Source organism: Centruroides sculpturatus, unplaced genomic scaffold, assembly GCF_000671375.1.
Source record: "Centruroides sculpturatus isolate CEXI.00-Female unplaced genomic scaffold, Cexi_2.0 scaffold1265, whole genome shotgun sequence".
NCBI lineage: Eukaryota > Metazoa > Arthropoda > Arachnida > Scorpiones > Buthidae > Centruroides > Centruroides sculpturatus.
In genome coordinates this window covers 136,628-208,182 of record NW_019385602.1, presented here as the reverse complement: position 1 = coordinate 208,182, position 71,555 = coordinate 136,628, and the positions used below count along the sequence as shown (strand labels likewise).

The following is a 71,555-nucleotide window of genomic DNA, read 5'->3' as shown; positions in this document are numbered from 1 at the left end:
TACTGAAAAGGAATAATTGGAAAGAATATTAAATACTTAATTTAACTACATGATTCATTTATATAATTAAATATTATAGGTTTGTGTTGGAAACCATCATCCATATGAATGAAATTAGGTTGTCTTATTTACAGTATGAGATTTATAAAATTTTCAAGTGATCAATATAAAATTTGCCTTATAAGATTAAAAACCATTGAAACTATAAAAGCAATCTCCAGAATGTTTTTTAAATATTTAAGTGTTAATTTTTCTAGAGAGAGTAGATTAGATTAAGTTTATTCATTTTTTCTGATATTGGAGACTACATATACTGGAGATTTTATTATTACATTTTGTGAAAATAAAACTTATGAATAAGAGTTTAAAATTGTAGTAATTAAAATATATTGTTTATATACATTATCATGTAACTAAAACATTTTTTAAATTATTGAGAGTAAAATGAGATAGTTTTGTTCTGAAAAAATTGACTATAATATCTCTAATATAATTTAAAAAATACTGATTTGTTCATTTAAATATGTAAGTAAAATTTTCTCTATAATCTTTTATTACATCTAATGTTAGTGTGTTCTAAAAATGTATTTAACACCATGTAATTATAAAATATAACATTTATATTTTGATTCAAAACTAATACATTTAGCATCTAAACTATGCATGAAGCTAAATTACTTTAATCCTAGAAATTAGAAAAGGCTTTCAGAACACAAATTGACAGTAATGAGAAATTACTATTGCATTTATTTATCATTATTGTTCTTCATTATTATGGTCACATCAATATGAAAATAAGTTGTTAATTTTTTTGATTACATAAAAATTTTGTATATATAAATTTACAATGGAATAAAAAAGTTGAAATTGATACTTATTTATTGAAATATTAAATTCTGTTTTACTTTGTTAGGAAACTCAAAAGACAAGGAATTTTAGTTAATAGGATTCTTCCAGTCGACTCGTGATCTTTGTGATATCGTTAAATTAAATAACGACTATATTATCGGATAGTTTCCGTTAGGCTGATTTTTTATCTTCGATAGAATACACAATAGTAATTTTATGTAACAGAAAATGTGGATCATAAACAACATTCTATATCTTTCATTTTATGCGCTGTTGCTTGCAAAATAAAGTGTAACTCGTTAATTCGTATCGTTACATATATAGAGGAGAGATTACTTCTTGATATGAGCCGTTATGCTGTGTGTGCTTTTGTTGTTAATAACAGCCGAAACCGGGAGGGATTTATGAATATACGAAAACAAACAGGTGAATATGTCACGTCATCTCTCTTGAAAACAGATATAAAATATAGTTAAATTAATAATATTTATATATATATATTGAAGTCTCGATTTTCCACGTCATTGTAACTTAGGTGTTCAGAATTTCAGTTATTTTTGAAAAATGAATATTGTGTTTTACTTCCGTTTTTCTTCATTAAAATTGTAATACGAACTATTTTCATTCTTCAGGTTTACGTATTCTTACTCCCCCCGCTGTTATGTATACATAACAAGGAAAGTATGAAAATCGTGTCAAATTTTACCCTCCGGGTTTTTTGAAAATCTCCACGTTTTAAGACTCCCTGAATCCAAAAAACGTATTTTTTTAAAAATTCCGTGGATATGTGTGTGTGTTGGTGTCTATTTTGTTTAATATCTCAGTACGGGATGAAAATAAATAAACGAAATTTGGCATAGTAACTTCTATATAAGGTGTATTGATGCTATTAAATTTTGGTTGTGAAAAGTCAAGGGGATGGAGAGAGAGAGGGTGGTCACGTGTAATATCTCTCGTGGGATCAGACTTAATGAAGATTTTACTTGTTAGCATTTACAGTGTTTTATAAAAGTCATCTCTACTCTCAAAACTAAGTCTTTTGCTATATTATAATAATTAAAATTATATATTAAAAAAATGTATAACAAAATCTCATAACAGATGGCGCCACATATAATTTTAGTTAGTTATTTTGATTAATAATACTTATGTCTGTCTTATTCTGCCTTGTGAACAATAATGAAGTTTTTCAAAGCCTATCGTGGGTTTGGTCATGCCCACAATGAATGGGGACGGCAGAGTAAGGAAGGATGGGTGCCCAATATATCCGGAATTATGAAAAATTCCTATTGTTCGGCTGGATTTGATATCTCTGGTCTCCAAAGAAGTAGGCTGTCGCCTTAACCGCCTCGATTATCGATCTATCTTATCGTGTAGGAAAAGAAAAACATGTTTCCAAATTTGATTGCGGGTTCTTCTGCTCATCACTTTTTTCAAGTTGGTTTTTTTCCCACACTGTGTTCAGAATTTATTACTCTGATGGCGTATTCTGTAGGCTGAGTTAGAGTTAAAGTAAACGTTAAATCTAGAGTTTTCAAGAAATTGGCATTCACAAAGTAGTCAAGTAACCCTAATAGATTCAGTTAATTTTTACTCGATGAGATTGGTAGTTTAGAGTTAAAATCGAGAGTTGATGCTTGGCAATTGCGCTCGTTTTAACATGGCGGAAATGATAGAAAATTTAGAATAATTTGAAATATCCGCAATACTTTCGAAGTCGATGTTGTGATTTCTGTGTAGGAAAAATTAATGGTGAGAGAAGAAATGATTTGGAACAAAGGTGTGAAAATGAATTTATTTTTTATACGGTATAAAAAATGATTCAGAAAGATGTTTATTAGGTCGATTTAGTGAAAAACTTCAACAGCAACGTTCAAGAAAAAAATATTATGAGACCTCTAGAACAAATTCTTATAGCTTTCCTACTAATTCTAGTAATAATTCTTTCTCGAAAGTGCTGAAATTACATCGTACATTGATATGTACGATGTAATTTCCACTATTTTCTATACACGTGTTTTCTTGCAACCAATAAGACGCAACTTACAAAAGATTACTTATTTAATTTCGAATACAGGATTGTTTTAGAACGTTGGTATTTCGCTACTCTAGAGTTATATTTTTATCTGAATACGGAAGATGGATAACTCGTAATCTGACTCCGAGTTAAATTTAAACTGGAGTTCCTCAACTTTCTAACTCAGTCTACAGAATACGGCCGTGAAACTTTGTATCCTTAGTAGTCACTATTTGTACTGTACTGCTAGTGACGAACCACCTTTACGTTTTATCACTTTATACTGTTAAACAATTACCATAACTTTTTAATGCGTAAATTATTTTAAGTTTCGTATAGAACTAATGAAAATTTGACACTTAATAATTGAATTAAACTGTTGGTATCATTAAATTCTCGTTGAAATATGTAGAATTCGTCATTCTACATATTTCAACATTCGGTGAAGATAATGCTATCGTCATGAAATGTTAAAAGATCACTCACGATCAAGAACGTAAGGGCCCCCACCAGTGGGCGAGTGGTCTCCGTTGCCGCTCATCGTAGTGGTGACCAGACCCTAAAGACTGGGAGGTTCGTCGTGGGTTCGCGCCACGGTCGGACAGGCTGGCTGCTTGGAGTTTTCCGGGTTTTCTCCTTGCCTATAACGACTGAATAGGAGGCCAGTTCCCCATAAAAGTCCTCCCGGAAGGCATTTATTTCCCGCGCGTACGTATGGCTGTTTGATACAGCCGGCTAATCGGTCGCCTAGCGATCATACACATATCCATGTCTACTCGGAGAAAGAGCCTACATTGAGCTAAAATCTCCATATAAAACACCATCGAAGAAGAGGGAAAGAACGTAAGTTTTCCATAGACTTTATTTCATAGTAAACAATTAACAATTTTTACAATAAATACTTCAAAACAGCATTAAAATTTGTAAGATTAGAGGAAATTTCATAAAGGATTTAGCAAATTTAACATATTCATTCAATCTTTACAAATCCTTTATCCGGTATCCATCGATGGCAATCCGCATCATCCATCCACCACTTTTTGAAATTATGACGAATGCTGGAAGTAACGGGTTCGTGCAATTTATCACAAAGATAACAAGTCCAAGGATATAAATACGATTTAAACTGTTTTTTCCACTGAAAATATTCGGCTAAAGCAGTGGAACCGTTCATAATCTTCTTCATGTAAGTCGCCAAATCTCGTGGATTGGGAAAATTCTTAGTATCAATAAAGGAGCCGGCCGGTGCCACATTCGTATAATCCGCGCCTCCAAACACCACCGGAATAATCTGATAATTGAAAACGTTGAAAAACTTCTCCGTGACGTAATCTTTACAGATAGAATTTTCAAAAGATAGATAAAATACATAATTTTTTAGTAGTTTCTGATAGCAGTATTCGGATTGGGAAGGGAAACATGTTTTATTTCCACATTTTCCGTACACGTCTATCTGTATATGGCGAGAAAGTTCTTTAACATAATCTTCTCGACGTCCGTCTGTCTTACAGTCGCTAGAAAACCAGATGACAGGTTTCCTTCCGGATAATTCCGCGCGGAAATCGTATTTCGTATCCGTCTTACCAATGAATCCATACTTGACTATAATATCTGAATCGCTTCTGTAATTCATAGTCCAGTTGAAGATCCCTTCCATGGCTGTTAGATTTTCGTGTATCAACCACGGTGCTTCCAAATTATAGGCAATCCAGCGCTGGTCTGGATGTCTGTACTTCGGCATATCATAAAGCTTAGTATCCAAAAGATGGAAAAGTATAGCATCTGCTTTTCTTATTCTTTTTCTGTCTGATGTAACGTGGCATTTAACATTAGGACAGCCATATTTGATAAAAGAAAACTGACCATTCTGCAGTGAATAATAATTTATAGTTTTCTTGATTCCGTTCCACGGAGTCCATAACAATAATAATTTACTTCTGGATTGATTATTTATTGGTATTATCTTATATTGTTCGAAATTGACTTGCCTAGATTCGTAAACTTGGTGGAAGGGAAGCTTTTTGTCTTTGTATTTTTCGGGAAGAATCTCGTGATTTTTGTTCGAAATTTTTAACGTGATATACTCCAAATAGTCTTCTTCGTCGTCATTTCCACGGAAATACATGTATGTAATGATAAATATGCATGATAACACAATTCCGTAGATGATATACTTTCTGATCTGCCTAGATGACATAGTGGTAGAATAAAATTATAAGGGTACCTATTTTATAAATATATATGTATTTGTTAGTACATGCTGTTTTGTATATATATATATATATATTTACTACTTTAATCAATAAAACTACAGATGCCAAAAAATCATTGATTTTTTGGCATCTGTAGTTTGATCGTCATAAGTAGCATTTAAAGACAAAATTATATTTAATGTATTTATCTGTTTGTTTTGCGCATCAGTTTTTGTTATTGCATCGCTTGCTTGATGTAATAACAAAACGAAAATTATCTGTCATATTTAGGTGTTTCTTACGATACATGACATAATAAAATATCCAATAATTAAGTACCAAATACACCTGCAAATGACCTCAATAGATTTTACTTAATAATCTAAGAAATTTGCTATTAATATAAACTTATCCCGCAAATAACATATGGCAGCCTACCGATTCCCAGTGTCGCGGTGAAATCTCATTTAGTACTCGTTTAATTTTTAATGGCGTTTTTTAATGATATTTCTTGATTAATTTGTTATTATTTTTAACTTATTGACTAAAAAATAGTAAAGGTTTTTAATTATAGAATTCTAATAAAAGTATTGATATGTATGAATATTTCGTTTTCTAAGAGATTCATTCCCTAAATTATTAATGACTGATTGGCGGCCCGTGAATCGAATCCAGTCCTCTAGGCCGTTTCTTATGGCCACTGCATCATCTTTCTAGTAACCATATAATTCAGCCGTCATAAACAGCCGAACCCGCCAGTCCACTGAAACTGGTAGTTGGTCACGAGTTCGCGCAAGATCGACGGGCTGTCGAGGTTTGCTTCATGTGTATAATATTTAAATAGGTTCCATGAGACTTCCCACTATAATTTCGAATTTTTATTATTTTTCTGTTATTAAGAAAGAGCACAAGCAAGTTTTTTATACGACAAAATTCTCAAGATCATTTCACAGTTAAAGCTGTGCTAATTTGACTCTTATTAGTATCAAACAAATAAACTTTCGATAAACAATCGACACAAGCTAGTGATTATTTTTACTTATATTTGAATATTTCAGAAATATAAGTTTATTTGTCAATAGTAATCCGATATTTTATCAAGAAAGTTGGCACGCTTTGCGACTTCACTACGGGTGATCACAAATGCATTGCATAATGCTTTTACAATCTGTGCTTATGATAAAAGAATATTCCTAATCGTATAAATTTCCACATTTCGAAGGGAAATACTTCTTTCGAGTGCCAATAATGAGTTGTTTGCAAAACGAAATGATTCTTTATGGCTCAAGAAACGAGTGTGCATTGTCCCCCGAGCACCACAAAGAAAAATTTTCGCTTTCGATTCTTATATACAGTATGTCAATATTTTATAAAAGTCAATGTTAATATTTAACAGATGATGATAAATATTATATTTTACTACGATATTTTCTTAATTAATGAATACCCCCCACAAGTTATTACTATAATAAATTCCATTATAAAATTTTCTTAATTTTAAGTAAACCACGATATGTTTTACAAGTTTGGTGTTGATGATTAAGACGTGCAGAGATATAATTATTAATTAAAAAAGTTACAAAGTTACCATTAAACTCAATAAACTTTGAATTAAATAATACGACTTATTTGGATTTTTATCGAGAGAAGAGTTATTCGAGTCAAACGAAACCATAAATAACATTAGAAACATTTATTTTCCTATTCTAAACTTTTAAGTATTTATTACTACATCGAATAAATTATATTTTACATTTGTAATTAACTGTTTAGAGCCGTGGTTTAGAGTATTGATGCATTTCCTATAATCCAGCCATGAGCAACCCGCGACCCGTCAAGTGCAATTGATCCTCAGGTGCATTTTATTTTCCCGCTTTCTATCTCGTGCCATTACGTAATCCTAATTAAGCTGATATTCGTCACGAAGAAGCTTGACCAGTAAAAAGACGAGAATAAACTATGTAGCACTATTACTAATCCGCATATCATTAGCATATATTATTCTAGTAACTACAGGTATACCTCGCCTTACGTCGGTAATTGGTTCCAGGAAAACGACGTAAGTCGAAAAACGACGTAAGTCGAATTTACCTGTCTCCGAATCTACTTATCACTAGGAAAGCATTTTAAATAATATATGGTTAATAAAAATCTATTTTAAGCTTACAAACAAATAAATTTTAGTTTTTAATATAGTACAAAAAAAATAATCTAAATTTACGAATGCGTGTACTGTAAATACAGTACATACTTGTATATATTTTAATATGATTTTATGTGCTTTAAACGTTTATCTAGTGATATTACGACTTCAATATTTGTGGCGGACAGACGTAAAGTCGAATAAAATGACTTAAACTTGATTTTTATTTTTCCATATACTTTTTTACAAGCGACGTATAATCGGGAACGACGTAACTCGAAACGACGTAAGTCGAGGTATGCCTGTAGTATGAAGTATGTTGATACTAGGTATGCTCAAAGCCCGCAATTCAAAGAAAAAAATGAAGCCTACGAAGTTCACTTTGGCTCACAGCCAGAAAGGATTGCTCATCACTGCTATAATCTGTCGATATGTCAATTAAGCATAATCTATAAGAAAAGATTTACCTGAGATTTAAATTCGGCGTCTAATCATGGAAATGTTTACGAAGATAACTTAGTACACGGCACACGTACATATAAATATTACCCAAGATAATTATTAGGAGAAATACTTTGATTTGTCACATTTTGCTCGTTAAGGAAGGAAATATATATGATGCATATAAATGTATATTATATATACTGTATATTTATCGAACGAACACCATTAATATATTCGATAATTCACCTAGATAATTAAAATGTCACAACTCAGCAAACTTCCTTTAAAACGAAATTCATAAAAATGCTATTTCTCAAATATGATAAAATTACTCTTTAATTAAATTTACTAATTATTATACAATAGAAATTGGATTTATAAGAGCCGTCTTAAAAATGATTAAGTCTTACATTTAAAAAGATGATCGTTAGTCATAATCAGTTTTTTTTTTAAATTTAAAAACATTTATGATCTTAACCTGTGATTTTTTAAATTTTTCAATACATTACTTACCTCTAACGAAGATTTATGCAAGTTCTTAAAATATCTGATGAACAAACGGATTAAACATTAGAGGAACTTCATTTCTCAGACATAAAAATATTCGTTAAAACTGATTTCATATCACTATTTTTAAATGTTTTTATCCTTTTGTTTTCTCTCTGCAACATATACACAACTTTAATTTTTATATTTAAATATAACTAATAAATATTAAGATATTACAAATTATAAAGTAACTGTTCACAAATGTGTTTAAAATATAAAAAACCTCCATGTAAAGATTCTTCCACAAAGCCCATATTCGGAATAGACGGATAGAAAAAGAATGCGAAAGAAATTGCCAGCCTAACGGTGGGGTAAAAAAAAAATTTTGATTACGACAATGGATCGTTTTAGAAGAAATAGTTTGGCAAAAGCGCCAAAGAATCCAATTAAAGCGACCAATAGTTTGGGATTTAATGATTTTATCGACGTGTTCTTTCAATATAAGTTTAGAATCGAAAATGACTTCCAAGATATATGCAATAAACTGCACCATATAATTTTTTTTAAATAAATTAAAAATAATGCTTTATTGCTGTTATCAAATGTAAAAAATTTTTAATTTATCATGAATGTATTTTTCTTTCATTTCGATTCCTCTACACTCTAAATAAAAACTTAAATAAATATTAAAAAAACTATAAGAAAATATTCTGTAAAATTATATGTAATAAATATGTACTAATTATTATAAATTGAAATAAACAAAAATAAAAAACCAAATTTATTTCAACAACTTCATACTTAAAAATACAATATTAAAAATCATTTTAATACAGTTTCTTTACATACATTTAAAAATATACTTCTTGGATATACATTTAACTATTTTCTGGTGATTAAGAAAAATACATTCATCCTATTAACAAAATTCTTATTTTTTTGGGTCTCTCTTTGTTCCTTGGTATTAAATTTTCTTTATTTTTCTCTTAGCTTTTCATATTTGTCATTGGTTTCCTTGATCTAAAAATTACGAACATGAATGATAATTAATGTTTAATGTAATTAAAATTGTTCTAAAATTTCAAATACTTTCAAATATAATAATTATTTACTTAAATATATTATTTTGAATTTTTTAATAATTAAGTTGAATGCAATTATAAAACAACAAATAAAAATAAATAATTGAATGAAAAACTGAGACCTTTATATATCATCAGAATTACAAAAATAATGATAAAATTATTAAAATGGTAAATAATTATAAATTATATCTTGTAAAATAAAAAATTTATTATTTTATTCATTATGAAATAGTGCATTTCATTTAAGAATTTCAAATAATAATTATAAAAATCTATTTGAAAGTGTTCATAAATATATTTTTAAAATATTTGTGTAATGAATATCTGTTGAATTTCAACCATTGCACAAGAGATTATATATTGTATGAGGGCTATTTTCTAAAATAAGGTCCGTTTGTGAATAAGAGTGAGAATAACGCTCGATCACGGCAGTGCGTCTGCTCCGAGCATGCTTTGCGCATGTTTAGAAAGCATTTTCAGCTGTTTCATCTGTCTGTGTGCTGAGCTGTAAAAGTTTATAATGTTTAATAAAATTGAGTCACCCGCTGACTGTGAGATACGATCTGTTATTCGATTCTTGAGTGCAAGAAACTTGGCAGCAGCAGAAATTCACCATCAGATTTGTGAAGTTTATGGTGATAATGCTATGAATGACAGTAAAGTTCGAAAGTGGGTGAGAATGTTCAAGGATGGGCAGGTTGATGTGCATGATGAGCCACCCTGGCCAACCTTCTCTGATTTCTGAAGATTTAGTTTGTGATGTGGATAACAAAATTTGAGAGGACTGACGATTCATAATTTCAATGTTACCAATTGAATTTCCACAGGTTTCAAGATCAGTTTTGTATACCATTGTTACGGAGAAACTGAATTATTGAAAACTGTGTTCTTGGTGGGTTCCAAAACTGCTTTCTGACGATCACAAAACAAAAAGATTGGACAGTGCTTTATCACTTTTGACTCGTTATGATGAGGAAGAGATGAATTGTTGGACCACATCGTTACAGGAGATGAGACTTGGTGTCTCACATGACACCTAAGTCCAAGCAACAGTCAATGGAATGGCGACATACATCTTCACTAACCAAAGTGAAAACCAAACAGTCTATTTCAGCATGGAAAATTATGGCAACTGTCTTTTGGGACAGAAAACGGATTTTGTTAGTGGATTTTATGCCAAGAGGTACAACAATCAATTCTGATGCATATTGTGTGACCTTGAGAAAATTCCGCGTGCCATACAAAACAAGTTGCATGGTCTATGGTCTTCCTGTGTGATGTTGCTCCATGACAATGCAAGATCACATGTTTCTGCACAAACACAAGGTTTAATCAGTTCTTTTGGATGGGAACAACTGGATCATCCATCTTACAGTCCAGACCTTGCATCCAGTGGTTTTCACTTGTTTTGATACTTAAAGGAGTTTTTTGGTAGTCAATGGTTTAACAATGATGAAGAAGTGAAAGCTGCAGTCATAGATTCTGCTTTTTCACAGGCGGCAGATTTCTTTGAAATCAGAATTCAAAAAATTGTTGAGCGGTATGACAAATGTTTGAACAAAAATGGAAATTATGTATAAAAGTATATAAAAGTATGTAGAATATGGGAAAAATATATTTTAATGATATTTACAATATTTTTCTTCTTATTAAAAAATGGACCTTATTATAAAAATAGCCTTCGTATATATTTATAGATTAGAGTATGACATTCTATACATCTAAACTCTTGGATCAACCCATCACATATAAAAGAAAGAAAAGAAAAAAAAAACAACTTTAGAATTAAAGAAAGCCAACAAAATGGAATAAACTTAACTTTTGTAACATATCAAAGTCATCCTGGTTCCCCAAATATCTATCAATATTATGTTAACAACAACTTTACATATGTAATTCTTCATTAGTTAGTTGCTATTATTTACAGTCGACCCCCCTATAATTACGGTCCCTATAATTACGATTCCTATAAAACTACGAAAAAATATACGTATTTTGGAAATGTTGAGTCGGATTAGTGTAGAATCGATTAATTTTATGAAAGAAAACCTTTCAATCAGCCGTAGTCCGTAAACTTGACACGTGTCGGGCTGTGATTGGAACGACTTGTAAGAAATCGGATTCCTAATAAATTGGAACATATCTATATCTTATAGGGGGGTCGACTGTAATCCTTAACTAGTAATTACATTAAAAAAATTTTTTTTTTGTTTTCTAGTAATCATAACATTTAAAATAATAATTAAATTAGTTAAAACACATAAGGTTTTTAACCATAAGACTTTTTAAATGAAAATATAATTCAATCATTACTTTTAATATATCAAAATTATACTCTGTATCAGTCATTTAATACTTAAACAATTTCTTGCTTTGAAATGAAAAAATATTAGATCATTTCTGATATAAACAATAATAAATCAGAAATTTATATTCTGTAAAATAGAATAAAATACTAAATTAATGTATTTAATTTAAAGTATATGCTCTCCACCTCAAATTAGTAGTGTCTTGTCCCTGTACATCATACTTTTTCTTTAGAAATATAGTTGTACCAGTCATCTACTAACTGCTTTCGGGGGAAAAGTTGTTTTGAACTGAAATAACGTGACTTCCAGTTTGCATCGGAAATTCATATATAATTAATTGGGACCTCCTGCCCCTAAGGTTTTCCTTGGATTTCATCTATTTAACTCCATTCGTGAGATTAAAAAAAAGACAGACAGCTGACAGATAACAGTGAGAATTTACATGTCTACAATTTTTCAAATTACAACCCAATAAATATTATTATTACTATTTATAATTCTATATATTCTCAGAACTTATAATTTGATTAATAAATTTTAAGCTTATAGTATGTTAAAATATTACATTATTATTTACATACAGCAACATTAGTTTTAAAAATCTGCTATGAAATCTATATTTTCGATTAGCAGCAATTAAATGTAAAAATATTAACTGTGAGTATTGACTATTAAACTACATACTATATAAAATAAAATTATTAACTATTAATAAGATTTAAACATTGTAGACTAGAAACCTTTATGAGCCTATTCTCTAATTTACAATAATGGTTTCAGCATTTTGTTTAAATAGATAAATATTGGAGTAAATTTTATTTAAAACTAGAGTTGTATGCACGGAAAGCTAGAACTTCTGTAAATAAGTATTATAAAACCTTCCACTCTTTTTCTAGCAATTTCTTTAATCAAACTAATGTTTCGGCTATATTTAATGGCCTTCCTCAGGTTCTACAATATTGGAATATCAGATATTTGAAATTTGTTTTCATTCTTATGATGTCATTGTTTTTACAAAAATTATTTTCTTTTAAATTACCATCATTAAATAAACACTGAAATAGATTAAAATACTAAAATATTTATAAATTTGTAAGATTGTGATGTCACATATCACTTCAGATAGATGGGTTAGCCCACTTCCTTTAGGGGGTTGTCAATGAGTGATTGCCAAGCCTTAGATGGAGAGTCTGCATCTCTGCTGTTAATGCAATTTTCTTTGAGGAATTTCGCGAAGATTTCCTGTGTTTCTATTGTTCTTAGCTTGTTGTTATTGAGTATTGGTAATATAATCTTAGCTTCTTCCCATTTAACTGTTATACCTGGCTTGCTTGCATATTGAGCTAGGGTGGTACTAAACTTCTTATTCTGCATATCATACTTAAGCTCCGCCATCTTTTTTGTTAACAATCTGTTGGTTGACCTATGTATGTTAACTTTTTGTTCCTATTAAATCTGTTGTCGTCCAGCAGTACTGAGTATACTCCAGGTTTTCTGGCTTCGCTGCATTTATCTTTGGTATTGGCAAGAAGTTTATATATTGAAGAGTTACATTTGTAGGATAGATCTGCTTTGATTTTCTTGGCTATGATTAGAAAACAAATTTCAAATATCTGACGTTCCAATATTGCCATTGAAATTAAATATTCCATTAGGCCAGAATATAAGAGGCCGTTAAATATAGACGGAAATGTTAGTTTGATTAAAGAAATTGCTAAAAAAAGAATGGAAGGTTTTATAATACTTATTTAAAACTAGCCCAAACATTTGACATTACCTGAAAACTATAATGAAAATGATGTAATTGGATAAATTTCATTGTGACTGGATAATGGTATGTAACATACAATGATTATAAATACATCCAGTGATAAATAACACATGAAATCTTCCTTGCTAGAAGTTTCAAGAATATGTATATAACCAAAACCAAAACTTTTAGCCTAAATGACAGATTACAGTATTTTTCTGGCTAAGTTCCAGACTATCAAGCTTGAGTGAAAGTTTATATCCTAGTCCAGGTGAATATTTTCTCCAAATTTCTCATTTTCAAATTCTCCAAATTTGTCATATGTTTATTTAAATTTTTAAAATTAGTTGATGTTTTGGTAATTTTATAATTTATGAAACTGGAAAAAAGTCAATGGTAACCAATAAGAAACATTCTTAGTCCATTGATGCCTGTGGAATAGAAGATAACTGTGGTAACTGCCTACCTCATAGAGCTATGCAATTCATAAACATAAATTGAGTTTGATCACAAATAAATATATTTTATTTGGAAAAAACCTTTAAGTATATTGGAGAGAAAAATACAAAAAAATTTCTTCCAAATACAGTGGTACCTGAGGATACGAAATTAATCCGTTCCGAAACTGAGATCGTATCATGAAAATGTCGTAAGGTGGATCATCTTTTCCCATACGATTACATGTAAAACCAAATAATTCGTTCCAACGCGAAAAACATACTCAAATTAAAGCCAAGTAATACATTAAAAAAAATAACTGTAGTAAGAAAAACAAATGAAAAATGCGAACTAATGTAACGTCGTATGGTGAGTTTTTGTTCGTATCATGAAGCAAAAATATGTTCGAATTTCATGTCGTATCCTGAAAATTTCGTATGCTGGGGCGTTCGTAACCTGAGGTACCACTGTAATATGAATTTTATGTAATAAAATCATACTAGTCATTGGAAATTTATAAATATTTATCAGTTATTTGTAAGTAAAAATATTAACCACCAATCAATTGTATAAGACAATTATGAAATAATTATAAAAATCTGTGACATGCTAGAATAGAAACAATTCTTGATTGAATCTTATATATGTATAGTACAGTACATTTCAATCTGTATTTTTGCTAATTAGAATAATTATCTGCAAGATATTGCATTTCTTTTATTACATATCCATTTTTATGTACAGATTGACAATTTCCTATCTGAAATCCTTAGAACCAGACACTTTTTGGAATTTGAAAGTTTTTGGATTTTGGAATGGTAGTACTATATTTACATATCATATACTGGCATCTATAAAGGTAAGGATTCCCTAGGGGTTCCACTAATTACTGACATGGGGTATTTAAACCTTTGTCTTTTGATAACAAATCATTTTTGACATATTTTGTTTCTAAACCTTCATTTCTTATGAAAAATAAAACTCCTTGTATACTCCAAAAAAAATCATCTAAAAAATAAACAAAATATCCATGAGCAACAAAGACATGTCTGACTTGTAAATGGCTGTTATTGTGCAGACAGCTTCATGCTCCATAAAAAAATCTTTGGGTTTTGGAGTTTTTCAGATTTTGGAACTTTGGATAAGAGATTGTCAACCTGTATATGATTCCATAGCTTCCTCAGGTTCTACAATATTGGAATATCAGATANGTCGAAAACGGATACCGTACAAAACGGCAACATGCTTAAACTGAATGTAAAACTTCGTTGCAAGCACGAACCTGTCTATAACGGATATTTTAGTCATAAATTGCGTAACATAACCTGCGTAAAGCGGACTTTTTGGCGTAACATCAACAAATTTTAAGTCGTTAAAAAAGTATTGTACGTTTCAAGAGTTTTACGTAGTTTTATCATTCTCTGTGCTCTAAATATACAACCTGTCTTAAACGGTTCTAAATATGAACTGTAGCAGGTTATACTGTACTTTAAATCAATTATAAATAACTGATATATATATATATATAATGTAATAAATATAAATAAATAATTTATTTATATGGAAATTTTTACTTCAAAATTCCTTAATTCTGTGGGTCGGAGGTATAGGACACTATGTCACATTTATTAAATTTTACAAGTGAGCAGTTTGAAGATGTTTTACTGTGTTCTCCCTGAATTATCTTGTTTGTTAATAGCATCATCGTAATGAAATTTTGTCAGTTTACACTGTCGACATTACATATCATGTTGCTTCACACGTAATGTACTGTACATTTCTGTATTTTCTATTGATTTTACGGATATGTAATGGACAAGGTGTTGTATACCTCTCATAAACATGTTGCATTATATGACATAGTGTTCTCGGTATTTAAGAAATAATATTACTCAGCCACATTAATTTCATTGTAAAAATATATTACATGAACAGAGCATTACTCACATTGTGATATAACTTGTTGTAAGAAAATAAATGTCACATTTGGTCCTAAATCTCATCTATATCTTTTTCTGGATAGTCTGTTTTGTTTGTATTACTTGTATGTTGTAAGTTTTTATAAAATGCATGGCAAACTGAAGGGACATATGGCAATAGTGCCATTAAATCATTATATTTCTGCTGAGAAATAGGTTTTGGGACATCTGAGAGTTGGTTCAAATCTGCTGGAAATTTAAGTCCATATCTGCAGAACCTAACAAAGTCAGCCTGTTTGTCATCACCATCAAAAGATGTTTTGAAATACAGAATTCCCATGTTTTGCTGTTTCACTTGTAATTGCACACACTTCGATAGAAAAAATGGCTGTTTCTCAATATCCATTTTCCTATGAACAAGGGGAGTGCTTGTAGAGTCTTTTGTGGCATACAGTGAATTGAAACTTTTAATATCTTGAAGTTCCATATTATGAACAATGTACTTGCTGGAAGTTTGTCTTACCAGTTGTTGCCAGTCCCAGGGTGTTAAAATGCTCATATTATTCAGTTTCTTCCATTTCTTCTCTTTCAATGCATGAACACTGTCAGCCTCCATATTTAGTAGAAACTTCTGAGTTATGATCTTAATTTGTGGATACTTATTCAGTAACCAGAAAAAACACATTATAATATTCACATTCTTATTTTGTCCATAGCAGTTGTCTGTCCAAAGTGTGATTTCTTCCACGTCACTGTCAGGTATGACACTATCTGCCCATTTCAAAATTGCTGATGCAATTTCATTTCTGCCTCGCCCTCCTTTTGACTCATCCCACATCACACAGTGAACTGAGGAATCAGATGCATCATACAAGCTAAAATTTAAGGCCCAAAGCTTCCTTTTATAGAAACTAATACTGTTTGATATGAGTGAGGATGGCAAACATTTCTGAAGGTCTCCAGTTAACACTTTGTGTGTTGGTGTTCCTCTTGCCATCTTAGTGTCATTACTTTTTAGATTATATCTGTTTTTTGATTCATTAAGATGAGCAGTATGCTTAGCTTGAAGAGATTCTTTTTCTTCTGGAGTCAGATTACCTTTCAGCTTTGCTTGAAACATATCACATGTATTACAGGTGTCGATTTCAGGTGGTTTGAATGACAAATTGAACTGTTTATTAAAGATTTCTGAGTAAAGCCATTTTTTACCTCATCTCTGGATCAATATTGTTTTGAATGCAGTCATCTATGTATAGTTCATACATTTTTTGTATATTTAGTTCTGTTCCTAAATATTCCCTGACACTCTGTTCTCTAATGTAGTGACTTTCATATTTTGGGAAAGAAGAAGTATGTCTTTTGATATGTTCAATGGTTTCATCAGGTTTTTTATGCTTGGAGTTTGTCTACCCCTTTGATCTTTTTTTTACTACTCCACTTGCCTCAATGTTTTTTAAAATGTTTACTACAACTGTATTTGAGATAGAAAGTGTGTTCAAGAACATAACCTTGCACACCTTAACTCATACATCATGTACAGTAAAATAGTAGCTTAGAGTATTTTCTTTACACTTATTTGATGTTAGGTCTCTTTTTCTTGAATGAGTTGTACTACATCACTCAACACACACACAAATAAATTTTCATATCTTTATATCTTTTTCATATCTGTACACATTTCCTTTTCATATCTGTACACATTTCCTCACACCAGTATGAATCAAAAATCTTTTGTCTTTCATTTTCAGGCAATTTTTCTGAGCATTTCATCCTACACATGCACGGAGGCTGCAGTACTTTAGCAGGAACAGTCCTACCTTTTTTATTTACATATTCTTTCCCACCAACTAATTTGCATTTACGGACGTTACATTTCCATTCGTCAGCATGTACTACACACTTTCTACCATGCTGTATAATATTAGTTTTATTGTTTACTCTCCTTCAAGCACGTTCATTCTTTTCTAAAACTGCACGACTTCTTACAGCACTTTCGCTATCACTGCTTAAGTATAAATCTGCCTCAAGTAAATTCGGTATTTGTTGTTCATTTGCGACAGTTTAAACATTACTTTTGTTTTTTAACCTATTGTTTGATTGATTACGTATACTATTATTGTCATCTGAATCAGAACTTGTCCCACTTGAAAGTTCATAAATTTTGTCACGATTGGAATCATCCTGTTCGTCGTAACTCAAACACTCTCCTACATCTTCTTCATTGCCAATATTTTGATAGTTAGTTGGATTAGTATTTGATTCTGAAACAAAACAGACCACATAATGGTTCCTTGTCTGTTGACATACAAATGCCTAATAAGTTAGATTATGTTTGTAACCACATTATTCACTAATATAAAAACTGTAGAAAACATTATAGCTTACCTATTGAGACAGTACGCTTAGTGCCTTTAAGTAACTTCATAATATTGTAACCACAAGAGTTTGGATTCGTAATTCTTAACTCTTACTAAACACTCACTGGAGATAACAATGTCAAATAACATGTAAAACTGACTGGACTGAACTTATGCACAGTCTGGTGGCGTTAGCGTGAACTAAGTATACAACACGATGTCCAGATGGTGTCGTATGAAAGTGAAAGTGAACTTGGTGTTATTTAACAGCACCGTAACTCAGCCAATATTTGATGTAGGAGATAGTGTTGTATACCTCTGGGTAGAGGACAAGAAACCCATTTGATTGTGCCAATAATCTCATTTTGGCCAAAAATGGACATAGTGTCCTATACCTCCAACCCACAGAATTATACTAGATTGAGTAAAAATTTACCATAGGCTCCTATGGTGAATTTTTACTCAATCTAGTGGGACAAGAATGATGAAATCTCCTGATAAGACAAGAATGCCATCCAGCATAGTATGAAGTACAGGATTTTGTCATTTTTCATTATTATGTGAAAAATGTTTGACTGTTGAGCATTAATGCCATATGGATCTTTTTCTATTAAGAATTGTTTCTCTTGTCAACAATGTAGCAAATATCTTTAAAGTATGTTACACTAGCTGTGGAAAAACACAGGCTGGATGGAGCACCCATCCATTGAGATATTCAAGTCGGAGAATGGTTGAATACCACATTTCCAGCCATGTGTATTGGCCAAGGAGGTTCATATCCTTGGTTTCCCCACTCTCCTGATTTGATACCATTTGATTTCTTTTATTGGGACTACATAAAAGAAAGCATTTTCCAAACAGCAGTTGCAAATGCCACAGAATTACAAATACACATAATTGATGCTTCCATACAGATAAAGCAGAGCTGCTTGTGGGAGTTGAGGAAAAATTTATAGCTAGCTTTTCATATTGCCAAGTGTCCCAGAGTGCCAATTTCAAACACTTAGTAAAGTAAAATGTCCTTGTAAATAATTTATTTCATTTTTATTGGATTTTTGAAGTGTTTCTTTTTCCTTCATTTCAACAAAGCAAACATAATCAAATTATTTTAACAGTAATCATGGGGAGGGGCTACTGCACTTCAGTGAAGTAGTTTTGGATAAATAAAATATTTTCTTTCAAGCAACCTGGAAAGTATTGCTCAATCACTATTTTTTTGATAGACTGGTTACTGGTCCTACATTTTATGTTAACATTTCTTTCATGCTACTTGTTAAGCAGCATGAAAGAAATGTTAACATAAAATGAAAATGACATAAAACAGAAAATGTAATTAATTTTTTCATAAGCCTGTGTTTTCCAATGGCTAGTGCAACATACCTCAAATACATTTGCCATAGTGTTGAGAAGAGAAACAATTCCTAATATTAGAAAATCCCTAAGATATTAATGCTCAACAGTCAAAACTTTTCCACATAGTATTAAAAAAAATAAAACAGAAAACCCTATACTTTGTGCTATGCTAGGTGGCATTCTTGCTTTGTCAGGAACGCCTATGGTGTCTTTTTTACAAAACATCCTTAATACATAAATGTATTTTGTTATTAATTTATGATAAAGAGAATTTTTAAAACTTGTTTTAAGTGATACAAGACAATTATAATATCAAGATAAAGCTTGTTTAAAGAATAAATTAAACATGAAGTATTCTTTCTTTTTAACTGTAGACAACAGCAAACCTGTCAAGTATTTTAATTAATATACTATAAGCCAGTGAAAAATATTTAAAAATTATTATTCATGACCTACACAACACACTATATTTTTTAACACTAAAATAAAGATAAACTTGCCAAGATATTTTATTTGAGTCACAAATGCTCAATGTGTCCACCTTTGCTGATGCAGCAGACATCTAGCCAATAATCACATAAGCATGTCAGCACTTCGATCTCTTTCAGAGAACTTGCCACACTGTTGATTGTCATATGGTTCACTTGGCTCTAGACATCCAAAAAGAGGAGCAGTGTACAAACAACCTTCATTCCAACACATAAAATAACTTTTCACAATTGCTTAACACCATATTCACTGCTATTGCCTCCTAGCAACAAATCACAGGAACTACAAGTGCATACTGTTCTGAAAAAACTTTGAGAGTTTACCTTTATTTTATTACATTTTGCTAAAAAATATAGTATCTGTTGTGTAATTTATGAATAATACATTTTAAAAATGTTTTACAGACTTATGAATAACCCTATATTTTAAATGATTTTCTTAGTTTAATTAAAATGACTTCAGCTAGAAATAAGATTTTATTATCTTTTGAAAAAATAAAACTTTGCTTTCATATCATTCCATCTCAAATTTTTCATTTAATGTTAATTTCTCTAACATATTATTATTGTTGTCAATAACTCTCTTATGTTTTACCATTCTTTTATTCAACAATTCTTTCCTTTAGTTCCTCCTATGTAATAAAATGTTTTGATAATCCAACTTTTTCAGAGGAATAGTACTTATTAATGTTTTTTTGTTATGTTTATCATGTATCTCTTCATTTATGAAAATTCTACAGTGTAGTCAGTTTTATTTTACTTTTTTAGTAAAATAATCTAGGAATCACAATATTAAATTCTTAATTAAAAAACTGAAATATTAATCTTTAAATTAACAAAAGACTATTTTATTTTCAATAATTTTATCTAAAATCAATAGTTTGAATTTAGTGTGTATTCATTAAATTATAATTAACAACTAATTTACAGAAAAATTTGCATATAAAAACTTAAAATTTATATAAAATGATTAAAACTTGTAATACCTATGCCATTTTGTTACTGCATAACAAATAGAAACTGTCACAACAATAAGTAATACTTTTAAGAATGGATGCTGGAAAAAAAAACAGGAAAATATTAAATTACAATTACATTTTTTGTAATAAAAAAATTTTATATTTTACTTAAAAAATGAAAATTATCTTAAGAAATTCAAATTTCATAATTTTAAGAAAAATCTTTTTATAAATTTTAAATGCATCTTAGATTTAATAAAATTTTGAAAAACTTCTGTCAAAAATACAGTGAACTGAAACAAATTACATAAATAAAATATGAATATTAATTAAAACAGGAAAATTCAAAACAGAAGACAAATTTACAAGTTTATCATAAAATAATTAGTATATTTTTGATTCTATTATATATATAAAATCATTATTAAAAAAATTTTCAATATATGTAGAAACCAAATATTATAAAGAATTTTAAATTTCATAATCAAATCTTGCTTTCTCTATAGTAATTCTATGGTTGCAAGGACAAGATATGTTGTTTCAATCATTAAAACTATTTGATAAGAAATTATAGCATCTTCATACATTCTAAAGTACTTTACTTTAGATTATATCAAGTAAAATTGCATAGTATAAAATCTCAAAATTTGGAAAGATAAATGCATCAGTAAAATTGGTAATCAGTGATCAGTAAAATTTTACTGTTGTATTAAACTTTGTCAGTAATGACAAGGGGCATAGAAAAAATCCTGTCACTAACAATATTACTTAAATATATCAAAACATATCATTAAGATATTTTCAGTTTTTAAATCAAAATAATACAATTTTATGGTTCCCAAATTAAAATCATATTCCATTTCCCTAACTTTCCAACTCTAATTTCATATTTTCCTGATTTTTTGTGACTAACATAACTGTGAGGTAGCAGAAATTCCTATAGTTGAACTAGACTTTAATATTAATATTGTTTGAGTTTGTAACAATTGATGTTTGTAGCTACCTGAGAAAGTCTCCCATTACATTTTCTCGAAGGCAACACGACGCTTTCTCGCGATCTTTTAACCTCTGGACGGCTGATATCATCCGTGAATATCGCCAGAGACGGCCGAAAAAAGTCAGTCGTTGTCTGTCCCTCCGTCAGAGGAAACCTGCACTGATTACGCCAGGAATATCGTCGACCAGTGCCCATTTAGATACGTTGGTGCCATCATTGTGCTAGTGGATATTATATTGGAACTAATCACCATCAGAACTATTATCTAACAACGAGAGCTCCATCACCTTTTATCACCAGGTAATTATGCAACTTGCACTCGTTATGTGAACTCTCTCTCTCCGCGACAAAACTTAGAACCTCTGTATCTTATCCAATTTATTTTTAATTAAATCCTTGTTAAGTGTTAATTGTAATTCGAGGCACTTCCATATGCTGTCTCTCGATCAGCTGACATTACGAATCCGTCTGTCCACTTACGGGACCACTCGCACAACAGTGTGACATAGTAATTGCTGTCTCGGCTTCCGTGTTCTGATAAACACGATGGTGTCAATCCTGACAGGGCACTAAAAAGGTGACGACCTGAAAGGTCACATAACATTATGGGGTAAAGAATGGCATGAGTTATTCAAAGATTTTTTGAATAACCCATTAATAATTCACACTACCCTTTGCCTCCATAATGAAAGTTAAAAGCATGAATTTTATCAGTTTGCAGTTTAAAAGTACTATCTGATATTAAAACTTTTCTTTATGTTTTATTTGTTAGCAGTTTCTTTTAGTTGTAGTTCTAAAATAAGTAGATCAGAAATACAGAATAGTGAAACAGATACTACTAAACTTTTTAAGTGGAAAATTAAAGCGACTACTGAATGATACAGTTTTTTTAATCATAAACTTTGTTTTATTTTCTTTATCAAATAATAATAATATTTTTATTATATATGCTAAAATATACTTATAAAAAAATTAAACAGAAAAAATTAATACAAAAGTTAATTTCTCAGCTTCTGAACTGAAATTTCTAAATTCTCTCCTAGAGTTTTTATATAGAGAGGGTAAATTATTAGAAATTAAGTTCAAGTAAGAGTATATAACAACATTAAATGCAAAAAAGAGAACTAAAGACGAGATATATATGTGTACTTGATGGTTTCAAGAAAAATTGAATGACAGAAATGACTGTCATCTGTCAGTGATGTTTTGACAGATGTCTGCAACACTTGAAAAATTTTTCCATATTTTCTAAAAATGCTCTTGGAGACTTTAGGCAAAGAAAAATTGTTTGATAAGTGTAAATAAGAGTTAAAATCAGTAAATATCCTGCATCATCACACAACCCACACTCACAGTCAGATCTACTTTCAAACCCAAAAAACCTGTAGTCTATCCACATGAAATTATAGTAAATGAAATATGGAACTAAATGTCAAATTTAAAATCTTAAAACTTTTTATGTCATTTAGCTTTCAAAATATTTATTATTACACTAATAAATATTATAGTATTTACATAAATTATTATTTTAATATATTCTTATTATACCTGTAAAAATGATTCCTCTTTGATAACAATATCTGCAGCCACTAACAATGCTCCTAATATAAAACCAACACCTGCTCCGATCCATGGATACTGAACATCAGCTATTTTAAAAATTATGTTAAATAATCTATACATAAGGTAATATAAAAATGAATGAATTTTAAGATTTTAAGTTAAATTTTAGTTGAATTTTATCACTTTATCTGTGAGAAATATTAAATCAAGACATATATTTACCAACTTTTAACATATTTACCTTTTCTTAACAAATATAATTCACGTTTTGCTTTTCTTATAGCATCTACTAAATTTGGATCGTCTTCTAACTGTAGTGCTTTCTATACATTATATTAATTAAAAATATGAAATTTATATATATTTTATGCATTATATATTCTTAATGTAAGTAATAATACTACAATAATGATGTTAATTATTTATTTATTTTTTCATTCAATAAATGTATTGAATAAAAAATAAATAAATAATTAACATATTTTTTTATCGTATTATTACTTACATTAAGAATAAAAAATTGAAATTTTCAATTCTATTACTAGAATAATATAAATCATGGCAGAATTTTATAAACTGTTAAATATAAAGAAGTTTAAACAATTTATTAAATATCCAGAATATTTACAACTAAAACTTCTTAACAGTTTTGTATTTTATTATAATGTCAAGTTATTTGAGGAATTAAAAAACAGCACTAACTTAAAAATTAAAAAAAAATTGTTTCATATAATAAAAGCAGTATTATTTCCTCTTCATACCAGTGTGTGGCATATGACATGTGAAGTTTGAGTATATTTATGTCCATTATCTCTAAAGTTAATAGTACTATAAGTAAATAATGTAGATAACACCATCATTTTCTGGTGATCATTCTCCCTAGATTATTAATAAATATGCATTTGAAAGATACTTAAAAAAAAGTCCATCACACACTGAAATATAATCTGCATGATTTTACATAATAAGCATATATTACAGTCAAACTTCAATTCAGTACCACCATTTGTTCACTTCTACGAGGGTTATTCTAAAAGAAAAGAATGTTTTGATCTGACAAGCCGTTCAGTTCTCCCACCACCCTCAACTGCGGCGTCATGAACCTTCCCATGTTTTCGCGCCAGTCTGATGCTAACAGCGAGCCAGAACGATCATTTACTGTTTACAGTGTGACTTTGAAATGTGTGACAAAATTAAAGATACCACCAAGTGTGAGGTTCGTAGTGTAATACACTTTTTGAATGCGAAAAAGTCCACCCTATCGAAATTTACAGACAGATAACTGAGGTTTATGGTAATGTGATGAATGAAACTTCAGTTCAAAACAAACAGTAGGGATTGTTGTCCAGAGGCATTGTGCTTCTTCAGGATAATGCACATCCACATGCTGCTGCACTGACGAAGAACTTGCTTCAGCAGTTTAAGTGGGAAGTTTTTGAACATCCTTCTTATAACCCGGACTAGGCTCCGAGTGATTACATCTTTTCCCAAAATTGAAGGATTTTTTAGCCAGGAATAGCTATGGAAGTGACAATGAACTGAAAGAGGCCGTTAATGACTGGTTCAAGAAAGAATTTGGCAGTAACTGAGTGTGCAGAAGGCATAGAAAAGCTGATGATACGCTATGACAAATGTTTAAATTTATATGGCGACTATGTAGACATATAGCTAAGGTATCATATATGTTGTAAAATAAGTTTTGTTTCATTATCTTAAATAAAAATATCTAGAGAAACAAACATTCTTTACTTTTAGAATGACCCTCATAAAACTGGTACTAAATCAAGTATGCAGGTTAAACTGAAAAATCTCAAATAATAAAAATAATATACAGTTAAACCTCAGTTTTCAAACTTAATTCATTCCTAAAACTTGTTTGAAAACCAATTTGTTCTCAAACTGAAACAAATTTTCACACAAACAATACAGAATAGGTTAATCTGTTTCAGACTACCAAAACAAAGCCTGTTTTTACCTTTTTAGCTGTATTTCATGCCTAAAAATGCCCACAAATGCATTATCTATATCTACCGTATTTTGACGAGTATAAGTCGCACTTTTTTTACTACTTTTTGGGGCTCAAAATCATGGTGCGTCTTATACTCGACAGGTAACCATTTTTACAGTGAAATTATCTACAGTAGTGGTCCACTCTAGGGACCAACCTGTGCAGTGGTCCGTTAGGTAGATGGTCCCTCAACTGAATGGCTAGAGTACCTAGATTATCAGAGTACCAACACACGAGTCATCGCAGCCATGTTCTGTGGACTGTCATCACGTGACCTCTGAGTTTACATTAAGAAGTGACGATTATTTCAGTTTAATAAAGTATTTTTTCGTTTTTTTATTCAAGAATATGACGATGGATAAATCGATAAACTGAAATAATCGTCATGGATGGTACAGAAGATGAGGCAATCTATGAAGATTCTGATGATGATAATTCAGTCAATACTTCGGGAATTCAAGAAGAAAGGGATGATAAATCAGTCATTAATGACGTCATAGATATGTTCCTAATGGGTGTAATTTACCGGTAGATAGCAGTGATTCAATTTAAGAATTTCTTGGCCACTATGATTAATAAAATGCATCTTTGGACAATCCCATTAAAAAAGTTTTTTTCTAAATTTTTTGTCTCAAAATAGGGGTGCATCTTATACTTGACAGCGACTTATACTCGTCAAAATATGGTATATCCATTTTATATATACAGTGGGTGATCAGTTAATAAACATAATCTGTTCAAAGACAATGTTTGCTACCTGAATTGTTCATTAACCAATTATCGATTTACTGTAGATTTTTATGGGAATTTGATTAATTCATTCCAGAGACCCCAAAAAATAAGTAAAATATTTCTTACTATGTTTATTTACATGTAATAACAAACTAAAAGCAACCTTTCCATTTTTTCATGGATGGCACATCTTTGTTTGTCAGATGTGATTTTCATTACTCCTTTATCTGCTTGAATCTTTTTGATTATATCTTTCTTAGCTAAGATTGTGCCTACTGTATATCTGTTGAAGCCATACTGCCTAGCAACATCAGAATTCTTCTGCCCACTCTCTACCTTGGCTATTATTTCTTGCTAGTTTCTGTGATGAACACAGTTCTTGACACTCCACTCTTTATAGACTCCATATTCTTATCAATTTTTTAAAATAAAAAGTTCAGAAAAGTACTTACAAAAATTCAGAGAACAGAAATCAAATCAATTAGTGCAAAAAAGGCTATGTATATAACTGTGAAAGTCTCGTTCCATAAATCATTTATAGATGCCAGTAAAATACAGTTTTACAAATCTTAAATGCAACATCACTTCTTCTTGTGTTTGTTCTGTGAGGAGGGTGTTTGTTGTCTAAACATAAAAATCTTTCGCAAAAGTGTTCGTTGTCCGATTTGTTCACAGTCCGAACTGTTCGTTAACTAATCACCCACTGCATATTAAAAGCAAAACATTCCATCACCGCCAACAGAAACTGAAACCATCACTTTACAAAAAAATTGCCATAAATAGAGCCTTGATGAAATATAAACCAAATCAATCAAGATAGACAACTACTACTTTATACACACTTTCCAAAATATTATGTTTCAATTGCTTTAATTTAAATTTTAATTAATTAATTAATTTTGATTTTATTTTAATTTTAGTTTCAGTTTGGTGTAAAACCAAAAATTCTATTATTTTTAGTTTCAATTAACTGGCCTAGTATTAACCTAGTATTAATAAATATTAAATTAAATATTATTATTATAATATATAATATTATATTAATAAGTCTTTGTTATTTAATTTGAGTTAAGCACCTTTAAACACAAATTTGTGATGTCATTTATATTACAGAAATGTCAATTAATGCAGTTTTTATTAATTAATTTTATTAAAAGTCAATTACAATGCATACAAAAAACAGTAGTAGTATCTTACTTGCTTGCCCATTGAAATCTAATTTAAATAACAATGTCATCGATGATTCATATCAAGACATATAATGACATGAAGTGAATCTCAGAGCCAATCACTTCTGAATCAGTAGTCCTGTCATTGATTGGTCAAGGCCATTGACTTCCTTTAACACAGAAAGTATATGAAATTGACCATTTCAGTTTCTTTAATCTGTGTCAGGCTCTTGCAGAGTAGCTTGTTTGGCAACTAAGTTATTGTATAGCAACCAGAGCAAATATGGCCATTTTTGTTTGAAAACTGAATTGTTTGAAAACCAAGGTATTTTGAACCAAGGCCCAAGGTTTGACTGTATAATAATAAAGCCCACAGACAAATTTGAGTTTGAATGTTAATAATAACAATGTTGTTCGCAATGCAAAATTATATATATTTGGTAATTAAAAAATACTGAAAGGTTCTCTATTTAATACTTTTGAGGAAAATTCAATCATAAGAAGAATGGCATTATTTACAAGAGTGCTCTATCAAAACTTGATTGTATGTCATGTAAGACATTTTGCTCAAATACTAACTATATAAGAATAAAATCAAGTTTTCATAAATCAACATGCACAATTTAAAGTATGAAATCTTTGTAATAAATGATTTTTTCGAGACAATTTCTTCACACACAACTCTAGTTATAGATAACAAACTATTATAGATTATTTTCATATTTTAAATTTATTTTGCTTGTCTTATGAAAAAAATATATTCTTAAATGAGCAATTATTTATTGTCGTATCATCACAATGCAGGGCTGTAACTTTTTAGATTCGACACCCAATTCTCTTGATTTTAGTAGTGTCTTGCCCCTGTACATCATACTTTTCCTGTTAACAAGTGTGTCATGCCAGTCATTTAACTAACTCTGTTCTGGAGAAAATTTTTGAATAGAAATTAATTTCTGGACAAAACCAGACATTATGACTAATGAACTTACAATAATAATCTAATTTATTAGTAATAAGTGCAAAACTAAAATGAGCAGTTGAATAATCAATTACTATTAAACAAACACCTTTTTGAAATAATATGGAAATTTAAATTATACTCTTATTAAATATTAAAAGAAATTCGATTATTGAACTTACCCTGTATGATTCAATGGCATCAGAATAATGTTCTGTTTGAAATTCCACTTCTCCTTTCCTAAAATAACCCTTTAAAATGTTTACAGATGTTGATTTTAATTTTAATAAATATTGATATATTTGATAATTTAAAGACATTAATTCTCAAATTTATTTTAAAATAAAATATAATAAAGTTTAAATTATAATCATAGGATATATATAAGTTGTAACAAATAACTATTCATTACTATTGCTGAAAATTTACATAAATTTTATTCACCATATACTGATAAAAATAATCAGTGTTCTATAGAAAAATTCTATACATTAAAGATTTAAATCTTTGATGTATAGAATATATATTTTAATTAATGTTTTAATCAATTTTTAATATTATATATATAAAGGAATAGGATAGAAAAATGTTACACACAGCTAATCAGAAACAGTTTCATCTACATGATCTATATTCTGTCATACAGTACAAGTCTAACATAGCAGTTATATACTTATTACTTAACTTTTGTGTTTGAGATGAAAATAATTACTGTTCTTAATGATAATAAAATCAACACATATAGTCTCATTAGTGTGGTTCTATTTTACCTTCCAACATTTACTTTTTAAATTTTTTCATACATATCTATCTCTCACATAGCCAATCAATGTGATTATTTTAATTATTCTTTGTTTTACAAATGTAGGTACTCTCCATAAATTACATAGTGCAGATATGGGTGGGTATTCAGATAATCATTACAATGTACAGTGGAACCTCACTTAACGTGCACTTCTCATAACAAGTAATTCACATAACAAGCAAAAACAAATCGTAAAAAAATGACTCGCTTAATGAGCGATGATTCGCATAACAAACGACGAGGAGAGGGTAAGCCCCTGATTGTGCGCATGCTACATCAGTCTGTGTTATCACTCATTCCACTAGCATTTTAGTGTCGCTTGTGATCACACATTTTTCCAAACTTGTGTTCAGACATATTACATATAAACATCAACAAATCAACAACCATAGCCCGTTATATAATAAACATGGCAAACGATATGCCAAATTCTTGGGCTATGTAAAAGCTATAATTAAATATTAGAAATTACTGTATTTCAATTTTTTTTGTTTTCTGCAAATCAAATTTGCATTCCAGATTGGTTCAGCCCATGCTAGAAGAAAAGATGATGATTCACACTCCTTAACAATGTATAGTGTATAATTTTCTTTGAATAAATGTTATACATAAAATATGTGAGTATTTTTTTTTGGCATGGAACACATTATCATATTTTACATTAATTTACATGGGAAAAATTAACTCACTTAACGAGTGTTTCACATTATGAGTAAGATTCTGGAACGAATTATGCTCGTTAAGCGAGGGTCCACTGTATTACAGAAGATTAGGGTGTTTACAAAAATGTTACATAATTCTAAGATCTTAACCCTTGGACAACAGAATAATTCATTTTTGTTTCCACAGAGTTGTATAGTAAATCATACTGTTTACTTAAATGCTTTGTAGCAATAATTAATGAAATCGTAAAATAAGATTCAGTACTCCATGCTGTTTATCAAAACTAAGAGTGTTGACTGAAGATATTCATTATGTAAATTTGGGGGTGGGTATGTATTCTGGAACATTATGGGAGTTGGGTTGGTAGTTGAAAAGCATAAAAATAGCAATACATAATTTATGAATGATCCCACATACAGATTCCTAAAGAACCTCATAATTATTTAACTACAACAAAACCAAATATAATCCACATTGAAACAAAAAAGAATTTAATATTGACTATATCATGTATATATTAACAGTATGATTGCATCACACACCTGCTATATATTATTTGATGTAATATTAGTAAGTTTTACTTGTGCAAATAATTACTTATTGTGTTACTGTCACAATGCCAGATTGCTACTTTAATCATATTTTAATTTAAAAATAAGCTTTCTGTATCTGGTCTCAATTTTCAACTAACTTCATTCTTGAGAAACTTATGTACTGAAATCATACTCCAGTCCAGACTGGAAGTTCTTATACAGTTAATTATGGCATCCAGCTCCTAAGCTTTCTATACTTGATCTTGATTCTCATCTATCTAACACCAGTCTCAAGATTAATTTTTAAAGATGTTGTTCATCTGTTATTACAGATGACAACATCTTTATTAGATGTTATTACAGATGAACAACAGTTAAAACCTATAGGTCCACAATTTGAGAACTGCAGCCTAATGTGCATCAATGAATCATCAAAATAATATATAATTTATAATGAGTTATGCCAAGAGTAAATTAACCAAATACATAGTAAATTGTTAGATTTCTTCATCAGCAATATCATTAATCAATTATTCAGTGAAACTAAAGAAATTAAACTCAAATCTACTGCAGAAACAAATCAACACAAAATTTTTGAAGTAACCCTGTAGAACTAATTATAAAATGAATTATATATAATAAGTTTGTACATATTAAATGTATACAATATTTAATAATTGTTAATTTAAGTCAATTTTTTTATTTTTATTGCTTTCTTATATATATAAAAAAATGCATCAAAAAACAATAAATTTATTGAATGCAGAACATGTTAAAAAGATTTGTAGTCTGAAAACAAGTTTATTACTTCATAAAGTAAATGGTAAAACTTAATATAAAATTACATTTCATCTTTTCCACAAAACAATTACGCACAATTTTATCAGCTTAACAGCTTATGTTTAAATAAATAAATGTCATTTAATCTTTTAACTTCAGAAAATAGTATCAATAGTAAATTATATTATTGGCTTTTATATTAACATTTATGTTGTACAATAAAAAAGTTTCTGTTCAATTTATAGATTTACATTGTTTACAAAATGAAGTGTAACACTTAGTAATTTTGCTTTATTTGTTTATATTGTATATTTTTTTCTTTTAACATTCAACTGAATAAATCTATTTTGAAAATATTAACAGTTGATAATAGAGGTTTATCATTTCAACAATTTTTAAACAGTGATATAAATAGCACTTATGAAAAATATAACAAATTTGTTAGGTCTTTTTAATATAAATTCTGTTAAATAATAGAATAAGTTACTTCCCTAACTTGAAGCTTCAAAGGGCAGGAAAAAACTTCAAGTTACCAACAATTCAAATTAAAGAATAATAGAGTAAAAAATGCCTATTCTGAATAGATTTGCATTTTATAAAGAATCTTTGACAGTATTTTTTTGTTTTAAAGAGCCCATGCAATGCCTTTCAGCAAAACATTCAATGTAATTAATGGAATCAAACAGTTTTGCACATACTGTACATCTTGTTGAGATAAAACAAGAGGACCTCTCATTTTGGACTGGAATATTGTCTGAAAATTGTTGTTGGAGAGTACACTGCCTGAAAATTTCATGAAAATCTGATAATTAACGATCACTTTGGATAAAATAAATATTAAAATTCAAGTTGAGGAAGTTGAAAGTAACATAAAACAGTGTTGTGGGACCATGAAAAGCTACAACTTGCAGACTGTTTGAATTAAGAAATTCAAATTGGAGACATTAAATCCCTAAGCTGTTCCATTAAGACTACCAAGTGCTTCGTTTTCTTTGAGTTAAAGAAATATTCGAGTTAAGGTTGTTTGAGTTAGAGAAGTTCTACTGTATATATTTTTATAAAATATATTTTTTATAATGTAATAATTTTTATAACACACACACACACACACACACATATATATATATATATATACATTTTTTAATTAGCTTGCATATTCTACATTTGCAATGTCAAACAATTATATCTTGTATATGTAAAGGTTCAATTCTAATCCCTAATTTATAGATGTAGCCCATATCTCAATAAACAGTCTATAAAACTTTTATTCAAATTTTATGAAGAGGAACTGGAGATGATAACCTGGACTGAAAGAATTACAAATGAAAAAATATTAAAAATAAATGAAGAAAGAGATCTTGTAGAATAAACTGGAAAAAAAAAGTTTTTTTTTGTATATTTTAAGAAACAATCTACTAAGAAAAGTAGTGGAAAGAAAAATATAATAATAATAATTCTTTATTGCCATAAACCTTAGTTTGTTACAAGGTGTTAAATTATAATTTAAAAATAAGTTAGTAATATTTAACAAATTAATATAACTTAATACAAGATAAAACAATAAAATACACAGTAATAATCAGTTTTTGAGAAACACGAAAAACTAATTATATCTTTCCAAGATGTTTTCAGAAGGAAAAATAAGTGAAAAGTAAAAAAAGTAGGAGGAGAAAGATGAGTTGATAATCTAAAAGAAAAGTGAAGTTATCAAATCCTATAATGAGACCAATCATCATCTTGGTTGTATCCACACAGGATGGCACTTCCCACAATAACATGCTTGCATCCCTTTTTCTCCAAAACCACCACCACCCCACTCAAGTTTAAAAGTAAACAATATAAAAAAAATGTCATAAGCAGTCAATCACTGGACAGAACAGAAAAACAAAATCTAATACTTGTTCTCGTTTAGTCTTTATTTATTGAGCATCGTCATACGTTTCAATGGCTCACATACAAAATGCAATCCACATATCGGTAAGCCACACTTGCTAGTGATCACGAACTATACAGAGATTTTACAGCGGCCTACCTTACCTTTAAGTCTAAGCAAGCCATCAGACACATTGGTAATCCACACTCATAAATTTCTGGCTACATTCCAGATCATGCAAATGAAAGAATGAGACAGATTGGTCTGGTTTGAAAAAACAAAAAAGCATCCCATATATATGCATACATACATCTCTATACCTTTGGAAGCAATTATCTCACAAAGGGTTGCATGTACTGGTACAATTCCATTGACTTTTTTGCTTGTAGTGGGGTGACAAATCCCTCATTCAAAGTTCACATATGTACTGTACGTGTATACCGAGCATAAACGTTTTATTAAAAATGTGATACTAACCTTTGCCCAGTCTGGTTTGTAAATTATAGTTTGTTTAGCGTCTTCCAATGCATAATAATATTGCTGTAATTTAAGAAAGGCCAAAGATCGATTACTATAAAGCTGATAATTACTTGGATCTAATTTCAATGCATGGGTATAATGGATCATGGCTTCGGCATAATTGCCTTTTTTCAAACTCTCATTTCCTTTCTCTTTCAATTCTAATACCTGTTTATACAAAAATTTTATAAGGTTTACAACGAATGTCTTTTATATTTCGTATTACTCTTAATATCGTTTTACCTGGGAAGGTGGCATTATAAATCATAAAAACCTAAATCCTCTTATCAACCAATCTACTCCATCATGCAATCACGTGTACTACAAGATAATTGTCAATTATTTTTATCAAGCTTTAAAACGATTACATTTTTTTAATTTTTCTATATCCATAAAATGAAATAATATTAAAATTATCTCGCTTAATTATGAAGCATGTGCTTTCCAATAATTTTAATGACGTCATATACACGACTTTTGAATTGTTGCCAGTTTTAATGATAGAAGCTGCAGACTATGGGCGCGTTCGTTAAAGTCGCTCTACGTCTCCGCTAATATTAAAAGCTATTTTCTGAAAGATAGAGCACTTCGCATGCGATACGCATAAAATTTTAGTGTGAATATCTTTTTGATATCAAAATTTATCAGTGTCCGTTTTCTAAGAAATTTCTTTATATAGTCTAATATTAATTTTAAAAATATTTTTTATACTTCACTCTTTCCATCCGGTGGATACTAAGAGACCTCTTTTTAGCAAGCCCATTATGGTTTTAGCCAGGCTCACAATAGGGCTGCTGGGTGATGGTGCCCAACATATCCAGATGGACCATCCTCGAAAAATTCCTGGGGATCTTTGACCTGTCTGGATTCGATCCCGGGTCTCCCAGAAGCGGCAGACTGCCACCTTGACCGCTCTATCATCCGGCCTTCCAATTCGGTTATTTCGTTATCATTTGTGTCTGCTTCAATGTCTTTGTAGAAATCAAGATCTTAACTACCATTTTCTGCTTCAATTCACCTATCTAATTCGAATTTTCCCAATTATCCTCGGCTGATAATCTCTCGACTAAAGAATTCGATCGCGATTTTCGACAATAATTATAATTTTATTTCAAAAAAATTCAAAAACTGTTTCCTGAACTTTGCAATAGAAAGTCCGTCTCTAGATAATTTGAAGTGGCAGAATTTTAGTTAAACTCGTATTATCAATCACCCTAAACTGCATTACCTATGTAGTGCAATAGGGTACTTGAACGTGTTTCCCATGCTTTTCTATCATCTTCATTTCCCGGAATTTAATCGAGGAAATGCCACATTTATCCCGAGATTTTGTTCATTATTTTAAAAAATTTAACATTAAATAAATTAAATAATTCAAATAATTCCATTCGACTTAAAAATTATTTATTTACATCAATGTAGTATATTTTAATGATTTGAACTTTTAATATAATACCGCTTCAATTGAATTAAAATTTTATTTTAGTTAAAATCAATCTAGTAAATTTTAAATTATCGTTATATATTTGAAAAATTTTAGTCTTCCGATGGATATAAGACGACAGCAGAAAGTCCGGACAGAGGAACTGGCAAAGGAGCACATTCTATCCAAGTGTTGGTAGATGTATCGTAAACGCAACATTCCCTCAGAGGATCCGCTTGCATGGTAGAGACTCCGCCCAAAATATATATCTTATCATCTAAAATAATTAGGCATTAAAAACAGAAACCGTTCAAATTGATTAAATAATAATTATTATTACTTAAAGTTGTTGCCGAAACGTTATGTCGGGGATACGACAGACTACTTGAAAGTGTCCATTGATTTTTGACATCATCAAAGACGTGTACTTCATCGATACTCTCTAAAGAGGACTCGCTAGACGAATAATTTCGAGATGTTCCGCCGATAGCGTACAACAGGTCTTGACATTGAACGAGTGTGGCGAAACTACGAGGTGTAGGTAGTCTCGATATACCCGATAACCAACTAAAATATAATTAGCAATTATTAATTTCGTTTATAAATTTTAAATTCATAATCTGCTTACCATTGACAAATGGGATCGAAACATTCAACGTCTTTGTTGATAAAAGGCTTGGATTCTTCAGTCGGTTGCATTATTCCGCCTACAATCCAGAGAAGATCTTTGTGAACCGCAATGCCCATGGCCATGCGGGCACAGCATAGAGAGGACTGTAGTTCTGTCCAGCAATCGGCAGCTGGTGTGTAACATTCGACAGAAGAAAGAAGTCTACCGGAAAAAGAAATAACTTTTGACCTTTGAAGAGAAATAGAGTAAACAAAAGAGGGAAACAATTAAATATGCATACTTTCCATTGTCGTCTTTTCCTCCCACTACGTATATTTTTCCATCGATTTCGGCTGCCCCGTGGTATAAACGGGCATGCTTCATATCAGCAATTCTATTCCATTCGTTGTCCTTCAAATCATACCTAAAACAACTTCTACAGGGCACCAAATATCTCAACATTGTATCTCTGGCATCACATCCTCCTGTGTATTTTATTTCGATTAATTCATGCAATTATATCATATATGGACCTGTACCAAGAAATATTTACCGATAATATAAAGCTTGTCCTCAAACATTACAGTACAGTGATGGTGACGATGAATCGGCATTTTATCCCATTGCTCCCAAATGTTCTCTATTGGATCGTAGCGAAGAATAATAATTCCTGAAATACAACATTTTTAAATGTAAGCAGTCTGTCTACAAATTTGATATAAATACAATTTTATACCTTTAGCAATCTCTTCTTCTCTGCTTGGATTTATACCTCCGATTGCCAGAATAACGGATGTATTTGGTAATTTCAGCTCACCGTAAACTCTAGGGATGTTAATGCAACTATTATCAGTTGAAGATGAATCAATGCTGTTTAAGGTGGTGGATGACGGATGTTGTAATAAGACGTGAAGACATGGATCACAAAGGGGTCCTTCCATTTGATTTATTTTCTCTCCCGGAATCTATTTATACACAGTTTAATAAAATCAATATATTAATTCGAGATAGATTTAAATATAAACTACTTAACAATAAATGTACTTCTGTTTTTCCTAAAAACGGTCTCCATTTCTTTCTTGTCGTGGATCCTCTACGATAAGATTGAACAATAAGGGCAGCAAATTCACGTTGCGTCATTTGTTCTTTTAACTTTTTCTTGGCAAAATAAGCACGAAGAAAGCTTTGTACTTCAATAACGTTCCTGATTTTTACAGATTTTTTAACTGTGCCTTGCAATTTTCTCTTGATTTTCTAAGCAACAATTGTTTAATCGTTATATTTTCCATTCGTGAATTTTCCAAAATAATAAAATTATAATTATGTTTAGATACAAAATTTTACGACATATTATTTAATTAGATTGTATATATAGTTTACCTTCTCGGTGTTTTGCGAACGGCAAGTAAAAACGCGAGGTGGACACGAAAATTCGTGGAATTTTGTTTCTCTTCCTTCTGTTCTGGCCGCGATAAAGCTAAAATTATGTATAGAGAAGTAATTTTGAATTGCTTTATCTTAAGAATAATATTAAATTGAATTAATGCGCACCAAGTAGCCTTCAACAGCATGTTTTCTACTTCCGGAAATTCCACGATTCCAGGCAAAATTGGGGGATGATAACAAGACAGGACTTCTTCCATTGTCATCAATGGAAATCGTACACAACTCATCACTCTTACAATGTGTTTTTCTCTTTCGATGAATTTATAATTGAGCCAATTTAGCGAAGACAGAAATACATTTATTTCGCTAAATATAAAAACACTTCGTTATAAATGTATTCTAAAAAATCGCGAAACACATCCTTTGCAACAACATTACCTATGAGTTCTTATTTGATCAGAGTTAAGAATTTCGCACAACTGTTCTACGTCTAAATCGAGAAATTCATTTGTACCCGATACTTCATCGAACTTATACAGTATAGCCTTGTAAGCCCTCTGGGAAACCTTTTGAATTCCCAATTTTTTGGCTGTGGCATAAAGAAACAACTTGCTAGAGATATTATCGTTCTGGTTAATCAGCATCTAGAATGCGCCAGTGTATATCCCTGTTAATCTTAGTGTTTAAAAATAACTCTTAAATTTAGAATTTTTCTACCTTGATACAATGTTCGGAGACGTCTTCCATTTCTAGGCTACGTGAAGCATTATAAACGTCGACTAAATTCTGACAAGATATATTTAATTGGCCCGTGTACATGTAATTGAGAAGAATTTCGAAAGAGTCGGGATCTACATTTTGCAAATCGATCTGCAACGATACGTAAGAATAATAATATTAGCGGCATGAATACTTTATATTAAATAAGTAGAATATGAGCAGTATAAGAACCCCTTGAATGCCCTGTCTTCCTCTAGCAAGAAGATGTCTTTTCAGGAAAGGACAATAACAAGTCAAAACCGATTTGTGTGCTGTAAAGAGTTTTTTATTCACTCTTAGAACGACGTCAGACATATTTTGTTGTATCCATAATTCCTTTAGATGTTCTCCTAATCGTCCGTAGTGGTTTTTTGGTTTTTCTAAAGTTTTCTTAGATTTACTTTGTCCTAAAGTTGCCTCATTAGATAAAAGCATTTCATTTTTATCTTCCTTATTTTCGTTTTCTTCCGAATTATGATCTCCTTTCTGCTTTATATTCTGAAAAATAAAAATATTTCAATGCATATTTTGTTAGTTTTGAATGGTTGTTGTCTTTCATGTAAAGTTGTAAACTTTTTAAAAAATTCAAAGTTAATGTTGCTCTAAATCTGAAAACCGTTTCGGTTATTTTTTAAATGTCTGATCTGATTTCATTACTCCTACATTCTCAGTCTAAAATTGTATTCGTATTTTTCGTTGGAAATTATTTTTCTTTTCTAATTTTAGATTATATTTATTTGTGTTTGATCTCTATTCTATGTTTATAAAGCTGAATTCTAAAAATATAAAATATAAAACTAAAAATTTTCTCAAGAATAATGATCGCTTTACCCAAAAAATCTCTCTTAAAACATATCTATATCACGGATGTTCATATTTATTTATGAAAAATCTTCTTATAATATTTTTTACAATCATTATCTTAATATTAAATGATTTCTTAATGCAAGCAGAGTCCAGACATCAACCTACAGATCTGGAGGAGCCGCGATCGAATTCGGACATTCAGACATTTCTCAGGGTAGTCTGTCTCGGATATTTCGAGGCCCCGTCCCTTGTTACCAGGCCGCCCTATTAAGGGCCAATCTGAACTCATAATGGACCTGAAAGCCCCCTATTGCTCACAGGAAAGAATGAAAAAAGTCTAAAAACCCTACGAAAAAAAAAAAAAAACAAAATTGTTATCCTGTTTCGTACTAACTACAGACTTTAAAATTGGTAAAATTGTGCACAATATAAATTTTTAGCAGTTTAATTTTTGTTTTTTTGCATTTTTAATGAACTCAATTTGACATCGCATTTGCTAAGGTCGGACGTAAATACATTTGAAACGAGCAATTATTTATTGTGACATAATAACCATGCCGTGCTGCGATTTTTAATCATATTTTAAATTTATTTAATTTCAATTATACGCTCCCCACCACAAATTAGTAGTGGCTTGCCCCTGTACATCATTCTTTTCCTTTAACAGTAGAATCATGCCGATTATCTAACACCTTTCAGGGAAAGTTTTGAATTGAAATAACATTACTTCCAGTCTGTATCGGAAGTTTCTATATAGTTAATCGGGGCCTTCTTTCTCCAAGGTTTCCATATCTGGTCTCAGCTTTCATCTATCTAACTTCATTCTTGAGATTAAGGAAAGACAGACGGACGAACGAACGACAGTGGGAATTTATAGGTCTACAATTTTTTTTAAATTGCAGCCCAACTATTTATTTACGGTAAGAGATTTCTTAATAATATCCTAATTACATATTAATTATATTTCTAATATCTTACATGTTTTTGATTAAGGGATTTTCTGTTCAAAGTAGAGGATAGCTCTTGCAGTCGTTTTAAATTAACATCCAAAGAATCTCCTATAGGAAACCCCACAGTATCTTTATCTTCCACTGATTTTTTCTCATAAATACTACAAATGGAAGTCTCCGAAGAACTCATAGTAACTAGTCGACCTTCTCGAAAAACCTTTCTTATACAGTATTTACTAATAATTTTTAAATGAAAATCCCAGTATTATTTTAAAAAATATACTTGATTCGTTTTCTTCCTGCAGACAAAAGAAAACAATGCTTTGTATTCTTGAACCAGCAAATAATGATTTCGACAAAGGAATTTCTTTATCAATTTTTACATCTTGATAAAATAGTTTAAAATTGATGACATTTATATCAACAGATGTACAGTACGTACGATCTGTAACACTTAACATATGTTGCTTCCCTATAGGTAACCTATATTCAGCTGTATATAAAACTGTTTAATATTTTTCTTCGCCGATATATCAAGACGAATAAAATAAATATTTACATCATGTCTTACCCTAGACTTTTAATACTTCATGAATAAATTATCATAAAAACATAAATATAATCAATAAAAAAAATGCATCTATAATTAAATTTATATTTATTTTATATACTGTAATTATTTCCTAAATGGATTATCATTAAATCTAATTGGCAAATTCCTATCTTTATAAATATAATAAATACCTTTAATTAGCATTTATTTATTTGTGCGTATGTTTTTTTCTTTGTTATATAATGTAATATAATTTTAAACTGATTTGTATGAAAAGTACAGACAAATAATCGATGTAACTCAATCATTATTATAGGAGGTGCTAGCAAGGCCTTTAGCCTTGTGTTTATGAGGGCCTCAATTCATTATATTTTTTGTGTATTAAGAATTAAAAAATTTTATTTAAGAAAATTAATACAGTTTTTAATGCTTTTTAATATGTATTCTGAGTCTCACAAAGGTGTTTAATTAATATACTGAAGGCCTTCCTTGACTTCTTAATATAATTAAAATTACAAAATAGTATATAAGCATTTTAGTTTTTAATTTACGGTATTAACTTTTAATTAAATTACATGTTTCATCGGCACGAAAAATAATTTTTTAAATGTTTATAAAATTCTAAATAGTTAAATTTTTTTTTTTTAATTGAGAGTTTAAGTTTACATATACAGTATATTAGGGTAGAAGTCGGGGTCTATGTTCGGAGTTATGGGCTTTGGGCAATTTCTTACAAACATGATTTATTAACGAGATTAGTAAAAATTAAAATAATCCTTTTTAATGGTATATTATGTAATTCTCACAGCGAGTAGCTTAGAAAATTAATTATACCTTCCTCTATACTTTCATTAAAATCTGGAATATTATTTAAGGATAACATAATTACCCATGAACTATTTATCGAGTGGTTGAAGCATACACGAAAATCAGGCAGAATGTACGGACGATATTTAACTAGTACCAGAATTTTAATTGAATGGAGACTAAAGCTAGTTGATTAGTTTTATAACCAAGAAGATATTCGGAATGATCGCAATAGGTCTACTTAACCGTATAGAAATATGGACGATAATTCATTGTAAAGACTATACAGTACACTCTTGTAAACAACATAAATCACATTGCTTTCTATTATACTAAAATTCATATAAAATTTTAATCTGTAGAAACGTCTAATATGTTTTTTTTTTTTTTTTTTTGCCTTCATTCCGGCTCCAATGCCTTAACTAAGAACATTGCATTCGAAATGTCCTTGGTTAAGACACCGGATCTGAATAAACGACAATCATTATGTGTGAAATCACAACTACCAGTTTCCAATGGAGAATCACTGAATCCTGTTAGTTGGTCGTGAATTCGGACCCGATCAATAGACTGACCTATCAGAGTCTTCCGGGTTTTCTTTACTTATTTAACACCTAAATAGGGACCAGTATTCCATAGAAATCTTTCCGGGAGGCACTCTGTCAAATCGCCCAAGTGTTGCGTTACCTTATTCTGTCAATCCAATCCAATTCAATGGAATCTGGGTCCTTGGAAAAAGTATCTCAGAAATTTTTTCTCTTATTTAAATGTTCTTGAGTGAGTTACAAATGTCGCAATGCTCCTTAAATGCTTAAAATTTTATTTATTTCGAGTTATTCTCATTTCGAAATGAAAATTTTTAAAATAAGATAGATAGCTGTACTATCTGCTGTTAGAGAATTAAGTTAAAAATACGGTATGAGAATTATTCAAAAGGCATTTATTTATTTTTAAATTAAATTTTGATATGTCAGCTGTCATCTGATGAAATATTACAGTTGAGAATAAGATAACTTGATCAAATTTGTACGATATTTAAAAAAATATATATTTTAAGGAAATATTCTATTTGTAATTAATTAATGTTGCTATAGGCATTACGAATTAGTCGTTAATTAAAAGACAGACGGACGAACGAACGACAGTGGGAATTTATAGGTCTACAATTTTTTTTAAATTGCAGCCCAACTATTTATTTACGGTAAGAGATTTCTTAATAATATCCTAATTACATATTAATTATATTTCTAATATCTTACATGTTTTTGATTAAGGGATTTTCTGTTCAAAGTAGAGGATAGCTCTTGCAGTCGTTTTAAATTAACATCCAAAGAATCTCCTATAGGAAACCCCACAGTATCTTTATCTTCCACTGATTTTTTCTCATAAATACTACAAATGGAAGTCTCCGAAGAACTCATAGTAACTAGTCGACCTTCTCGAAAAACCTTTCTTATACAGTATTTACTAATAATTTTTAAATGAAAATCCCAGTATTATTTTAAAAAATATACTTGATTCGTTTTCTTCCTGCAGACAAAAGAAAACAATGCTTTGTATTCTTGAACCAGCAAATAATGATTTCGACAAAGGAATTTCTTTATCAATTTTTACATCTTGATAAAATAGTTTAAAATTGATGACATTTATATCAACAGATGTACAGTACGTACGATCTGTAACACTTAACATATGTTGCTTCCCTATAGGTAACCTATATTCAGCTGTATATAAAACTGTTTAATATTTTTCTTCGCCGATATATCAAGACGAATAAAATAAATATTTACATCATGTCTTACCCTAGACTTTTAATACTTCATGAATAAATTATCATAAAAACATAAATATAATCAATAAAAAAAATGCATCTATAATTAAATTTATATTTATTTTATATACTGTAATTATTTCCTAAATGGATTATCATTAAATCTAATTGGCAAATTCCTATCTTTATAAATATAATAAATACCTTTAATTAGCATTTATTTATTTGTGCGTATGTTTTTTTCTTTGTTATATAATGTAATATAATTTTAAACTGATTTGTATGAAAAGTACAGACAAATAATCGATGTAACTCAATCATTATTATAGGAGGTGCTAGCAAGGCCTTTAGCCTTGTGTTTATGAGGGCCTCAATTCATTATATTTTTTGTGTATTAAGAATTAAAAAATTTTATTTAAGAAAATTAATACAGTTTTTAATGCTTTTTAATATGTATTCTGAGTCTCACAAAGGTGTTTAATTAATATACTGAAGGCCTTCCTTGACTTCTTAATATAATTAAAATTACAAAATAGTATATAAGCATTTTAGTTTTTAATTTACGGTATTAACTTTTAATTAAATTACATGTTTCATCGGCACGAAAAATAATTTTTTAAATGTTTATAAAATTCTAAATAGTTAAATTTTTTTTTTTTAATTGAGAGTTTAAGTTTACATATACAGTATATTAGGGTAGAAGTCGGGGTCTATGTTCGGAGTTATGGGCTTTGGGCAATTTCTTACAAACATGATTTATTAACGAGATTAGTAAAAATTAAAATAATCCTTTTTAATGGTATATTATGTAATTCTCACAGCGAGTAGCTTAGAAAATTAATTATACCTTCCTCTATACTTTCATTAAAATCTGGAATATTATTTAAGGATAACATAATTACCCATGAACTATTTATCGAGTGGTTGAAGCATACACGAAAATCAGGCAGAATGTACGGACGATATTTAACTAGTACCAGAATTTTAATTGAATGGAGACTAAAGCTAGTTGATTAGTTTTATAACCAAGAAGATATTCGGAATGATCGCAATAGGTCTACTTAACCGTATAGAAATATGGACGATAATTCATTGTAAAGACTATACAGTACACTCTTGTAAACAACATAAATCACATTGCTTTCTATTATACTAAAATTCATATAAAATTTTAATCTGTAGAAACGTCTAATATGTTTTTTTTTTTTTTTTTTTTTTTTTTTTTTTTTTTTTTTTTTTTTTTTTTTTTTTTTTTTTTTTTTTTTTTTTTTTTTTTTTTTTTTTTTTTTTTTTTTTTTTTTTTTTTTTTTTTTTTTTTTTTTTTTTTTTTTTTTTTTTTTTTTTTTTTTTTTTTTTTTTTTTTTTTTTTTTTTTTTTTTTTTTTTTTTTTTTTTTTTTTTTTTTTTTTTTTTTTTTTTTTTTTTTTTTTTTTTTTTTTTTTTTTTTTTTTTTTTTTTTTTTTTTTTTTTTTTTTTTTTTTTTTTTTTTTTTTTTTTTTTTTTTTTTTTTTTTTTTTTTTTTTTTTTTTTTTTTTTTTTTTTTTTTTTTTTTTTTTTTTTTTTTTTTTTTTTTTTTTTTTTTTTTTTTTTTTTTTTTTTTTTTTTTTTTTTTTTTTTTTTTTTTTTTTTTTTTTTTTTTTTTTTTTTTTTTTTTTTTTTTTTTTTTTTTTTTTTTTTTTTTTTTTTTTTTTTTTTTTTTTTTTTTTTTTTTTTTTTTTTTTTTTTTTTTTTTTTTTTTTTTTTTTTTTTTTTTTTTTTTTTTTTTTTTTTTTTTTTTTTTTTTTTTTTTTTTTTTTTTTTTTTTTTTTTTTTTTTTTTTTTTTTTTTTTTTTTTTTTTTTTTTTTTTTTTTTTTTTTTTTTTTTTTTTTTTTTTTTTTTTTTTTTTTTTTTTTTTTTTTTTTTTTTTTTTTTTTTTTTTTTTTTTTTTTTTTTTTTTTTTTTTTTTTTTTTTTTTTTTTTTTTTTTTTTTTTTTTTTTTTTTTTTTTTTTTTTTTTTTTTTTTTTTTTTTTTTTTTTTTTTTTTTTTTTTTTTTTTTTTTTTTTTTTTTTTTTTTTTTTTTTTTTTTTTTTTTTTTTTTTTTTTTTTTTTTTTTTTTTTTTTTTTTTTTTTTTTTTTTTTTTTTTTTTTTTTTTTTTTTTTTTTTTTTTTTTTTTTTTTTTTTTTTTTTTTTTTTTTTTTTTTTTTTTTTTTTTTTTTTTTTTTTTTTTTTTTTTTTTTTTTTTTTTTTTTTTTTTTTTTTTTTTTTTTTTTTTTTTTTTTTTTTTTTTTTTTTTTTTTTTTTTTTTTTTTTTTTTTTTTTTTTTTTTTTTTTTTTTTTTTTTTTTTTTTTTTTTTTTTTTTTTTTTTTTTTTTTTTTTTTTTTTTTTTTTTTTTTTTTTTTTTTTTTTTTTTTTTTTTTTTTTTTTTTTTTTTTTTTTTTTTTTTTTTTTTTTTTTTTTTTTTTTTTTTTTTTTTTTTTTTTTTTTTTTTTTTTTTTTTTTTTTTTTTTTTTTTTTTTTTTTTTTTTTTTTTTTTTTTTTTTTTTTTTTTTTTTTTTTTTTTTTTTTTTTTTTTTTTTTTTTTTTTTTTTTTTTTTTTTTTTTTTTTTTTTTTTTTTTTTTTTTTTTTTTTTTTTTTTTTTTTTTTTTTTTTTTTTTTTTTTTTTTTTTTTTTTTTTTTTTTTTTTTTTTTTTTTTTTTTTTTTTTTTTTTTTTTTTTTTTTTTTTTTTTTTTTTTTTTTTTTTTTTTTTTTTTTTTTTTTTTTTTTTTTTTTTTTTTTTTTTTTTTTTTTTTTTTTTTTTTTTTTTTTTTTTTTTTTTTTTTTTTTTTTTTTTTTTTTTTTTTTTTTTTTTTTTTTTTTTTTTTTTTTTTTTTTTTTTTTTTTTTTTTTTTTTTTTTTTTTTTTTTTTTTTTTTTTTTTTTTTTTTTTTTTTTTTTTTTTTTTTTTTTTTTTTTTTTTTTTTTTTTTTTTTTTTTTTTTTTTTTTTTTTTTTTTTTTTTTTTTTTTTTTTTTTTTTTTTTTTTTTTTTTTTTTTTTTTTTTTTTTTTTTTTTTTTTTTTTTTTTTTTTTTTTTTTTTTTTTTTTTTTTTTTTTTTTTTTTTTTTTTTTTTTTTTTTTTTTTTTTTTTTTTTTTTTTTTTTTTTTTTTTTTTTTTTTTTTTTTTTTTTTTTTTTTTTTTTTTTTTTTTTTTTTTTTTTTTTTTTTTTTTTTTTTTTTTTTTTTTTTTTTTTTTTTTTTTTTTTTTTTTTTTTTTTTTTTTTTTTTTTTTTTTTTTTTTTTTTTTTTTTTTTTTTTTTTTTTTTTTTTTTTTTTTTTTTTTTTTTTTTTTTTTTTTTTTTTTTTTTTTTTTTTTTTTTTTTTTTTTTTTTTTTTTTTTTTTTTTTTTTTTTTTTTTTTTTTTTTTTTTTTTTTTTTTTTTTTTTTTTTTTTTTTTTTTTTTTTTTTTTTTTTTTTTTTTTTTTTTTTTTTTTTTTTTTTTTTTTTTTTTTTTTTTTTTTTTTTTTTTTTTTTTTTTTTTTTTTTTTTTTTTTTTTTTTTTTTTTTTTTTTTTTTTTTTTTTTTTTTTTTTTTTTTTTTTTTTTTTTTTTTTTTTTTTTTTTTTTTTTTTTTTTTTTTTTTTTTTTTTTTTTTTTTTTTTTTTTTTTTTTTTTTTTTTTTTTTTTTTTTTTTTTTTTTTTTTTTTTTTTTTTTTTTTTTTTTTTTTTTTTTTTTTTTTTTTTTTTTTTTTTTTTTTTTTTTTTTTTTTTTTTTTTTTTTTTTTTTTTTTTTTTTTTTTTTTTTTTTTTTTTTTTTTTTTTTTTTTTTTTTTTTTTTTTTTTTTTTTTTTTTTTTTTTTTTTTTTTTTTTTTTTTTTTTTTTTTTTTTTTTTTTTTTTTTTTTTTTTTTTTTTTTTTTTTTTTTTTTTTTTTTTTTTTTTTTTTTTTTTTTTTTTTTTTTTTTTTTTTTTTTTTTTTTTTTTTTTTTTTTTTTTTTTTTTTTTTTTTTTTTTTTTTTTTTTTTTTTTTTTTTTTTTTTTTTTTTTTTTTTTTTTTTTTTTTTTTTTTTTTTTTTTTTTTTTTTTTTTTTTTTTTTTTTTTTTTTTTTTTTTTTTTTTTTTTTTTTTTTTTTTTTTTTTTTTTTTTTTTTTTTTTTTTTTTTTTTTTTTTTTTTTTTTTTTTTTTTTTTTTTTTTTTTTTTTTTTTTTTTTTTTTTTTTTTTTTTTTTTTTTTTTTTTTTTTTTTTTTTTTTTTTTTTTTTTTTTTTTTTTTTTTTTTTTTTTTTTTTTTTTTTTTTTTTTTTTTTTTTTTTTTTTTTTTTTTTTTTTTTTTTTTTTTTTTTTTTTTTTTTTTTTTTTTTTTTTTTTTTTTTTTTTTTTTTTTTTTTTTTTTTTTTTTTTTTTTTTTTTTTTTTTTTTTTTTTTTTTTTTTTTTTTTTTTTTTTTTTTTTTTTTTTTTTTTTTTTTTTTTTTTTTTTTTTTTTTTTTTTTTTTTTTTTTTTTTTTTTTTTTTTTTTTTTTTTTTTTTTTTTTTTTTTTTTTTTTTTTTTTTTTTTTTTTTTTTTTTTTTTTTTTTTTTTTTTTTTTTTTTTTTTTTTTTTTTTTTTTTTTTTTTTTTTTTTTTTTTTTTTTTTTTTTTTTTTTTTTTTTTTTTTTTTTTTTTTTTTTTTTTTTTTTTTTTTTTTTTTTTTTTTTTTTTTTTTTTTTTTTTTTTTTTTTTTTTTTTTTTTTTTTTTTTTTTTTTTTTTTTTTTTTTTTTTTTTTTTTTTTTTTTTTTTTTTTTTTTTTTTTTTTTTTTTTTTTTTTTTTTTTTTTTTTTTTTTTTTTTTTTTTTTTTTTTTTTTTTTTTTTTTTTTTTTTTTTTTTTTTTTTTTTTTTTTTTTTTTTTTTTTTTTTTTTTTTTTTTTTTTTTTTTTTTTTTTTTTTTTTTTTTTTTTTTTTTTTTTTTTTTTTTTTTTTTTTTTTTTTTTTTTTTTTTTTTTTTTTTTTTTTTTTTTTTTTTTTTTTTTTTTTTTTTTTTTTTTTTTTTTTTTTTTTTTTTTTTTTTTTTTTTTTTTTTTTTTTTTTTTTTTTTTTTTTTTTTTTTTTTTTTTTTTTTTTTTTTTTTTTTTTTTTTTTTTTTTTTTTTTTTTTTTTTTTTTTTTTTTTTTTTTTTTTTTTTTTTTTTTTTTTTTTTTTTTTTTTTTTTTTTTTTTTTTTTTTTTTTTTTTTTTTTTTTTTTTTTTTTTTTTTTTTTTTTTTTTTTTTTTTTTTTTTTTTTTTTTTTTTTTTTTTTTTTTTTTTTTTTTTTTTTTTTTTTTTTTTTTTTTTTTTTTTTTTTTTTTTTTTTTTTTTTTTTTTTTTTTTTTTTTTTTTTTTTTTTTTTTTTTTTTTTTTTTTTTTTTTTTTTTTTTTTTTTTTTTTTTTTTTTTTTTTTTTTTTTTTTTTTTTTTTTTTTTTTTTTTTTTTTTTTTTTTTTTTTTTTTTTTTTTTTTTTTTTTTTTTTTTTTTTTTTTTTTTTTTTTTTTTTTTTTTTTTTTTTTTTTTTTTTTTTTTTTTTTTTTTTTTTTTTTTTTTTTTTTTTTTTTTTTTTTTTTTTTTTTTTTTTTTTTTTTTTTTTTTTTTTTTTTTTTTTTTTTTTTTTTTTTTTTTTTTTTTTTTTTTTTTTTTTTTTTTTTTTTTTTTTTTTTTTTTTTTTTTTTTTTTTTTTTTTTTTTTTTTTTTTTTTTTTTTTTTTTTTTTTTTTTTTTTTTTTTTTTTTTTTTTTTTTTTTTTTTTTTTTTTTTTTTTTTTTTTTTTTTTTTTTTTTTTTTTTTTTTTTTTTTTTTTTTTTTTTTTTTTTTTTTTTTTTTTTTTTTTTTTTTTTTTTTTTTTTTTTTTTTTTTTTTTTTTTTTTTTTTTTTTTTTTTTTTTTTTTTTTTTTTTTTTTTTTTTTTTTTTTTTTTTTTTTTTTTTTTTTTTTTTTTTTTTTTTTTTTTTTTTTTTTTTTTTTTTTTTTTTTTTTTTTTTTTTTTTTTTTTTTTTTTTTTTTTTTTTTTTTTTTTTTTTTTTTTTTTTTTTTTTTTTTTTTTTTTTTTTTTTTTTTTTTTTTTTTTTTTTTTTTTTTTTTTTTTTTTTTTTTTTTTTTTTTTTTTTTTTTTTTTTTTTTTTTTTTTTTTTTTTTTTTTTTTTTTTTTTTTTTTTTTTTTTTTTTTTTTTTTTTTTTTTTTTTTTTTTTTTTTTTTTTTTTTTTTTTTTTTTTTTTTTTTTTTTTTTTTTTTTTTTTTTTTTTTTTTTTTTTTTTTTTTTTTTTTTTTTTTTTTTTTTTTTTTTTTTTTTTTTTTTTTTTTTTTTTTTTTTTTTTTTTTTTTTTTTTTTTTTTTTTTTTTTTTTTTTTTTTTTTTTTTTTTTTTTTTTTTTTTTTTTTTTTTTTTTTTTTTTTTTTTTTTTTTTTTTTTTTTTTTTTTTTTTTTTTTTTTTTTTTTTTTTTTTTTTTTTTTTTTTTTTTTTTTTTTTTTTTTTTTTTTTTTTTTTTTTTTTTTTTTTTTTTTTTTTTTTTTTTTTTTTTTTTTTTTTTTTTTTTTTTTTTTTTTTTTTTTTTTTTTTTTTTTTTTTTTTTTTTTTTTTTTTTTTTTTTTTTTTTTTTTTTTTTTTTTTTTTTTTTTTTTTTTTTTTTTTTTTTTTTTTTTTTTTTTTTTTTTTTTTTTTTTTTTTTTTTTTTTTTTTTTTTTTTTTTTTTTTTTTTTTTTTTTTTTTTTTTTTTTTTTTTTTTTTTTTTTTTTTTTTTTTTTTTTTTTTTTTTTTTTTTTTTTTTTTTTTTTTTTTTTTTTTTTTTTTTTTTTTTTTTTTTTTTTTTTTTTTTTTTTTTTTTTTTTTTTTTTTTTTTTTTTTTTTTTTTTTTTTTTTTTTTTTTTTTTTTTTTTTTTTTTTTTTTTTTTTTTTTTTTTTTTTTTTTTTTTTTTTTTTTTTTTTTTTTTTTTTTTTTTTTTTTTTTTTTTTTTTTTTTTTTTTTTTTTTTTTTTTTTTTTTTTTTTTTTTTTTTTTTTTTTTTTTTTTTTTTTTTTTTTTTTTTTTTTTTTTTTTTTTTTTTTTTTTTTTTTTTTTTTTTTTTTTTTTTTTTTTTTTTTTTTTTTTTTTTTTTTTTTTTTTTTTTTTTTTTTTTTTTTTTTTTTTTTTTTTTTTTTTTTTTTTTTTTTTTTTTTTTTTTTTTTTTTTTTTTTTTTTTTTTTTTTTTTTTTTTTTTTTTTTTTTTTTTTTTTTTTTTTTTTTTTTTTTTTTTTTTTTTTTTTTTTTTTTTTTTTTTTTTTTTTTTTTTTTTTTTTTTTTTTTTTTTTTTTTTTTTTTTTTTTTTTTTTTTTTTTTTTTTTTTTTTTTTTTTTTTTTTTTTTTTTTTTTTTTTTTTTTTTTTTTTTTTTTTTTTTTTTTTTTTTTTTTTTTTTTTTTTTTTTTTTTTTTTTTTTTTTTTTTTTTTTTTTTTTTTTTTTTTTTTTTTTTTTTTTTTTTTTTTTTTTTTTTTTTTTTTTTTTTTTTTTTTTTTTTTTTTTTTTTTTTTTTTTTTTTTTTTTTTTTTTTTTTTTTTTTTTTTTTTTTTTTTTTTTTTTTTTTTTTTTTTTTTTTTTTTTTTTTTTTTTTTTTTTTTTTTTTTTTTTTTTTTTTTTTTTTTTTTTTTTTTTTTTTTTTTTTTTTTTTTTTTTTTTTTTTTTTTTTTTTTTTTTTTTTTTTTTTTTTTTTTTTTTTTTTTTTTTTTTTTTTTTTTTTTTTTTTTTTTTTTTTTTTTTTTTTTTTTTTTTTTTTTTTTTTTTTTTTTTTTTTTTTTTTTTTTTTTTTTTTTTTTTTTTTTTTTTTTTTTTTTTTTTTTTTTTTTTTTTTTTTTTTTTTTTTTTTTTTTTTTTTTTTTTTTTTTTTTTTTTTTTTTTTTTTTTTTTTTTTTTTTTTTTTTTTTTTTTTTTTTTTTTTTTTTTTTTTTTTTTTTTTTTTTTTTTTTTTTTTTTTTTTTTTTTTTTTTTTTTTTTTTTTTTTTTTTTTTTTTTTTTTTTTTTTTTTTTTTTTTTTTTTTTTTTTTTTTTTTTTTTTTTTTTTTTTTTTTTTTTTTTTTTTTTTTTTTTTTTTTTTTTTTTTTTTTTTTTTTTTTTTTTTTTTTTTTTTTTTTTTTTTTTTTTTTTTTTTTTTTTTTTTTTTTTTTTTTTTTTTTTTTTTTTTTTTTTTTTTTTTTTTTTTTTTTTTTTTTTTTTTTTTTTTTTTTTTTTTTTTTTTTTTTTTTTTTTTTTTTTTTTTTTTTTTTTTTTTTTTTTTTTTTTTTTTTTTTTTTTTTTTTTTTTTTTTTTTTTTTTTTTTTTTTTTTTTTTTTTTTTTTTTTTTTTTTTTTTTTTTTTTTTTTTTTTTTTTTTTTTTTTTTTTTTTTTTTTTTTTTTTTTTTTTTTTTTTTTTTTTTTTTTTTTTTTTTTTTTTTTTTTTTTTTTTTTTTTTTTTTTTTTTTTTTTTTTTTTTTTTTTTTTTTTTTTTTTTTTTTTTTTTTTTTTTTTTTTTTTTTTTTTTTTTTTTTTTTTTTTTTTTTTTTTTTTTTTTTTTTTTTTTTTTTTTTTTTTTTTTTTTTTTTTTTTTTTTTTTTTTTTTTTTTTTTTTTTTTTTTTTTTTTTTTTTTTTTTTTTTTTTTTTTTTTTTTTTTTTTTTTTTTTTTTTTTTTTTTTTTTTTTTTTTTTTTTTTTTTTTTTTTTTTTTTTTTTTTTTTTTTTTTTTTTTTTTTTTTTTTTTTTTTTTTTTTTTTTTTTTTTTTTTTTTTTTTTTTTTTTTTTTTTTTTTTTTTTTTTTTTTTTTTTTTTTTTTTTTTTTTTTTTTTTTTTTTTTTTTTTTTTTTTTTTTTTTTTTTTTTTTTTTTTTTTTTTTTTTTTTTTTTTTTTTTTTTTTTTTTTTTTTTTTTTTTTTTTTTTTTTTTTTTTTTTTTTTTTTTTTTTTTTTTTTTTTTTTTTTTTTTTTTTTTTTTTTTTTTTTTTTTTTTTTTTTTTTTTTTTTTTTTTTTTTTTTTTTTTTTTTTTTTTTTTTTTTTTTTTTTTTTTTTTTTTTTTTTTTTTTTTTTTTTTTTTTTTTTTTTTTTTTTTTTTTTTTTTTTTTTTTTTTTTTTTTTTTTTTTTTTTTTTTTTTTTTTTTTTTTTTTTTTTTTTTTTTTTTTTTTTTTTTTTTTTTTTTTTTTTTTTTTTTTTTTTTTTTTTTTTTTTTTTTTTTTTTTTTTTTTTTTTTTTTTTTTTTTTTTTTTTTTTTTTTTTTTTTTTTTTTTTTTTTTTTTTTTTTTTTTTTTTTTTTTTTTTTTTTTTTTTTTTTTTTTTTTTTTTTTTTTTTTTTTTTTTTTTTTTTTTTTTTTTTTTTTTTTTTTTTTTTTTTTTTTTTTTTTTTTTTTTTTTTTTTTTTTTTTTTTTTTTTTTTTTTTTTTTTTTTTTTTTTTTTTTTTTTTTTTTTTTTTTTTTTTTTTTTTTTTTTTTTTTTTTTTTTTTTTTTTTTTTTTTTTTTTTTTTTTTTTTTTTTTTTTTTTTTTTTTTTTTTTTTTTTTTTTTTTTTTTTTTTTTTTTTTTTTTTTTTTTTTTTTTTTTTTTTTTTTTTTTTTTTTTTTTTTTTTTTTTTTTTTTTTTTTTTTTTTTTTTTTTTTTTTTTTTTTTTTTTTTTTTTTTTTTTTTTTTTTTTTTTTTTTTTTTTTTTTTTTTTTTTTTTTTTTTTTTTTTTTTTTTTTTTTTTTTTTTTTTTTTTTTTTTTTTTTTTTTTTTTTTTTTTTTTTTTTTTTTTTTTTTTTTTTTTTTTTTTTTTTTTTTTTTTTTTTTTTTTTTTTTTTTTTTTTTTTTTTTTTTTTTTTTTTTTTTTTTTTTTTTTTTTTTTTTTTTTTTTTTTTTTTTTTTTTTTTTTTTTTTTTTTTTTTTTTTTTTTTTTTTTTTTTTTTTTTTTTTTTTTTTTTTTTTTTTTTTTTTTTTTTTTTTTTTTTTTTTTTTTTTTTTTTTTTTTTTTTTTTTTTTTTTTTTTTTTTTTTTTTTTTTTTTTTTTTTTTTTTTTTTTTTTTTTTTTTTTTTTTTTTTTTTTTTTTTTTTTTTTTTTTTTTTTTTTTTTTTTTTTTTTTTTTTTTTTTTTTTTTTTTTTTTTTTTTTTTTTTTTTTTTTTTTTTTTTTTTTTTTTTTTTTTTTTTTTTTTTTTTTTTTTTTTTTTTTTTTTTTTTTTTTTTTTTTTTTTTTTTTTTTTTTTTTTTTTTTTTTTTTTTTTTTTTTTTTTTTTTTTTTTTTTTTTTTTTTTTTTTTTTTTTTTTTTTTTTTTTTTTTTTTTTTTTTTTTTTTTTTTTTTTTTTTTTTTTTTTTTTTTTTTTTTTTTTTTTTTTTTTTTTTTTTTTTTTTTTTTTTTTTTTTTTTTTTTTTTTTTTTTTTTTTTTTTTTTTTTTTTTTTTTTTTTTTTTTTTTTTTTTTTTTTTTTTTTTTTTTTTTTTTTTTTTTTTTTTTTTTTTTTTTTTTTTTTTTTTTTTTTTTTTTTTTTTTTTTTTTTTTTTTTTTTTTTTTTTTTTTTTTTTTTTTTTTTTTTTTTTTTTTTTTTTTTTTTTTTTTTTTTTTTTTTTTTTTTTTTTTTTTTTTTTTTTTTTTTTTTTTTTTNTTTTTTTTTTATATGTTTTTTAACAACGATCAAGGCAAAAAGACAGCCTGAAACAGCTGATACTCAATCTTCAAAGGGCACCATTGCACCGTGTCTTTCTTCATATGCTCCAAGTGAATCGCTAAAACTCGCGTTAGTTTTGTCTCTAAATGCCAAAAAATGGCTAACTAAACTCGGAGAGTCAAAAAATCTATGCCGATCCTCGCTCGTAATTCGATGTTTTCTATGTAAGAATGCATCCTTTACTAAAAAGTTGTCCACAATCATTCCAAAAGATGAATGAAGCTCGATGATTTGAAATGGTGCCCTTGAAGTATCTACATACGAGAGGCGATTGATCCAAATAAGAAAGAAATGGGAAAGTTCTTGTTTTTTTGAATGCAAAATCAAATCTCTCTTTAGGCACACCACATTTGATTTCTCTTATTCGTGGATACAGTTTTATTGCTGCCTTCTTAAACACTTATACCACGACCAGTATGATGAATTCTTTCGGGTTCTGAAGAACTGTGTCGTTTATGAAGCGAAACCTGACAGAAAAATAGCAAATTAATAACTCGCTCTTTTATAAGAATGTTTAAAAATAGATATTCGACTTACGTTTTCTTGTAACTGTCTTGCTATATAAGAAAATGGTGGTCTACGTTGAGGGGTAGCACACCAGCACTCTATCAATAGTGCCTAAATATGAAAATGTTTATTAATAAACATTTCATCATAAATATATTTTTTTGAAATGTAGGCTAACTTACTCTCAATACATTTGTACATTTTAAGTCGTCCACCATTTGAGTTCTGCCGTTTGCTATTAACCAGATGACTGTATGAGAAGGAAAACTGGAAAATGCGAATTTCTCTGATAATAGTTCGTATAACACGGATCCAAATGCATAAATATCAGATTCGCGAGTAAAAGCAGCTTCGGGATAAACGTGAGGAGGATCGACCCGAAGTGTCCTCATCAATTCAGGACTTATGTAAGTCAGATGACCCCTGGATATACTTCCGTATCCCGGTCTACAAAAAGAAAAATGTACACATGTTAATAACTATTAACTTGGAGATTATAAACAGTTTTATAGAAATTTACCTGTCGTTCTCCTGAGAAGTCATAGCCTGGTCCATAATGCAAAGTTTCACTCTACCTTCTAAAATGATATTTTTGGAGTTAAGTTTCTTGTGCACTATTCCTTTAGCGTGCAAATAACCCATTCCCTGAGCAATTTGTCTGGCAATACTGACTTTACTGTAGAATGGTAACCTGTATCTCTGCAAATGAAGTTGTTCGTACAGAGAAGGCCCTTTTCTCATACTGCAATATAAATGATACATGTTGATTATCTAGTAAAACGGCTTAGAAAGATGTTTTTAGAACAATGTGCACCTACCTAGTGATTATAGCCAGTTGAGGAGGATCAATGCAAGCCCCCATAAACAAAACCACGTTCTCGTGACGTATCATACTTAATTGTGCTACTTCTTCGAGAAACTGCCCGACTTCTTCCTCCGTTTCTTGTTTAAAAGTATAAATAAGCACTTCTCCGTGCCATCTACCCCTAAAATTTAATAATTCGAACTCATTTCGACTTCCCTATAAGAGAATTACGAGAATAAAAAAAGCATCATCAGGCTTACCTGTATATGTCTCCATTATGATCTTGCTTTAACTTCTCGATGATGTCCAGATCACCGAAAGGAATGCACCATTCTCCCAACGTGTCTCTTACATCAGCGCATTGAGATCTAAAATTACGTTTCATGTTACTTAATCGATTTGGCAACGGTTATAATATTTGAAAAATCGCTCTTACTTGGCAGATATTTCCGAGACGTCACAATCTCCAATCCCAGATTCCGTATCGTCTAGAAAATCTTCTATCATTATAATTAAACATAATGCACGTTAGAAGCGTCAATAAATGCATTGTAAACGAATAGAGCGTGAGAGTTTACTCACCAACGGTGCTAACTGTCTTCCCCGCGGGAGGCCAGGTGGCACAGAGTCGTTCTATAGGCGAACCTTTGGTTTCCAGGCTTAACGTTCTAGCTTTTGTCATCCATTGCCGTCCGAACCTACCGTGCACGCTGAGATTTTGGGCACGACTCTTCATCCCACTTCCTTTTCTAAAGTGGGTAGTGGCAACGTTCGAAGGTGGAGAAGATACAGAGGGAACGGCACGATAACCGACTTCCGGAAGCTGAGAGAGCCTTTCCTGAGTCCGACAAACGGAGGAGGTCAGACGTCCAAAATCCCCCTCTGTGTCTGACGGTGTTTGTGCAGCGGAAGAAGCGGTAGAAACGCAGCCGCTCGACGATAAAGAACCGCTGGGTGAGGCAAAGAAATTCTGATAACTATCTGTGTGAACCAAACACACGGGTCCCACGTGAGGCCAATTGCAAGAACACTGATTCGGCGGTTGAAAGCGTTGAACGTTTTTCAACAGCGTCTTCAATCTCTTCTTTGCCATTTTATCGTCGATCTTCTCCTGATTTAAACCGAATCGGCCCTTGACATGTTTATCGGCAGCGTTAGCTTTGCTCATTTCTCTACTTCGTTTTCGTTGAGATAACCAATGCACTACTTTCAACAAACCAGATAACGCCGTTGCCGCGCTGCTGCTTGCTCCCGTTCCAGATTTTTTGCTGCAATCTTCGGGCATCTTTTCTCTATCCAGCTCCAACGTATCCGTGCTGAACTGACTCCAGCTGCTATCACCTGCAATAACAATAAAAACATTACAAAAATTCCTATATTTTCACCCAAAGGATCGATAAAATAAACAGGTAAAAAAATGCACCGAGTAAGATTTACAACGCAATTATATTCTTCTTATTTTAATATGACTCGGAACGTATTGATTTATAGAGTATCAAATGATTTCCTAACAGTTAACAGCGTCATGACAGACTATTTTCGGACGTGACGTTTCCAACTAGATTATTTTTAGCATTACAGGTTTATGATCTTCTGTCATTGTTAACGACACAACCATGGCCTAAACTTATCAATTTCCAGCATATAAACTGCAGAATAAACTCGTCACGCGAATGAAACACACGAGCGTGACTCAAAAAGTCTCGTGAATAAACAAACAAACAAAGATTGCTCACCGCTCGATGTTTGATGACTGTTCCTTCTCGTGCTGGGATTGTTAACATTACACCAGTGATTCGGACTGTTGGCGCAAGTCTCGTGACTGATATTGCTGCAAATAGATTAGATTACAGAACGTTTTAAAAATCGAAAACAATAGTTAGAGATGAAGCGGCATTAACCTCAACGGAAACACAAAAACAGAAGAAGAAAAAAACACACTCACCCGCATTGTTTGCATCTGACGGCTGTAAAGTAGACCATTTTGTGACAAGTGTTGCAGCGCCGAGGTGCGTATAAACTGCGAGTTAACCTGTCACGAAAAATGTTTTAAAATTATAAAAAGCCACACTGTCTGTTTGCATTTTTGAAAATTAATGCAGAAATTCGGTAATTAGATATATTTTCTCGCCACCCGATCGTGTTTCTAGTGATTATTTTTCTTACTCTGAACTATGATAAGTAACCGAACACTAGCATCTCTTCTTTCTGTTAAAAATGGAAATAAATTCTCTGCTCGACTTTATATTATGCCGTTTAGAAAATCATTAATGCCAAAATATCGATTTTATTTATTTATTTTTTTGTGTGTGTAGATATATATTTGTATCGTTTTTATCCCCCGGTTGTGGGTTTTTGAGAGAGAACAGCTGTTTATAGAGAACGAGGGGAGAATAGAATAGAGAGGAGAACCCTGCAAAAGCCAAAAATGATATTATGCACTATTCCACCTGGATCTACGCCACACCTGCTGCTATTTTACGCATGCGCCTCTCCCGGTCCAGCACGCGCCAGATGGCACGCGACTACACGTGCGACTCGTAATTGTTCAGTTTTTCCCGGTTCTATTTTTTTTTTTTACGTCATCCCGGTGAGGCTCGAGCGGTTCTAGTACGAGTTTGCGAACGAAGTTTAAATACCTCTAGCGTAAAAAATATACAGTTTAAGGAAGGAAAGAATATGAAAACAATTTTTTTCTTATCTAATGTAAACAAAACGTAAAATTGCGTAATACATTTCGAAATCATCTGAAATATAAATAAAATAATGTAAAAAAATATTCAAAGTTTAAAATAAATTTTTAAAATTTCCCCGTTAAGGAATAAAACAAAAAAACAAGAAAGTAATTATAAAATTTTTCCTTGGAAGAAACTCCATAAACGAGCAAGACATTTATCTATCGAACGGATTTTGTTGCTATTTTTAAACTAGCAAAGGGATATCGATTAAGACCAAAAATCAACTGGAGCTAAAAATAAAGAATCCAATAACCTAAGAATTCTGGGAAAAAATAAAAATAAAAAAAGCAAAAAGAAGATTACCTGCAGTGTTCTTTGCGCTGATGTACCGAAGCCATTCGGTAAGTGTTAGTATAACACATCAATATTACCATTGTGTCCGGAGGAGACGTAAGAAAAACGGACACAAGACACAGACACAGTGGCTTTTCTTGGAGCAGACGTCGCTCTTTAAAGAAGGCGGGCGACGAATGAGAGAGCCGATGCTCCTCACCACCCAAGCAGATGCTTATGTATACCAATCTACATCGCTAGGGAGGGGGGGTGTAAAACTTTTCCCGACTCGTCCATGCGGGAGACGAGCAACAAATGATGTCAATAATTTAATAACTGGACCATTTCGCCTGTAGATTTAACATCGAATATCTTAAATACACGCATCTCTTTTAAGCATTGTAAAAAAATCGTTTTGCAGCTCGAAAATCTTGGTGTTTGTTTTAGTTATCGCTACTTTATTTAAATTTGTGTAGAATTTTATTATTTTTTTTTTTCAAATTAAATTATAATTTGTTTAATTCTCTCTGTTCGGAATGTATACATCTGCCTGTTGGTCGTGTGGATGGCTTGTCGCTAGTCACGTGGATGCGACCTTGATAAACACGCAACCAAACGGTCCTGCTGCATTCGTCCATCTGCTAGGCTCTCTCCTCAATCAGCCAGCTGTTTCTGCTTTGACTCTTTACGGTAGAATACGTAAATTCGACACTGTTGTTGCCCGCAAAACCCTTACGAAATGCGCGCCAGACTCTTGTCCACAAGTCTTTTCCATTATAAATCATATTTTCCATTGTTTTGTTAGTTAAAATATAAAATTCGCAAGCAGAAGAATCCGTAACAATATAATAGAATACGGTCGGATATAACACAGCGCGACTGGAAACTGCATCGACGTATACTAAATTTAGCAAAGGAAAAAAGGGAAAAAATATCTTTAGTTTGATTTAAAGGGCAATAGAGAATTATCAGAAATGTGATTCCAAAGTGTAGGCACAAATCTGAAATTTCCAAGCCACCTGTGCTACAGTCCAGGTGTTCTTATTGTGTACGTGACGTATGTTATTGTCAACGCATCTTCTCCTATAATTGAATATAGTTATCGAAGATTTAGGTTAACACTTGATGCATATTGTGAATTTTCGCCGTACTTATCAATTGTCATCGGAAGCGCTTAGTACACGCTGTACATTGTGCGCTACTTGCACAATGACGAGACTCGTTAAAATTATGAATGGATATAAGTTAATGATATAGATTTATTCTTTGAATATGGATCCGACTTTTGTTGTTAGTCTTTGCGGGAAATTGTCAAATTTCTAAAAACTATGACAGTTTATTCAATTAACAAATGGCAATTTCTTCGTATGGCATTACACTTATTGTCGGTATTGTAGTTCTTGTATTGTGTTTATACATCTTGTAGTGCATTTGTGCATGTTTTCATTGTTCTCTACTTTTTACTTCGCTTTTAGGTCGAAGAATTCACACTAAAATCAAATTAATCCTATTAAATGTTTATAAATTTTTAATAGTAGAAATATTATATAATATGATCACTATTGGAGCTTTTGGATAACGCTACTGTTATGATCACAATTGAAGATGTTGCGCCATAGAAAGCGTGTTGCTGCTAAAGTATTTCAAATTTCAAGGCTGTGGCTAGAAAATAATTCTAAATACGTTTTCCAAAAAGATGAATTTTAACCATGAAAATCTAAACTTTTTTGGAAAGTTGTAAATTGAGTAATCCCAAAAAAGAGTTATTATTTGCATGAAATATTCAAATTTTACATTAAATGTGAATTTTTATTTATTTTCATTTTATATGTGTCTTCTAAGTAAAGCATTTCTTAATTATACAAATCTTTCTTAGAAAATGCGAATGTTTATGGAAACAATCTCTGGAAGTTGTGTGTGTTGCTAGGAAACAGAAAGGAACGAGATATTGCCTGTCAGACACACTACACATCATCTAAACCTAATTGAAACGGAATAAACAGAAGAGATCCTACTTAATCATGATTTTGTTTGAATAAAATTCCACTTAAGTCGCATTCGACCGAAATAATTGTCAAAACGGTTTAAAAAAAAGCGTGGAGGTGCGTAAACAATAGACGTTCGATATTAATGTTGGAGGATGTGCGAAATTTACAACCAGACAAAACAAAGCTACCTGACTAGAAAGGTGGCAGGTTAGGGGAAACCACTATAAAAAAAAATAAAAAAACCATTGACAATAGGCTAGTTTACGTTCAAACTAAGGGACAGGTGGTCGTATGGACGGGGAAGCGATTTTCTAATCTGTAGTAAGTAGTGGCGCGTGCACGCCGGTCACGTGACCTCCCCATTCCTCTATTTTGGGGGAGGAACACGCAGGCCGTCTGTCCTCTTTCGCTAAAAATTTAGCAGATGTTACCTCGTCCTCTTACTAAAAAACCTCCTCAACAATAATAATAATAAGTGATAATATATAAAAGTTATCATCATCATCCTCATAGCAGCGATCGTCATTAACAATAACTCCGACATGTTTGCGGATAGGAATTAATTAACGTCTACAAATTTGTTTTCTGCTGCTGCCGAAGGTGGCACATTGGGGTCAAGCGGGCATCCGCCCCAAACACTACCGAAAGAAACAAAAGTTTCTCGAGATAAAAGAAGTTTTTTCTTCTTTGAAGCATCGCAATAATCGAGGACGTCGATGGATGGTGAAAGAAAAAAAGTCAAGGACAAATTTCAGGAGAGAGAGAGAAGCACTTGGATAAACACCGCAGTTTTACTCATTACGTAACGTAACGGTTGATTTTTACTACAGAAATTACTCAACTAAATGAATTTTTTTTTCAAATTTTTGGAAGCGAAAAAGTTATCAGTAGAGTTTGTCATTGATAATGTATAGCGTCGAACTAAAGACGTATCTGATGCAAGAAACAAAAGACATACAATATTTTTCCTTTTTTGCGCAAAACCCGAAAGTAGAGTAATTTTATACTTTAGGAATTGTATACACGAGTGCAAAATGTGGCATATGGGATATTTTTTGTATATTATTAGCCTTTTCAATACTAATACATAAGGGGAAAACTCGAATGCTAAACATTTCTATGATAATAAACCACAAACTTTATGAAACATACATAAGGTTACCGTGAATAATTATTTCTATTGACATAATAATTTTGCAAAATTCATTTTAATTATTATTAAAACAATTCCTTCTAGTGCGAATATTACGCTGCGTTCAGACAGGCTCTTCTTACGTTACGTCACGTCACATCTGGCCAGTTAAAGAAAGCGTAATTTAAGGGGTTACAAATAATGCCTTCTTTGGCCTGACGTAACGTAAGACGAGCCTGTCAACGTAGCCTTATTCCTCAATCAAATTGTATATATGTATATAAATTTTTTTCGTATACAGCAAAATAACTAAGCATCATATAAATAAAATAATTTCGAACATAAGAATCATAGAGAAAAATAATTTTTAAAATTATGAATGTAAACAAAGGACACGATAAACAATTCTTACGCTTTTATAATGCCCTAGGCAACGAATTACGTATAAGTTATATAGAATTTTTAATTTTAAAATTAAGAAAACAAGAAGAAAAATCTACAACCCGGCACGCACGTACAGTACATGTACTGTACAGTACCTTGCGTAGGCGTGCCACGTTTTGCATTGCGGCTCGGAATTATATAGAATGCGTACGGAACAAATAATTAATTGAAATCAGCTATTCGTTCCTATTTATTCGAATCTAGAGAATTGCAAATGCGCCGTAAACCGGCAAAAAAAAGGAGACGACGATCGATGACAGGCTCGTTACCACAGTCCGTTCTTCGTTTAAAAAATCCGTTGCCCGTCACGTGATCTAGCAGGTGTATAAAAAGAGGACAATCGGAGACGCCGAGCATCGACCGGCCAATTAAACCATCTGCTACTTTAGTTAACGGACTAGCTCCGGGCGACAAGTGGTCCTGGCCTTGGCACGCACCGTCTGCGCACATGGCCCGTTGGGCCGGAGACCTTTGACCCGCGGAGACGGTCACGTGATCGCCAACCACCTGTTCCGATCTGTCGCTTCATCGCGTACGAGTTCCGATACGTTTTACCTAACGGCCATTCCTCCTCGAGAGGAGGAAATTATACACGGATGGGTCCTGCGAATCATCCTTTTTTTTTTAAAGATTTAATACTACACGATTAAGTCTATAAGTGCATTTTTGTTCGAGTTAAATCAAACGAATCTAAAAAAAAATAAAGATAATGTAGTAACCGAGCAGATATAGAAGAATACAGACACAAAAGAACCGAAATATTCTCTCGAGTTTGCTTTTTAAACGAAACTTTTGATTGAATTACTCTTATATGTTTGCTAGAAAAACACGATTTGATTCTAAATCATATTTATTCTATAGAAATGCGGAGGAATATGTTATGATGTGTAAACTGTACAGGTAGGCGAGGAGGAGGAGGAAGATGCGCTTCTCTTCGAAAAATCAGACTCGATTCACGTGTTAAGTCGACAGATGTTACCTCTGTTAACGAAACTCGATATGTACCCTGGACAAAACGAGAATGGCAATAAGCATTTGGAGTACTCTCCACCCTTTTCCAGAGATTCCAATAGAAGGATGTTTTTGTTTATCGAGATGTCGCGTTTCGCTATTGATACGGTGCCGAACATCACTCCTTTTTTTTGCAGCTATTAAACATTTTGATGCGTTCACCGATCATAATATTACTCTTCTTTATAACGAGCCCCTTCTTCGCCTTTTCTCATTTTGAGGGGAGATCGACAATCGCTTAACTTGTTCTCTATTCTCGCACACCTGGACCCGGGTTTTCAGCTGCTTTTCTAACAAACATCTGGACCCGTTGACTAAAATTTAACTATTATCGACTACTTTGAATTCTAAATAACGATTCCGAGTTCGATTTTTCTTTTTTTTTTTTTTACTGTTACTTGTAAAATTGTTTTTTTTATGCCATGCGGTAGTCGTGCATTGCTACATCTGTTCGAGTGTTACTCATACACAGGCCTATTTATTGCATTTGTATGCGTGTTCTAAATGTTTGAATTTATCAACGGGATATTCGGTTTCTTTTATTCTAACTTCCCACGCTTTATCTCGATAAATTTATTCAAATATCTCCATCTTGTATAGCGAAATATTTATACGCCCAGATTCATCTTTTGAATCTAATCGAAATTATTAACACTTTCGAGTTTCGTGCTTATATATTATTTTTATATGTATAAATAAATAAATTTAGACCTCGTTAATGAAGCATATATTTAATTTATTTATTGTAAAAGAAAAATAAATTAAATAAATTAGCAGAACAAAAAAAAACCCGTTGAAGGGCGTCTCGATCGGTTCGCGGAAGTTTTTAAAATGTTAAAAAATTGTCGACAATAATTAAGCCGGCGAGAGAAATATTTTTAAAGAAAATTGAAAGTCAATTTACTAAATAAATAAATAAAAATTTCTCTTTCATGTAAACTTATAAAAATCCAATTTTAGAAAGATAATTCTGTTTTCGGTTATTGAATTTGCATGGAAATAAAATCAGCTTTCCATTATGAAAATAAAAAAAACTGNATTAAATCATATATATATATATGCATGAAAAATTTCTTCCAGGCAAATGGCGGATAAGTTTTTATAAAAAAACTTATCCGCCATTTGTCTGGAAGAAAATTTTCTTGTATTTAGTTTATCGTTTAACCCGATTATATTTATGCGCTATATTTTATCTACGCACAAGTAACCTATATTATGTTATAATCGTCATAAAGGAAAATAAAAACAATAAGATAAGTATTGATATGAATTATGTCACGACGAAAATGAAAAATTTATATATATGTAATTTTGTAATGGTCTGAAGCGGCGTAATTAATGACCTCAATAATTTAAAATGTAGCGACTGAATTTACACAAAATATTACTAAATGTTGGGGAAAATTTTTATATATTATTAACTCGGTCGATTCGATTTATACGATTAAATACACTAAATTGAATTATAATAAAATAGATTAATTTTTGACTTTTATCGCCAAACTCGAGGGTATCCTCGGGCATTAAGGGGGAATAAATATGGTCAAATATCCATGGCAACCGTGACGCCATCTTGTGATGTCAGATAATGATCTTATTTATATCTGGCTTCTGACAAATGGTAAACAATGGCCTTATTTATATCTGGCTTCTGATAAATGATGATCAAATATTTTTAGAACAATTCGGACTACTTTTTTTTTTAAAAAAAAACTTGTATGAATCTTTGTAATTCGAAAGCGTAACCCATCATCAAAGGCGCCGCCGCTCTAGCGAGAGATTCAAACATTTGACGTCACAATATTTTCAAATTAAAAAATCATCATTATTAAAAAACAAAAACTGTAATGCAAAATATTACCGAAACTCATTAACATCAATAATTAGTTAATAATTAATTGTAATTAGCTATTTCCGCAATACATCTAAATGGAATTAAAACCGTGGAAGTGCCGACACAGTTTAAGGTTATGAAGGCGAGATAATTCAAAACCTTTATACAGTAAAATCCAGGAACAAATTTATAATTTATTCAAAAAAATGCATTAAATTAATAATTTTTCTTTTAACAAATAACCGATTTAGCGGCTCTATTGTTTTAAATGCGATATAAAACTAGAAATTACAACGAACGCCCGATATTTTCTGCATGATCGCTCGTTAATTATCATTAACTTCGCGTGACTTGAGGGAATCTTTTTGTAACTCATTAACGCTTCGATATAAAAAAAAAAATCACAGAATAATAATCCTCCATTGGAATTAACAGAGCTTTTTAATACGCAATTCGAATTACGCAACCTAATCAATGCGTAGGAGACCCGAAATGGCGTCAAATTGACAATTTTCTTAAGTTAAAAAGTACGAATAATGCACATACCTCGACATCTCATGGAATATTTTCTACGAAATAAGCTACCATAAACGAAACAAAATATATTCCGCAACGAAACCAAAATGAAATACGCTGGTATTTCGTATTTTCGGATCTCTCTGTCTCTCTCGCTTTCTCTCTTCCTAATTTGCATAAATTGCGAGCCGATGCCGACCGTTTCTGTAATGCGAAAAACATTATTTTCGCCTTTTTTTTTTAAATTCCTTTTTAGTTTTTTCTAGTTGAAAAACGTGGAAGAAACAATATCGCTGGCCGTGTTTAGTGTCTATACGTAATATATGCAAATTAGAGCGCTAGCGCACTGAACATATAGGCCTATATTTTTTTCACACGCTCTGCGTACATTTAATTATTGGCATTGCTTATATAACCCGCATGTAAATGAAGTAGATTTCCCCCCTAAACAAAGATAAAATATGACAGATATGCGGAAGTTAAGTGGAAAAAAAGGGGGGAAAAATTTACATAGCTAAGTGGAATGAATAGTTAAGGATCTTGTAAACGAAACGACTGGTCCTAAAATTAATGTAAACAGTAAATATAAATGACTAAAAATTAAAATAAAACTGATAAATTCTCCTTGCAAATTTGAAATTATTTTAAAATGAAGGATTATTGGAAGTTTTGAGTGTCTAAATAATATTTTGTTTTGTGTCTTCTGTTAATTTTTTGCTTGTAAAATCTAGAATCGAAAGTTGTAATTTAAATAAGAAGAATTTAAAGAATAAATTTAGCAAAAAATGATGATAATCTTACAATTTATAACTTCATATGAATTCTATATTCTTTCAAAAATAAATTGTTATTAATATTTGAACTATAATATAATATNACCAACATAATAATAATAAATAAAACTTTCGTTTACCTGTAAGAGCTACTAAAATAACGATCGACAACCTTCTTATAAAATCGATCTATCGATCATTTTTTTTTTTAAACATTTCGAATCGATATTCGGAATAATCATAATTCGAAATATAAAAACAAGACAAACCATGAAAAAGTATGCAAGAATATGGAAAATGAATAAATAAATCTACTTTAAAAAATTCACGAAGAATAATTATTGACTAATGCACATTACATTACAATTATTGACATTACAAAAACAAAATGCAAAATAAATATTCCGAATTAAAATTATTACAATAAATCAGCTTAGTCGAAAACCCAAAACTAATCATTCTTAAAAATAATCGGATTAATGCATTTTTCTCAGAGTTAGATAATTTAATAATAGTCTAAAAATCACAAAACTGTCAAATGGATGATCTCCGGATGTTAACACGTGTTAAACACATAAAAAAATCAAAAAAGAGTGGGAAAAAAACAACGAAGAGATATTATATTTTATCACCATATCGGCAAAGAAATCCACACGTCATCGAGACGATGGTAATCCTTGGTAAATGTCACACGTGTCTGTCTGCCTTGGATAGAAAAACCACCTGTCAGTGGTAAGAACCGCAAACGTTGTTTGAGGAATATCAGTCTATTGACTTTTCTTCCACATCCATAACATGGAAATGCGGAATTCCTCGGCCTCTTTAAAATATCTGGAATATGGTGGAATTTAATATATGCCATATAAAAATCGATAGAAACTCGATGAAAGAACGTCGTTAGGGGTGATCTAACGTGCGGTGCCACTCAAATCTCGGGTGATTGACCTCGGCTTTACTTCTTAATTGTTTACAGATCCATCCTTTTCTACTCTTTTACCAATTAATTCGTGTATCTTTAGTGATTTTTGCTCCGTCGAGCGGAACCGATTCGAGTCAAACAAACGTTTTTCTTTTTTTTACTTAAAATTTGCCGTTTTGAATGCCATCCCCTGCCCGATCCTGAGTCTTACCGGATAATTTTCAAATATTATTTGCTGGTAGATAAACATTAGCAGGTTAAATATTTAAAAAGCCAACAGTTATTTAGTTTTTGTAAAATTTAATTAATACGGAAAAAAACTTTTAAAAACAATGTTATCTTTATAAAAACTTAATTAAATATGTAGAATTTATGTAACTAAGAAAAAGTGATAAACAAAATTACCGAAGAGGAAGTGTTTTTCTTCCTTTCTTTTTTTAAATTTTTAATAGAAAAATCATGTAGGAGATTAATTAAAAAGACGAATGTTAAGGTTTAAACGAGCGTGGGCGGTCAAAATTCGGTAAAATGAGTACAATCAGAATCCTCTAGGTTACTAACAACACCTTTTAACAATATTATTTTCCGGTAAACACCTTTGATAAAGATTGGATGTTTATCACGTATCTCGCTTTTCTAAAAATGGGTTTCATCTATGGAATGGTTGGAAAATATGGGTTAAAGAATGTAAGTATTGTTTTCTACTATCCGCTAAGAAAATGTACGTAATATTATTTGTTTAAGAAATAATACATCAACGTAGCGGTTTTTGTTTGATGTGCAATTATTCTTATTGTGTATAGTATATAAACAGTTGTTAGCCATATTCCGTGTGGGCGTAGAAACAATAAATATGGAATCCTCTTGTTTAAAAAGTGGAGCACTTATCATCTTCACCCAAAACGAAATTCGATACGGGATTATCCTACGCTATGAATATTGGATAGGATTTAGAACAAGAATAGCAAAGATAAAAAATAAAATAAATAATAAAAATACCACATCATCCATCAAATTGATTCTACTAGAAAATTTCACATTTAAATCTGTTCTAAGATGATAAAATGCGAATAAAAATGGTTCCGAATTCACATCTCGATCATCGTTCGAGTTAATTGGAACAAAATAAGAGTTTGTTGTTTAATTATTAAATAATAAACTCAGTTAGGTGGGCATCACTCGGATAATCAAGCAACGATAAATGTTTTTTTAATAGCTTATCATCAATAGATGATGAGCTATTAAAAAAGAACGAAATTTAGTTGAAATTTCAAATTCATTCTTATATAAATGAGACGATTTTGTAGATTAATGCGAGTGAATTATGTTAATTAATATAGTAAATTCGAGTAAAATAGGTTAACAGTTTTCCTAGCGACGTAAAGATGTTGGAGCTGCTTCCGTTTGTTCTGATAGCTCTATCTCATTACCGACAATCTTGACCTCGCGACATTTAAGAAGACGTATAGTAGTCATTCTAAGTGATGCAGCTAACCAACATAATAATAATAAATAAAACTTTCGTTTACCTGTAAGAGCTACTAAAATAACGATCGACAACCTTCTTATAAAATCGATCTATCGATCATTTTTTTTTTTAAACATTTCGAATCGATATTCGGAATAATCATAATTCGAAATAAACCAATCGCGTCATTAATTTACATGGATTTTCGAATTTATTGGTTAATTAACGGTGACGTATTTTGAAATTTTAAACGTTCTACTAGCACGGATCGAACGCGATTGGTTAACGATCATTTTCGAATTCGAAATCGATTAATTTCCGACGATAATGTTAAAAAGCGTGACGGTGGCATATTTAAAACTTATAATTACGATCCTCCGATAAGATTTATTGCTATAAAAATCGTTTAAGTGATTAGAAATGACGTCAAAAGTCATGCTATTAATGATATCACGACTCATGTTACATCAAGGCGCCCATGTAATAGATAAAACCACCATATTGGCGCCTGTATCCCACGTGGACGTCTATTTATTATTATATAAAAGTAGATAGTAGATAATATAATATATAGTAGCGTGCTACGTGCCAGCTGAGTTTTAAACAGATGTATATATATATATATAATTTTTAGTACCACGATATAAAAAAAATACTACCGATACATACCATTTATGTGTACAGTATACGTGATTATTTAAAAATCGTATAGGCGTTATCGACTTTCCAAAGCGATTAAATAACACACAGAAGCATGTATAGTTAACGTAACGGGTAACCATACTGACCTTTTCCTACGTTCATCCATGGTATTGACCGTTGAATGTGCATCGACGAACACTCTGCACATTGATAAAACATTTAAAAACGACTAAAACTGCCCGATCCATAGCGGACTCTCAACTGCTCTGCAAAGCACAACGGTTGTGCAGTAAAGACCGACCGACATGTAGTTGAATCAGGGTCGTAACGTTAAGTAAATTCGGACGGGTAAGTCGACTACGGATGCAGCCATGATCACATCTAAACCATAGACCTGTTAGGAAGGTGTGCAGAGGTTCTGGAGTTTGGTGTGCCCGGACAACGCCTCAATCGATCTGTGTGGTGCACAAGCGTGCCACGTCATAGCCGGGACTTCGCTCACGTCATAGGTAAAGCCAGTTGAAAGCTGAAAACGTCATTTTCCAAACACGTCATTGTTGCTTTACAATTTTGATAATTTTCTACTCTGTTTTGCGAAGAATTACTAAACGTAATCGCGCGCGATTTACTCATCTTAAAGGAAATCTTACGACAGTCGAAAAGGAAAAAAAAAATAGCGAAAAACTTACGATAAAAACATTATTAACGTGATGTTTTTCTGTTTTACATACGTATAATCGTGTTTAAAAACGGTGTGTGTGTTTCTAACATTATAAACACGAAAACATACGTTTTTGCGGATGTCATCGCGTACAAAACGCAATAGAAAGAGAACAATCGTTACACTTTTTTTTTAAATATATATAAATTTATATTCAGGAGTAAACAGAAACGTATTCGGATGTACAGTACGTATAACAGAAAGCTGCCATGACGTCAGCGATGACGTAAGAGGGAGCATATTTGCCTGTTTGCTAGTGACCTGTTTCTAAAAATAGTAAAAGTTGGCGTGTCACGAGAAGACCTCGTTTTTGGAATTCTTCTTCCGCACTGACAACTCCCTCTTTTCAACACTAATAGATTTCATACGTGAAATATTTGATAGTATACGTTTTCTGGTCGGAAAGACCGAAGAGGAAAACAGGAAAAATATATATAACACAGAAAAATATATTATACACGAGCGTAAAAGGAGCTGGTTTATTTTATTACATTTATATACGTATTTTTAAAGGTATAATTATTATATAATTGGTTTATTTACAGGTGGAAATACTTAGGCATGTATATACATTGTTACCTACGATCGACAAAAATTTTATCGCTACCATCACCTTTTGACATTTTCGGTACGGACAGCAGATACGAACGGTAAATGTTTATTTATTTATTCTTCAATTTCCAAATTAACTACAGAAATCATTATTACAATTTTTATGTCATTTATTAATTAAATAATACACACCTTCAGACATATACACATGTGTATAAACGTACCCACAACACACGATTATAAACTTATACAGTATTAAATATTTCAAAAAAATACAGTAAAAAATCAATTTCTCTCAGATGTCATTTTTCTAGGAAAATGAATCTGTAAAAAATCTTTTCTTAAAAGTATAAATTCTTTTAAAAAATTGATCTTTTCCAAAAACTGTCATTAGATTTGAATTTGACCGTTCTGTAAATCTTAAAATATGATTTTTTTTCTTTATTTTATATATTTAAAATCTGTTGTAATTATTAAAAAATCATAAGAAAATCAAGAGTTTCAAGTTAAAAAAATTTTGTTTTTAATATAAATATCAAAATAATAATAATAATTATAGTGATTTTTCGGATTATAAAAAAACATGGGAAATAAACAAAAATAAATCGATAAATACATCATCGCCATTCGAATTTCTAGAAAATATATAAGAAGAAACAAGTGTGATTTTTTTAGAAAGTTTATTTTTACAAATTTTGTCTTACTTTGGAAACACTCCCCTTTATTGCTTTCTCCTTTACGGTTGCAACATTATGGAAGTCTATTGCTATGGTAACTGCATCCGTAATACGTCCCGTGACGTCACGGAGCAGATATTTCTGTTGCTAGGGTGTGCGGAAGGAGCGTATTCGGGTGTATATTAATCCTTAAATTGGATAATTTCTACGGATTTAATTAACCGCGCAGTTAGACTTAACCTGGCCACAAGTTTCTATATACATACCGGAAGAAAACATTGCGTGAGAGTTAACCATTATTAAAATTCGATTAAGCATGCAAATCAAAATTTTAATAACAAATTTCATACAAACTAGAATCGGTGTTACGTATGCAGTCGTATTTACATGTAAATAATATTCTGATTGTGTTATTTTATGTCGTCCTGCTCTCTATATTCGCATTATTAAGAGGCTGTATGTTAAAACTGGGTTTTTTTTTGGACATACTCGTTAAACAATTATAATGAATTAACACCAGCGTATCTATGCATTCTAGAAAGACATTGACACCGTGCAAATATAAGTTAATACATTTATAATTTGTACTGCAACGTTTAGTTTAAATCACTGCACTCCACGAGTTTGTATCTTGATCGATCGATGTTTATTGTGTAGATGCGCGCTTCGAATATATTTTATAGGAGTGACGACCGTTTAATTTTAACCTATTGAACTCCGTACGTGTTACAATTATACGTCTAAACAAACGAAAGAGAAAGACCAGATAGACAATCAATAAGCATCTGCTTCTTGGTCTGCCAAGACTTGCGTCATAGAACGTCATAAGCCCCCTAAATGATTACGAAAGACAGCTTTGTCGTCTAGGTCAGACTAGACATCTGGTCGATAGTTTTAACATCTGCACGTTGCTCCGTACTCTTTCCTACGTAGGAAAAATCTATATAAAAAAACACAAAAAGTGCATCGTATGACATACGTTAATTACAACGCGCCGGGGAATTTTACTATTAAAACTACGGAGTAAAATTGGAATTAGACGTATACGCGATTGATCATAGGAATAGAACCGCCAACGTTTGATGCTTCCAACCTTGAACTACGTTAACCTCGTTGCTATAGCGACTGCAGCTAGGACGTAGACTCCACGCTAGCATCTACTTTGCTGAATCCGGGATTCGCGGCATTCGGCCTTACATTTTTATGTTGATCAAATAATGTTACGTGTTTACAACCGTTACAGTTACGTCGTTGCCGCTTCCCCGGAAATACAATTTTTCTGCTGAAACGAATCTACTTTTCCTTGCACAAACTCGTATATTTTTCCCATTAACTCGTTCCTTTAAAACGCGTTATTTCGAAGGGGTAAAAACGAAAGAATCTACAATCAAGCGACGTCATTTTCTTCAATCAAATTTATTCCAATCACATTTTATAGAGACGTTAATACAAGAAAATGCGGATGGGTTAAATTAAACCGTTTCTGGAATGCAACAGCTTACAAATA

General features: G+C 27.2%; 6 protein-coding genes across 13 annotated transcripts in view; 1 reads left to right on the top strand and 5 right to left on the bottom strand.

Moving 5' to 3' along the window:
• LOC111640499 (MICOS complex subunit mic25-b-like) overlaps window positions 1-871 on the top strand; it is a 1,629-nt gene extending 758 nt beyond the window's left edge. The window contains exon 1 of the mRNA XM_023386500.1: window positions 1-871. This exon is cut by the window's left edge and continues 758 nt beyond it. The gene's annotated coding sequence lies outside the window, so the exon portion shown is untranslated.
• Window positions 872-3,473: 2,602 nt separating this feature from the next.
• Window positions 3,474-8,311, bottom strand: LOC111640497 (alpha-(1,3)-fucosyltransferase 9-like). Of its 3 annotated transcripts, XM_023386499.1 has the most exons (3): window positions 8,159-8,311; window positions 4,236-5,090; window positions 3,474-4,157 (listed from the first exon to the last, which is right to left on the bottom strand). In XM_023386499.1, the coding sequence occupies exons 2-3, from the start codon at window positions 5,061-5,063 to the stop codon at window positions 3,837-3,839; spliced, it is 1,149 nt and encodes a 382-aa protein (XP_023242267.1). In that variant the 5' UTR covers window positions 5,064-5,090; window positions 8,159-8,311; the 3' UTR covers window positions 3,474-3,836. The 3 variants fall into 3 exon arrangements, with proteins under 3 accessions (XP_023242267.1, XP_023242265.1, XP_023242266.1); XM_023386497.1 differs by having other exon boundaries at window positions 3,474-5,090; XM_023386498.1 differs by lacking the exon at window positions 8,159-8,311 and adding an exon at window positions 7,669-7,811 and having other exon boundaries at window positions 3,474-5,090.
• Window positions 8,312-20,790: 12,479 nt separating this feature from the next.
• LOC111640503 (hsp70-Hsp90 organizing protein 3-like) lies at window positions 20,791-33,777 on the bottom strand. Its single transcript, XM_023386506.1, has 6 exons — window positions 33,636-33,777; window positions 33,351-33,560; window positions 28,402-28,470; window positions 23,594-23,675; window positions 23,338-23,438; window positions 20,791-20,890 (listed from the first exon to the last, which is right to left on the bottom strand). Exons 1-6 carry the CDS (start codon window positions 33,648-33,650, stop codon window positions 20,804-20,806), a joined length of 564 nt encoding a protein of 187 aa, XP_023242274.1. The 5' UTR covers window positions 33,651-33,777; the 3' UTR covers window positions 20,791-20,803.
• Window positions 33,778-34,817: 1,040 nt separating this feature from the next.
• Window positions 34,818-42,279, bottom strand: LOC111640502 (kelch-like protein 2). Of its 2 annotated transcripts, none has more exons than XM_023386505.1 (13): window positions 41,947-42,279; window positions 37,763-38,068; window positions 37,529-37,681; window positions 37,250-37,455; window positions 36,977-37,177; window positions 36,806-36,902; window positions 36,470-36,679; window positions 36,162-36,390; window positions 35,979-36,095; window positions 35,727-35,910; window positions 35,444-35,647; window positions 35,156-35,382; window positions 34,818-35,092 (listed from the first exon to the last, which is right to left on the bottom strand). In XM_023386505.1, the coding sequence occupies exons 1-13, from the start codon at window positions 42,106-42,108 to the stop codon at window positions 34,929-34,931; spliced, it is 2,460 nt and encodes an 819-aa protein (XP_023242273.1). In that variant the 5' UTR covers window positions 42,109-42,279; the 3' UTR covers window positions 34,818-34,928. The 2 variants fall into 2 exon arrangements, with proteins under 2 accessions (XP_023242273.1, XP_023242272.1); XM_023386504.1 differs by lacking the exon at window positions 41,947-42,279 and adding an exon at window positions 39,356-39,688.
• A 10,703-nt stretch (window positions 42,280-52,982) lies between these two features.
• LOC111640504 (kinase suppressor of Ras 1-like) lies at window positions 52,983-68,555 on the bottom strand. 5 transcript variants are annotated; one of them, XM_023386509.1, is made up of 11 exons: window positions 68,245-68,555; window positions 56,306-56,392; window positions 56,097-56,191; window positions 54,943-55,701; window positions 54,797-54,860; window positions 54,621-54,728; window positions 54,374-54,541; window positions 54,076-54,297; window positions 53,738-54,002; window positions 53,586-53,666; window positions 52,983-53,515 (listed from the first exon to the last, which is right to left on the bottom strand). In XM_023386509.1, exons 1-11 carry the CDS (start codon window positions 68,304-68,306, stop codon window positions 53,441-53,443), a joined length of 1,986 nt encoding a protein of 661 aa, XP_023242277.1. In that variant the 5' UTR covers window positions 68,307-68,555; the 3' UTR covers window positions 52,983-53,440. The 5 variants fall into 5 exon arrangements, with proteins under 5 accessions (XP_023242277.1, XP_023242280.1, XP_023242279.1 ...); XM_023386512.1 differs by lacking the exon at window positions 68,245-68,555 and adding an exon at window positions 67,518-67,667; XM_023386511.1 differs by lacking the exon at window positions 68,245-68,555 and adding an exon at window positions 65,210-65,331.
• A 2,080-nt stretch (window positions 68,556-70,635) lies between these two features.
• Window positions 70,636-71,555, bottom strand: part of LOC111640495 (T-complex protein 1 subunit gamma-like) — an 88,857-nt gene continuing 87,937 nt past the window's right edge. Inside the window, exon 17 of the mRNA XM_023386496.1 lies at window positions 70,636-71,555. This exon is cut by the window's right edge and continues 210 nt beyond it. The gene's annotated coding sequence lies outside the window, so the exon portion shown is untranslated.

Bases quoted from the DNA above. Each gene is read 5' to 3' on its own strand.
- LOC111640504 (XM_023386509.1), bottom strand. From the start codon at position 68,306: ATGTGCAGAGTGTTCGTCGATGCACATTCAACGGTCAATACCATGGAT. The intron at 55,702-56,096 runs GTGAGCAATCTT...TTGTTATTGCAG, and splicing joins CAGTCATCAAACATCGAGCG to GTGATAGCAGCTGGAGTCAG. The intron at 53,516-53,585 runs GTAAGTCGAATA...TTTTTCTGTCAG, and splicing joins CAAGACAGTTACAAGAAAAC to GTTTCGCTTCATAAACGACA.
- LOC111640503 (XM_023386506.1), bottom strand. The intron at 23,676-28,401 runs GTAAGTTCAATA...TATAATGTATAG, and splicing joins ATGCCATTGAATCATACAGG to AAAGCACTACAGTTAGAAGA. The intron at 23,439-23,593 runs GTAAATATGTTA...TTTTTAAAATAG, and splicing joins ATTATATTTGTTAAGAAAAG to CTGATGTTCAGTATCCATGG.
- LOC111640502 (XM_023386505.1), bottom strand. From the start codon at position 42,108: ATGAGTTCTTCGGAGACTTCCATTTGTAGTATTTATGAGAAAAAATCA. The intron at 36,903-36,976 runs GTGCGCATTAAT...ACATAATTTTAG, and splicing joins ATGCTGTTGAAGGCTACTTG to CTTTATCGCGGCCAGAACAG. The intron at 36,391-36,469 runs GTACATTTATTG...GTGTATAAATAG, and splicing joins CGTTTTTAGGAAAAACAGAA to ATTCCGGGAGAGAAAATAAA.
- LOC111640497 (XM_023386497.1), bottom strand. From the start codon at position 5,063: ATGTCATCTAGGCAGATCAGAAAGTATATCATCTACGGAATTGTGTTA.